The sequence below is a fragment of the Heteronotia binoei genome, chromosome 17, assembly GCF_032191835.1.
Source record: "Heteronotia binoei isolate CCM8104 ecotype False Entrance Well chromosome 17, APGP_CSIRO_Hbin_v1, whole genome shotgun sequence".
NCBI lineage: Eukaryota > Metazoa > Chordata > Lepidosauria > Squamata > Gekkonidae > Heteronotia > Heteronotia binoei.
In genome coordinates, this window is record NC_083239.1 from 33,433,261 (window position 1) to 33,504,072 (window position 70,812).

The 70,812-nt window shown below is 44.1% G+C and overlaps 3 protein-coding genes across 5 annotated transcripts; 2 read left to right on the top strand and 1 right to left on the bottom strand.

Annotated features, from left to right (window-relative positions):
- The first annotated feature begins 7,653 nt into the window (after positions 1–7,653).
- Positions 7,654–21,276, top strand: LOC132586483 (sulfotransferase 2B1-like). The gene is made up of 8 exons (XM_060258577.1): positions 7,654–7,740; positions 8,354–8,392; positions 9,235–9,380; positions 13,127–13,335; positions 15,757–15,883; positions 16,467–16,561; positions 18,962–19,142; positions 19,390–21,276. The coding sequence occupies exons 3-8, from the start codon at positions 9,242–9,244 to the stop codon at positions 19,497–19,499; spliced, it is 861 nt and encodes a 286-aa protein (XP_060114560.1). The 5' UTR covers positions 7,654–7,740; positions 8,354–8,392; positions 9,235–9,241; the 3' UTR covers positions 19,500–21,276.
- Positions 21,277–24,277: 3,001 nt separating this feature from the next.
- Positions 24,278–46,803, bottom strand: LOC132586478 (sulfotransferase 2B1-like). 3 transcript variants are annotated; one of them, XM_060258572.1, is made up of 7 exons: positions 46,791–46,803; positions 43,386–43,531; positions 40,932–41,140; positions 39,151–39,277; positions 38,250–38,344; positions 25,287–25,467; positions 24,278–24,514 (listed from the first exon to the last, which is right to left on the bottom strand). In XM_060258572.1, exons 2-7 carry the CDS (start codon positions 43,522–43,524, stop codon positions 24,405–24,407), a joined length of 861 nt encoding a protein of 286 aa, XP_060114555.1. In that variant the 5' UTR covers positions 43,525–43,531; positions 46,791–46,803; the 3' UTR covers positions 24,278–24,404. The 3 variants fall into 3 exon arrangements, with proteins under 3 accessions (XP_060114555.1, XP_060114554.1, XP_060114553.1); XM_060258571.1 differs by lacking the exon at positions 25,287–25,467 and adding an exon at positions 37,367–37,547; XM_060258570.1 differs by lacking the exons at positions 24,278–24,514; positions 25,287–25,467 and adding exons at positions 35,582–36,744; positions 37,367–37,547.
- Positions 46,804–62,378: 15,575 nt separating this feature from the next.
- LOC132586484 (sulfotransferase 2B1-like) lies at positions 62,379–69,102 on the top strand. The gene is made up of 6 exons (XM_060258578.1): positions 62,379–62,514; positions 64,515–64,723; positions 65,393–65,519; positions 66,275–66,369; positions 67,594–67,774; positions 68,955–69,102. The coding sequence occupies exons 1-6, from the start codon at positions 62,379–62,381 to the stop codon at positions 69,062–69,064; spliced, it is 858 nt and encodes a 285-aa protein (XP_060114561.1). The 3' UTR covers positions 69,065–69,102.
- The last annotated feature ends 1,710 nt before the right edge of the window (positions 69,103–70,812 follow it).

Sequence of the window (70,812 nt, forward strand, 5' to 3'; positions counted from 1 at the left end):
ATTTGTGTACAGGACTATGAAAATGAATATGTGGGTTATAACTGCATTCACCAGTGAGATCTACTCTTGATTTCTCCAGAATCAATACCCTTTCATTCCATAAGCTGTCTGCAGCTGTCTACGTTATAAATTGCCGAGAATGTAAAAATATCCTGACACTGAGACTGGGCTTCTAGGTTATGTATGATTTATAAAATTATGGATTTGGTGGAGGAAATGGAGAAAGAGAATTTCATTTTCCCTTTGACCATCACAGCTAAAATCCAGGCGTATTCACAGAAGTCACGGAGCAGTAGATTCAGGATGGATGAAAGGAAATATTTCTTCTTCACTCAAAGAATGACTAAACCAGGGGTGGCCAAATTGTTGCTCAGGAACCACATGTGGCTCTTTCACACATTTGTGTGGCTCTTGAAGCCCCCATCACCCTGTCAGCTGGTTTAGAGCAGGCATTTCTCTCTGTAAATCACTTCTGCAAGCCAAGCCAGCCAGCGACTTCTAGAATGCATTTAAAGCTAAAGTTACTTTCTTTCTACTTCTCTCTCCCTCCCCCATCTATTTGCTTCCCTCCCTCCCTTCCCTCATGTCTTGCGGCTTTCAATCTGATGTTCATGTCTTGTGGCTCTCAAACACCTGTTGTTTGTTCTGTGTGGCTCTTATGTTAAGCAAGGTTGGCCACCCTTGGACTAAACTGTGGGTTGCCCTGTCAGTGGACATAACAACAGCCCTGAGCACAGAAGGTTTGCAAAGGGGATTAGACAGATTCAGGGAGGAGAGGCCCATCTGTGGCTACTGGCCATAGCCACTACTAAAGAAGAAGTATGTAGGAGTGTGCCCACCCCCTGCCAGACAAGGGATGCCAGCCTCCAGATGGGACCTGGGGATCTCCTGGAATTACAGCTCATCTCCAGACTACCCCTGGAGAAAATGGCTGCTGTCGAGGGTGGAGTCTATGGCATTACCCCACTGAGGTCTTTGTGCTCTCCAGCGCCCATCTCCAAATCTCCAGGAGCTGAGTCTGGCAAACCTACCAGGACTACTCCTGGACCTCAGAAATCGACTATGAGGACAGCATAGAAGCCTGACCTGACAGCAGCAAAAAGGAAGATAGTTGCAATAGCTGCAATACAGCCTGGGCACTTTAAGGCCCCAGTGCAGATACTTCACATAGCTGCTGGCAGTTTAGCCTAACCAAGGCAATGAGAAGGGGAAACCAGGCTGCAGGTGCAGAGAGTCTCCTGGGGATGCACATTTTAGCACCTGTCCCCTATGCTGCTTTCATGAAATGATCCTGCAAGGAATTATCTGTCCAGCAGGGGGCTGTATAAGTACTGATGGGCTAAACATGGAGCCCTTCACCAATGGGACAAATTGCTGTCCCAAGGCCATTTTGGGACAGGAAAGTGTCATGGGGGGGAGGATGAAGCCCTTCTCCCCACACCTTGGTTCCAACCCAAATCAGGCCCTCCACACATTCAAAATCTGAGGGGAAAAATGCATAGGGGGTTTAACCCCCCCCCCCAACAATAAAAGCAAATCTGTAGCTTTAAGGGAGGAATACTCATGAAGATCTCATGATGTTACATCTTGATGGCCATTTCAGGGGTTACTAAGCATGTAGGTGGGTAGGAGAGAAGAAAAGGGTTAGAGAAAGAGGGATAGCTAGACTGGGGGTGGGTTTTTCCAGCTGAAGGCACATAAGCAGGGGTGGAATTCTAGCAGGAGCTCCTTTGCATATTAGGCCACACACCCCTGATGTAGTCAATCCTCTAAGATAGGGTTGCCAAGCCCCCGGTCCAGGTGGGGGTTCTCCTGCCCTGGAGGTTCCCAATCCGCCGGCCCACATAGGGCCAGTGGAGGGAACCTCCCCCAACATCACCAGCATGATGATGTCACACAGAAGTGATGCTTGCCGGTTGCTCTAGGCATTTCCGGGAAAACTCTATGGTTTTCCTGGATGCTTTAGCGATTTGGGAGGGAAAACTCTATGGTACAATAGGTACCATAGAGTTTCCCCCTCCCAAATAGCTAGAGCGTCCGGGAAAACCATAGCGTTTCCCCAAAAACGCCTAGAGTAGCTGATGAGTGACATCACTGGTGCGATGACATCGCTTCCGGGTGACATTATTGCACTCCATGCATGTCCACCGGAGGCAGCAGGGGACTTAGGAACCCTACTCTAAGAGCTTACAAAAAAGAGCCTTGCTAAATAGACATGCTTGAAAGCAAATTATGGAAGTGCTTGAGTACTGAGTTATTTATTAACCTGCCACCTCACGAGAAGACATCATCTGCCCAGCCACGCGCTCGAACTGGCACCAGGCCCATAAGTCACAGTGGAACTGACTATTGATCAATTCTGGCCTCTGGTCTTTAGGTCAGGACCATCCCGTCCTCTGCTGTTTGCACACTGTCCTTTCCAAGGGCTTGGACACCTCTTCACAGCAACAGCACTCTAGAGATTAGATCCTGCCAGATTTTCTGCTGCTGGAAATGGAGAGAGGAGCCCCTTTTGAAATAGGCTGTGCTAGAGATCATTATCTAAGCCCCATGGTGCAGAGCGGTAAAGCTGCAGTACTGCAGCTCAAGCTCTGCTCATGACCTAAGTTCAATCCTGGCGGAAGCTGGGTTCAGGAAGCCAGCTCAAGGTTGACTCAGCCTTCCATCCTTCTAAGGTAAAATGAGTACCCAGCTTCCTGGGGGGAAAGTGTAGATGACTGGAGAAGGCAATGGCAAACCACCCCGTAAAAAGTCTGCCGTGAAAACATCGTCATGTGACATCACCCCAGAGTCAGAAATGACCGGTGCTTGCACAGGGGACTGCCTTTACCTTTACCTTTAGAGATTGTTGGACTTACATGGTATGGAGGCTGGCAGTAAGGAAGGACATTGGGTGAGTGATTTAAAAAGTTATTAGGATCTGCCTCACTTATTAAGGTTGCCAACCCTGGCTGTGAAAATTTGGGAGTGGGGAGAGGTGGAAGTCTGAGGGGGAATTTCACTTAAAATCTGTGGCGTACCATAGAGTCCACCTGCCAAAGCAGCCATTTCCTTGAAGGGAACTGATACCTGCCTAAAGGAGATAATTTATCATTCTGAGAGAACTCCAGATGCTATCAGGAGGTTGATAACCTTAACTGTGATCTTGATGGGTCTGGTTTAGGATGGCTGGACTGGTCAGGCAGCCATCCTTACCTTCACTTAGCAAAGTGTTCTTTCTGAGCTTCAGCGCAGCAGCATGGCCTAGTCTAATGGCTACCACACTATCTTAAAAATTATACAGATAGCCTTTGCTTTTAGTTAAGAAATCAATACTAGTGGACTTATTTAAAAGAAATATAACATATAACTGTAGTGAAGAGAAAGAGTGTCTAAACTATTCCATCTAACTGGATGGCTTTGGATTGCAGAAGGCCATTTGTTTCAGTTCAGGAGGAGAGACACCATGCTCTTCCTCCTGATGCATGCAGGGAAGAAAAAGGTAGGAGGAGGAGAATGAGGAGGAGAACAAAGGAGGAAGGAAGTTCCCTGAGATTACATCCTACCCATCAGAGAGGGTGAGTGATAGCAGACAGAAAGGAGATTGATATCAACTTATCTATCTGTCCAGCTCTATGGTGTTTGTAGTCTTGGGGGACTGAGCAAGAGGCATCACCAGTCTGTTCTTCTAACAGATCTGTCGTTCACCTTTACTTTTTCTGTGGCCTCACAGCCCCATACTGTGATGAATGCCAAGTAGGGATGCCAGCTTCTAGGTGGTATCTGGGGTCAGCCCCCCAGAACTACAGCTCATCTCCAGACTTCAGAGATCTATTTCTCTGGAGAAAAAGCTTTGAAGGGTGGACTCTATGGCATTGTAGCCCACCAAGCCTCCCCAGGCTCCACTCCAAATCCCCAGGAGTTTCCCAACTTGCATCTGGCAACCCTATCCCACCATTCACCACCAGTGGCCTGGGGGGACTCAGCAACCCTGTTAGACTGACCTGACTCTGCAGTCACAAACATATCTTTCCTATAGGATTTGCCCAGGGCTTTTTTTTTTTTTTGGTAGCTCAGGAACCACATGTGATTTGCATATTAGGCCACGCACCCCTGATGTAGCCAATCCTCCAAGAGTTTACAGGGCTCTTAGTACAGGGTCTACTGTAAGCTCCAGGAGGACTGGCTACATCAGGGGTATGTGGCCTAATATGTTAAGGAATTCCTGCTACAAAAAAAAGCCCTGGATTTGCCAGCAGACCCCTTGTTGGCTGGATTTGGCTCAATGTCACCAGCAGTGTTCCCTCTAAGCTGATGTAGCATGAGCTAGCTCACAATTTTTAAGCCTCTGGCTCACACATTTTGTCGTAGCTCAGGAAAAATGGCCCCAGAGCAAACTAATTGATGCAGTAGCTCACAACTTTCATGCCAGTAGCTCACAACTTTCATGCCAGTAGCTCACAAAGTAGAATTTTTGCTCACCAGACTCCACAGCTGAGAGGGACCTTTGGTCACCAGCTGTGGGTTTGCTCTAAGACTCGGCTGTTTTCACCTTGAAGAGGATGGGGCTGCAGGAAGTTTATATATAGTCAGCCTCAGCTTTCTGGATTCTGCCATGCCCTTCACTTGAATGGTAAAACACACATCTTTCAGAATAATGAAGCAATATGATCAACCGTTTATTTTATTTTATTCAATTTATATTTCACCCTCCCCACGATGCAGGCTCAGGGTGGGTTAAACAATTAAAACAATTAAAAATTAATTTATAATAAGAACGGTTAAAAATACAGCATAGGCATGAAAACCCTGCCTCTACAGTAAGATCCCATCTCAAAGTTTGTAAGATCCCGTATCAGAGATATGTTAATAAAGTCTCATTAGTTTCTTACTAGAATAATTACTTCTCCCCCCCCCCAAAAAAAGGATTTTGTTTAAAATTTTGATTACTTAATTAAAAATGCATATCCCAGAACAGCAGTTGTGCTCAACACATAATTGTGTTCCAGAGAAGCTGAGGTTTAAGAAATTTTATGCTGTATCTGCCAGATTTCATTTCATTTTTTTATTGTGCTTCATTTATATCCTGAATTCTTCCCCAGTGGGGATCCAAAGCAGCTATTTATAAGATAATAATGGCACCAAGTTTGCATGGAGCGCAATCCTCCCTGGAATCTAAAGACCTCCTAAGTTTCAAATTGATTGAGCAAAAGGGCTCCAAAGACCACCAAAGACTCTCTGCACAGCTGTACTTCTCTCTATGCATTCTCAAAATTTCAGTCAACCAACAGCCTGAGCTCCAGCTGGCAACAACATTTTAAAAAGTCTGCATTCATTTAATTTGCCTGCTCTTACATTGTCAGACTAGCAATGAGAAATGTTTACCCTTCCCAAACTTGGGATTCAGTGGGAGCTCACAGGAGCACAGCTCCTGAACTGTTCTGAGAGTTCCCCCTCCTCCTTCCCACCTTGCCCACTGAATAGTAGGTGCAGCTGCATAACAATCCCTGGATGAGCTCCACCACCTATTTTTCTATAAAACGACCCCTGACCCTTCCATTGAAAACTCTGCATTTGCCTTCCTCTTGGTGGTATGTTGGTTTCTTTTCACAAAGCAAAAGTGGCTTCTTTTGCAGAGGCCCCTGAATCCCCACCCCCTTCCATTGGTCTGCCATTAGTCCCTATGGGAGATTTTTGTGGAGGGGCTGTCAATCAAATGCAGCTGAATGCATGCTGCCTGTCCTGTAAAGAACTTCCAGGTTTCATGCAAATTGTACCAAGAAGTCAAACTCTCCAGGCCCCTAGAGCAAATTATGAGTCCAGTGGTGACTTTAAGACCAACAAAAGCATATTCAAGGTATGAGCTTTCGTGTGCAAGCACACTGCTTCAGGTCAGATATCTGAAGAATTGTGCTTGCTCATGTAAATTCACGCCTTGAACAAACTTTCATTGGTCGTGAAGGTGCCACTGGACTCAAAATTTGTTCTGCTGCTTCAGACCAACACAGCTGCCCACCCGAATCTACAGGCCCCTGAACAAGCTACCCCCAACTTTCTGTTTTCCCAGTCATAGTACTTTCAAAAAAGAAGAAGATGAAGACCATAGATTTATACCTCACCCTTCTCTCTGAATCAGGGTCTCAGAGTGGCTTACAACCTTCTTTATTTTCTTCCCGCACAACAGACACCCTGTGAAGTAGGTGGGGCTGAGAGAGCTCTCCCAGAAGTTGCCCTTTCAAGGACAACTCTGCGAGAGCTATGGCTGACCCAAGGCCATTCTAGCAGCTGCAAGTGGAGGAATGGGAAATCAAATCTGGTTCTCCCAGATAAGAGTCCGCACACTTAACCACCACACCAAATTGTCCCACCCACATAGGAAGAAGTGAAGGAGAACGACAGCTCTCTGCAGCTTGTCTCCAAAGGTGATTAGTTGGGAGAGCTCTGTGATCCTCCCTTGTCAATATCTGACTGGAAGAGAGAAATACTATTGCCCAGGAAATCAGCGGAATCAAAGAAAAGCACCAGAACACATTGCTTTGCTAGTAAGCACCTGAACAAAAAAGAAATGATAGTTCAGGGAGGGTTTTTTTTCATTATTCCAACAACCCTAGATTTGTATTAATATTTCATAAAATAATTGTGCTGCTGACCCAAATCAACAAATTCTGTGTATATCTTCAGTTGGGCAATTTCAGTATGCCACTCCTGGTTATGATCATCAACAAAACTGGAAATGAACCGGCATACCTTCCTCATGCTGTACTCATGAACAATGTTTCAAATTTTTTGTGATTTGTTCTACGGAGATAATTATTTTCTCCTTAATTTACAAATAGGGGTTTTTTTGTTTTCACGTTTTAAGTTTGTGAGCTGAAAAATCTCCCATCTAAATCTTAACCCTAAATCAATGGTCGCTGTATGCTCACTATGTTGGGACTGGCACAACATACCTCATATTGGTGAAGTCCCATATTTTGAAAAAAATTATTTCCATTTAGAATTTGTTTAGATCATAGGTTTGTTTTCTCAGATCCCTTTGTACCATAGGGGGGATGTTTGCCTTGCTTCCCGTGTCTGCGTGGGCAGGAGTGGGTGGATCTGCCCAGGTGAAGTTTCCCTGTGAGTTTGGTGTCACCGACTTGGTCTTGAGTTGTCCCATATTCTCCTGAAACTGCAGCTGTCTTTTCCAGAGAGATCCCAGAGGAGTCCTCTCTGGAAACTATTTTAACCATGGCAATGGGTAATTTGCACTGTTTTACTAATACTTTTTACATTTTATTTTATACACATGTTTTTCACCCATGACTAAGTGACAGAATTTTTTCTCATCCAGTATTGTCTGCTTTTATGCTTCATGTTACCACTGTCCCATCAGAGCACAGAGATCCCAGAGTTACAAATCAGCTCCACAGGGCTTTTTTGGAGCAGGAACACACAGGAATGCAGTTCCAGCTGGCTTGGTATCAGGGGGTGTTGCTTAATATGCAAATAAGTTCCTGCTGGAGCTCCAGATTATGGAGATCCATTCTCCTGGTGACAATGGCTGCTTTGGGCAATGTACTACATGGCACTGTACCCTGCTGAAGTCTCTCCCCTCCCCAGACCCTGCCCTCCACAGGCTCCACCCCTCCAAAATCTCCAACTCATAGCAGGCAACCTTTGTTCCTTACCCCTGGGGGCAGGGCTGAGAGCACAGAGGCCAAGTGGGGAAAGGAACAAAGTTCAGAAGATGTTGTAAAGGGAAAGAGAGGGACATTCTAGGTAAGTGGGGAATTAATTTGGGGAATTAATAGTAGACATTTATTAGGAGATTTAGGACAGTTCGATGTCCAAGTAGTTTGCAGAGTTGCTTTGTATTACCCAGACTTCCATAAAACCTGGGTGATGCCCCTCCAGATAATTTTTAAAAAGATTTTTATTTTGGAAATAAGCTTTTAATTATTTTTGCAGATGCACACCGTACAGGTTAGCCCGGCTAAAAAGCAGTAGTTCAAGTGAAAATTTGATCCACCTGCAGTCAAACTTTTGGGGAATAGTTTTCTGATCCCTAATTCAAAAGCAATAGTGTGAGGTGTGTGTGGTATGCAACACAGTGGGGGGGGGGGGAGATTATTTTGCACTGATGTCCATCCCTCCATTTTATAATCGTTGCCCTTTATCAAAAGTAGAGGGAACAAGGCTGAGCATCAAAGTCAATCCCTGGCATCTCTAGTTAAAAGGATAAAAAAGCAGTTGACATGAAAGATCTCAACCTGAAATCCCCAGAACCTGTCCAAGTAGGCAAACTGACCTTGATAAACCATAGATATATAAAGTACTGAACATGTTCTCCTGCACTGTACATTTTTCTGTGATATTCGTGCTATTTACTTAGATCCTCTTCTTCAACGTCGTGAGGCACAATCTGATGGTGGTAAGGATCTCTTCCTATTGTCCACTCATAACCCTGAGATTATTGAGACTGTGGCTAAATATGTTTTCTTCCTTGCAAGCATAGACAGCTTCAAGAAGGGATTGGATAAACATATGGAGCAGAGATCCATCAATTGCTATTAGCCACATTGTGTTGTTGCAACTCTCTGGGGTAGTGATGCTCTTGTATGCTTGGTGTTTTGCGGGGGGGGGGGGGGCATCGTGGGAGGGCTTCTAGTGTCCTGGCCCCACTGATGGACTTCCTGATGGCACCTGGGTTTTTTTTTGCCACTGTGTGTTGGGCTGGATGGGCTCTTGGCCTGATCTAACATGGCTTCTCGTATGTTGTTATATTCTTAAACCAGCATTGTGACCCTGTACAAGGCAGCTTCATGAGGTTGTTGCTAAGAGGAGGGGCAATGGCTCAGCGGCAGGGCATCTGCTTTACACACAGAAGGTCCTCAGTTCAATCCCTGGCATCTCTGGTTCAGGTTCAGGTAGAAGTTGAGGATGAGATTTCAGCCCCGATGGAAAGAAAGGGAACTGGAGTTTAATTGTAACACACAAGTCTCTTTGATTCCAGTAGGATGTTAAAGCCCAATCTTATCAGGGGTGGAATTCTGGCAGGAGCTCCTTTGCATATTAGGCCACATACCCCCTGATGTAGTCAATCCTCCAAGAGCTTACAAGGCTCTCTTTTGTAAGCTCTTGGAGGATTGGCTACATCAGAGGGTGTGGCCTAATATGCAAAGGAGCTCCTGCTAGAATTCCACCCCTGATTAAAACTAAAGAAAGACTCTCCAGATGCATCGCTATAATTATTCCTTCTTGGTCTCTGTCTAGTTTTACAATGCAATCAGTGGCATATTTCACCTACAAAGGAGTCCAGTTCCCTCGCGTGGCTGTTTCAGAAGAATTTCTTAATCAAATGGAAAATGAATTCCAGTTTCTGAATGATGATGTCCTTATTGCCACTTACCCCAAATCAGGTAGGAATAAAAATGAATGGAATGGGAGTAGCTGCTAAGGCTTACGTAGAGAAAGTCAATCACTGTCTACTGCAGTTGCATTTATAAAATTACTGGTGGCAGAATGAGGTGTGGGGATGTGAGAAGTAGCAGTGCTAACTGCTGAGTCAGTGATTTCTTCCCTTTCCACTGCAAAACCCTCTTCCCCCATGTCATTCCTCAGGAGGGGCCAATACCCCAAGAGCCAATATTTCCTATACCCCAGGAGCAATGTTCCCTTTAAGCTGCAGAGTCTTGTGAGCAAAAATTCTACTTTGTGAGCTACTTGTATTAAAGTTGTGAGCTCCTGCATAAATTATAGTGCTCTGGGACCATTTTTCATGGACATCAATGTTCTGAAGTGGGAAGTGGGCAGGAAAGTTCTGTTCCAGTGATGGGGAATCCCAGGGCTTTTTTGTAGCAGGAACTCCTCTGCATATCAGGTCATGCACCCCTCATGTAGCCAGTCCTCCTGGAGCTTACAGTTAGCCCTGTACTAACAGTCCTGTAAAGTCTTGGAGGATTGGCTATATCGGGGTGTGTGGCTTAATATGCAAATGAGTTCCTGCTACAAAAAAATGCCCTGGGGAATCCCATCTGGATCCATCTCACTATTTACATAGGAAATGAGGGTTTGATTAGACAGAAGCGAGGGAAACGTTCAGAGGCATTGTCCAGAATCCATAGTCTGACGGCAGGAGTCTCCTCATCACTAACCAAACATGAAATTCACAGTGCATTATACACTGTGTAGACTTCCAAGATATAAGACGTTCGATTCTACTCTGTAGCAATAGCTGGTGCAAAAATCCCTTCTAATGGGACAATAGAGAGACATGTTGTTGAATGGTAAAGGGAACCAACTGTAGTTTTTGCTTTGGAAGAGGCCTTGTTTCATAGTTTGATAAAAGCAGAGATTTTATTCATCTCCTCCCACATTCCAAAGACTGGTGAACAAATTATTGGCAGGGACAGGGGATGGGATGGCAAAAAATTACTGAGGTTTTTCAACTTGGTTCCTTGGGACAATTTTCTATGGTATTTCAAGACGTAGTGTTGAAAACCTTGCCCATTCTCAGGTGAAAGGTTGATTCTGTGCCACTTCTGCATAGTGAGCTGGCCTTGAACCCAGGGAATCATATTGTTAGACTATCTAGTTCAGGAGTGTCAAACATGCAGCTTGTGGGCTGGATCAGGCCCTTGGAGGTCTCCTATCAGACCCACGAGACTCACTGTCGTCTGCTTCCTCTTCCCTATCTTGCTTCCTTCTGCATCACAGCTTGCTTTGCCAGGCTGGTTCAATTAAGCTATAGAGCAAAGCCTCTGTTTTCTTCATTTGGCTGACCAGCACATGAAGCACTTAGGTACAAAAGCTCACAATGCCCAGCCATTTCATGTTTTTCCCTGGGTCTTAGGCTCAAAGCATTAACCATGAAATTTCTGTAATAAATGTTAATATAAAAAGTAGGTTTGCAGTTTACAGATACACAGATGAACAGCATACTCAAGATTGCTACAGCACAGACATTGTCTCCAGATGTTGATGCAATAATTCAGAGCAAGAGGTGTCAGTTATCAGAGACTGCTAAATAAACAAAATACTGCATGAGTTCTAGTCTTTTAAGCATGTTTTATTTTAAGTTATTTTAAAAATCTTTAATTGTGTTTGTCTGTGTGCTTTATTAAGTTTATATCTCTGCTACCTGGCATTACATTTTATGACACATGTGGCGTGGTCCGACAAGATCTCATTCATGTCTGAGATGAAGAAGACTGCAGATTTATACCCCATCCTTCTCTCTGAATCAGACTCAGAGTGGCTTACAATCTCCTGTATCTTCTTCCCCCACAACAGACACCCTGTGAGGTTGGTGGGGCTGAGAGGGTTCAGTTTGGTGTAGTGGTTAAGTGTGCAGACTCTTATCTGGGAGAACCAGGTTTGATTCCCACTCCTCCACCTGCTAGGAGTGCGGGAATCAACCTGGTTCTCCAAGATCCAGAGTCTGCCACTTAACACTTCACCAACTGAACCCTCTCAGCCCCACCCACCTCACAGGGTATCTGTTGTGGGGAGAGAAGATATAGGAGATTGTAAGCCGCTCTGAGTCTCTGTTTCAGAGAGAAGGGCAGGGTATAATTCTGCAGTCTTCTTCTTCTCTCCCAGCAGCTGCCATTTCAAGGACAACTCCTGTGATAGCTATGGCTAACCCAAGGCCATTCCAGAAGCTGTAAGTGGAGGAGTGGAGAATCAAACCGGTTCTCCCAGATAAGAGTCCACACACTCAACCACTACACCAAACAGTCTTCATGTCTGACCCAGCTCTCATAACAAATGAGATCTAGTTGTTCTGATTATAAGATCCAGTTCTCATTATTCTATCACTACATGGGTGAGAAGTATCCCCAACAGAAGACAGTTTGGAAAGAAGAGGCAATCTCATGACTGATGGGCCGTTTTCGCACTTAGCGTTTGCTCCCCTTTTTCCGCGGCGCAATTATGTCCAGAGCATTTTTCTCGTTTTCCCACTAGTGACTCTTTGCGGCGTCGCCTTCCCTGAAGCCCCGGCTCAAATCGTTTTCCCACTGGCATCGGCTTGAGTCCGATGCCCTGTCAATCATTTTTTTTTTAAGCGCAAGTCTGGTCGCGTAATGACGTACTAACGTACTAACGTAACATCGAGCTGCTGCCTCCCCTTCATTTCTTGGACAAACCGCATCACGTGTGCTGCTGCTGCTTATGGATTGGCTGCAGCTGTAGAATCCTCCACAGCCCTTTATGTATTAACGGAAGCATTCACAGTGGAGAATCCTAGCACTAGATTCCCCCCCCCAAATTCTGAAGCACTAGATCCCCCCCCCCCCAAATTTCCTCCGCTCTCTTTCCCCTCCCCGGCTGGCGCTTGCAACGGGGACCTGACTGATTCCTGCTGCCAGAGCTCCCCCCCCCCGCTCCATTCTCTCCTTCCCCTTCTGTGGCGCGTGTGAGGAGCTCGGTCGCGTCTACTTTCTAACCGAGCGGAATGTAGCCAGGGAGAAGAATGCAGGACTCCAACTTCCCATTTTATACATGGCGATTTTGTGCAGGTCCAGAAATCCTGGTGGCACAGCTGAGGGAGGCATTCCCTTCTTAAAACACACACACATGGACGCTGTGGCCCGCACCGGCACTACATTCCCCCCCCCCCCAGCAATGGTCGTTTTCGCATTATCGAGATAACGCAACAGCGGAATAACGCAACTAAAGTCAATAATAAAAAAAAAATTCTAACGAAACCAATTGAAGTGCCAATTGAGGCTATTCCAGGAGGGTTTTTTTTTTTTCTATTTGTTAATTTCGAAATATCGCTATTACGCAAAACTGTGAAGTTTAAAAAAAAAATGGCCGTGCCGGCACTTTGGGGAAGCGCCGCGAAATGCTGATGATTGGCAAGCGGGTGGATGGGGTGGGAGGACGGAAAGGGAGAGGGTGACGCCCCCAAAGCAGTCGATCCGGCGTGGATGGATTTCGCACAGGAAACTCCGCTGAGTGGATCCGGAGTGGATCCGGAGGTTTTCGGAAACTCCGGCAACTTGCTGAAAAACATACTCCGGCGTAAAATCCCTGAAGCGCCGGAGCAAAGCGCAGCGCCGGAGCAACATGTGCGAAATCCAAGAGAAGATCCGGAGGTAAATGGGGCGCTACGCCGGAGCAAACGCTAGTGGGAAAACGGCCATGGACTCTATTCTAGGCACTGTTTGGATGTCAGAAATCTTGGGCTTGATCAGGCTGAAAGGGGACCCTGCGTGGATACACAATTTGGCAATGTGGGACCGGTCTCCTTGGATTGAGAGTAACATTGGCATGGAGACGGCCTTGAGAAGTCCTTCACCCAGGGTCTTCTGCAGTCACATTCCATTTCAGCTTTTCCCCAAGGTCTTTCTGCAAACTGATGTCAAGGTAAGCAATGGGCAATTTGCCCATTCCTCCAACAGAGCCCATTCCTCACACAGAGGCTCTCTGGAGTGTGCAACAGAACAAAGAGGGTTCTTCGACACACTTGACTACTCCTGATTTTCTTGGCTGTCAATCCGGAAGCATTAAAATAGGTTTTGGGCCCAGTTCTCCAGCATGTCGGCCCTCCTCTTCATTTTCACAGTTATGGAGTCTGTTTCTTTTCTTCCACATGCCTTAAATAATCAGGATTGTCAAGGGAGGTCTTTTGGACATTGGTGTCATCATCAGTGATGTCATAGTACACACACACCTTTATATTTGTGTGTGTGTGCTTCTATCACTATAACAAGATCCTGGCTGCACGATAGGCACTAGAATATTATTATCTCAATATGTCATTGTAGTGAGAGGTTTAGCAAGTTCTCTAAATTACCATCTTTCATTTTTTTAAACCATGGACATAAGTTTCTAGACCATTCCCTCACATCCTAAGGAAAAGGCACCTCTCCACAAGGGAAGGAGTTAGAGATTTGAATTTTTAATGAAAGCTGTAATTCAGAGAACCTGCTAAATCTACTGTTAAAATAGAATATTTATATATCAATATATAGAGGGAGGGGTTTTTTAGTCGAAACTAAAATCACTTGGGGGGGGGAGAAGAGAGGGAGTGGTTTGATGACGACAGTCTAATCACCAAAAAGTGGGCCAGAGATGGACTGGAACATGTGTGAGGAAAAAGAAGAAGAAGAAGAAGATATTGGATTTATATCCCGCCCTCCACTCCAAAGAGTCTCAGAGCGGCTCACAATCTCCTTTACCTTCCTCCCCCACAACAGACACCCTGTGAGGTGGGTGGGGGCTGGAGAGGGCTCTCACAGCAGCTGCCCTTTCAAGGACAAGCTCTGCCAGAGCTATGGCTGACCCAAGGCCATGCTAGCAGGTACAAGTGGAGGAGTGGGGAATCAAACCCGGTTCTCCCAGATAAGAGTCCGCACACTTAACCACTACACCAAACTAGCTCTCTACACAAACTAGCTCTCTGACTCAAGGTGACTCAAAAATGGCAGACTGAGATAAAAGTGGGAGGGGATGTGCATTTGGACTTCTCCCCATGGGCTCAGCTGTCTTGGGCTCCCTTGTGCAGCCCCTCTAAATGCACCTGTATAAAGGGACTGCACACAAGAACCCCAAACAGCTGACTGGTGAAGAGACTGATCCCCACTAGTCCAGCTGTTTTTCAGGGTGCCTTATGCAGTTCCTTTAAATGGGTCCTGTTTAAATGGACCACAGAAGAAAGCAGAAAACACTGAGAGGCAGGAACAGAAGTGGGAATTGTAGAAAGGCAACAGTGATGGGGGAGAGAGAGCATATGAGAAGGCAATGGGAGAGTTGGAGTTGGGAAGAAATAAATGTGAGCAGGGCTTTTTTTGTAGCAGGAACTCCTTTGCATATTAGGCCACACACCCTTGATGTAGCCAATCCTCCAAGAGCTTACCGGGCTCTTATTACAGGGCCTACTGTAAGCTCAAGGTGGATTGGCTACATCAGGAGTGTGTGGCCTAATATGGCGAAGGAGTTCCTGCTACAAAAAAGCCCTGAATGTGAGGAAGAAGCAAACTCAGCAAAGAGGGTAGGATTTTTCCTCCCCTGCTTGTTACTTCCAGGTCCACCTCTTGTGACAAATATTAGTTTCGTTTTTGCAAATAAATAGGAGCTGGGAGGAGACAAGGATTTCTCCAACAAATTGTTTCAGCTCTAACTATCCCCTGTGTTAACTGTCCAGATTATATCAGGAATGATCTGGCATCCTAGGCAAGGCTAACTTCTGGTGCCCCCCCACCCCAGCACTGATAACAGATTTTCAAAAACAGATGAATTGTGGGAAAATAGAAAGCACAAAACTTGAAATTGCTCCCTGACTTGGATAGCCCAGGTCACTGAGTCACGTGTGGGGGGGGGGGAGGTCCAATTTGGCTCCCCCAGAAGGTCGGTGCCAGTTTGGTGTCAGAGAGCCAGTTTGGTGTAGTGGGTTAAGTGTGGCGGACTCTTGTCTGGGAGACCCGGGGTTTGATTCCCCACTCTTCCACTTGCACCTGCTGGAATGGCCTTGGGTCGGCCATAGCTCTGGCAGAGGTTGTCCTTGAAAGGGCAGTTGCTGTGAGAGTCCTCTCAGCCCCACCTACCTCACAAGTTGTGGGGGAGGAAGATAAAGGCAATTGTGAGCCGCTCTGAGATTCAGAGTGGAGGGTGGGATATAAATCCAATATCTTCTTCTTTTTCTAGGCGATTGCCTAGTTTGCCTTAGTGACAGGGCCAGCCCTATCCCTGAGGGGAAAAAAATGGGCATGGATTGAAATTTGATGTGAATGAGAGAGAAAGAGGAGGATGTCGCCCTCCTAAGTATCATTCCTACATCTGTCACAGGTTATCTACACCTTGCGTAATCCCAAGGACGTGCTGGTCTCATACTACTATTATTCCATGCTCTCAAGATTATTTAAGGAGCCTGGAACCCTTCAAGAGTTCCTGGAGGAGTTCCTGAGTGGGAATGGTATGGAAACTGGGAAACTGGGATATTTCAGTGAACATATCGCCACATAACAAATCCTTCTTGAGTCAAAGACAGAAGCCAGTAGGTCCTAGGGTATTATATTTATAGGGAATAATGTTTCACTGTCAAGACTTCCCACAGGAAGTTTTGGGATCTGCTATGAGAATGCCCTACACATTTGTATTCCTATTCCAGTGTTCCTCAGTGCAGTTTAAGGAGAGGTTTCCTTTCCTTGAACAGGGGCCAGAGGTAGTTATAAAGACTGCCATGTTTTTTCTTCAGGGAATCCTGGGAAACTGGGATTTGCTGTCAGCATCCTGAGAATGTTCTGTTTTTCTGTCACTAAAATCAATGCTGAAGTGGCTGCCTTATGTCATTCATGAAAGTAGCCAAATGAGGCCATCTATAGTCAAAGGTACGGGATTGAGTGAAGTTTGTAGGGAGAAGATATGGAGGGACTCGAGGTCTAGTATTACCAATTATATCACGCATCCTGACTAGTGGCAGAAAGAGTAACTCCTTGTCCTTTCTGGCCACAGTTCCCTTATAACTGGTCCTTTCTCCCTCTGCTTTTCTCTTCTAGTGGCCTATGGTTCCTGGTTTGACCATGTGAAGGGCTGGATGAAATTGAAAGGAAACCCCAACTTTTTCTACATCACCTACGAAGAACTGCAGCAGGTATCGTTCCAACCTGGCCCATCTTCATGTCCATACGGTTATTTCTGCTTATGACAGTGCCAATTATTCTCTCCAGATAGTCCGTCACCATGGACTGAGTGTCTCTGGGAACGAAAAAGAGTAAAATAAGATAAATGCTAATAAGTCCAGCTAGAGACAATAAAATGGTCCAGCCTACCCCCCCCCCACACACACACACACACTCGAAGGGCTTCAGAAAAAAATATCTGGAGACTTCAGGAAAAGCTCCTTTGACCCAGCCTGACCTAGTCAGTGGGTGGGGAAAATGGAAATGATAAAACTTCTGGGAGCAAGGAGGGAGGTCTCTTTTGGTGCTGATTCCATCGCAGCAGACAGAACTCTTAACTGAGATGTGGAGGAGGCAGCCATTGCCATGGACAGGCCTGGACAGCTGAAGGAAGCATCAAGATAATGGAGCTCTGTAGAGATCTATCATATTCTAACCTGAAGAGACATCTGTATAGAGAGGGACTGATGAACTGTGTTCTTCCTATTTCTTTTGAATCCCTTGCTAGGTCTGGTGCGGTGCTAAGAGTATGCTTGTAAATATGTTCTTTTTATTAAATACTTTATTACTTTTGATGCTGGTAGTTGTTCTCTGTAACACATAGGGCGTTTTCGCACTGACCTTAATCGGCAGCGACGCCCCTCTTCACCGCGCAGGATCTGCGCGGATTTCGCACTAATTGCTGCGGAGCACCCGGAAGAGCCGGAAAGTCCCGCGGCTTTTGTGGCGCAAACGGAAACCGCCAAAAACCAGTTTCCATTTGCGCCGCAAAAGCCGCGGGACTTTCCGGCTCTTCCGGGTGCTCCGCGGCAATTAGTGCGAAATCCGCGCAGATCCTGCGCGGTGAAGAGGGGCGTCGCTGCCGATTAAGGTCAGTGCGAAAACGCCCATAGACTTCCACCATCTTGGACATGCTATTTAAAAGAGGCACCAGGAAGAGGAAGGCAGTCAGTTGTTAAGCAGGTATTCCTCCAGGGGTGCACAAGGCAGTGAGCTGTCCCCATGGTGACCAGACACTGGGTAGCAGGAGATACAGAGGCAAGGCCACTGTGCACCTGGCTGTCTCAGCTAAAAGCCCAATGGAACAGCTCCATTTTGCAAGCCCTGTGGAATTGCAATAAATCCCACAAGGCCATGATCTCAAGTGGGAGTTTGTTCCACCAGGCCGAGAAAGCCCTGGCTCTAGTTGAGACTAGTCATACGTCCCTCAGGCCAGACAAAACCAGAACGTGTTGCTTAGTTGAGCGCAAGGCTTTTTTTGAGCAGGAATGCAGTTCTGGCTAGCTTGGTGTCAGGGGGCATGACCTAATAAGCAAATGAGTTCCTACAGGGCTTTTTCTACAAAAAAAGCCCTGTGCAAAACAATGGTGATGTCAGGGGGTGTGGCCTAATATGCAAATGAGTTCCTGTTGGGCTTTTTTGGTTGCGCATAACACTCTGTAGGGCACATATGGGAAGAGGTATGCAGGTCCCTGCCCACATAGGGCTTTCAAAAGTCAGCACTAGAACTTTGAACTGGATCCGGTACTCTATAGGCAGCCAGTGCGGTAGGCAGAGCACCGTCTGAATGTGAGCCCGCACAGGCGTCACTTTCAGCACATGTGCTGCTACATTTCCAGGTCAGGGCAGCCCCGCATAGAGCAAGTTAGAGTAATCAAGCCTGGAAGTGACCATTCTGTGGATCACTGTAGCAATGTCCTGGGATGTGAAATAGAGAACTAGTTGCTTGCCCAGCTGAAGATGATAAAAGGCTAATCTCACACCTGTGGTAACCTGAGCCTCCATAGCGAGGGTGGGGTCCAAGGTGGGGAGCCAGATTCCCAGTCCCAAATCCCCATGACCAAGGTACAGCACCTCAGTGTTCATTGGCTTGAGTTTCAGCCAGCTCTGTTTAAACCAGTCCTCTGCAGCTTGTAATGCCCCTGCAAGCACCTCTGGGGTAGAGGCCATCCGTCCATCTATCAGCAGATAGCACTGGGTATCATCAGCATATTGATGACAGCCCAGCCCATTTCTCAACCAACTGGACAAGGGGACCCATTTATCTTCAGACTCTCTTGTCATCAACCTCTCTCTTCTCCAGTTTGAGAGCAAGTTTGGTGTAGTGGTTAAGTACGTGGACTCTTATCTGGAAGAACTAGGTTTGATTCCCCACTCCTTCACTTGCAGCTGCTGGAACGGCCTTGGGTCAGCCATAGCTCTCACAAGAGTTGTCCTTGAAAGGGCAACTGCTGTAAGAGCTCTCTCAGCCCCACCTACCTCACAGGGTGTCTGTTGTGGGGGAGGAAGGTAAAGGAGATTGTGACTGTTCTGAGACTCTGAAATTCAGAGTATAGGCAGGATATAAATCCAATATCTTCTTCTTCTTCCAGGACCTGCGAGGCAGTGTGAAGAAGATCTGTTACTTCCTTGGAAAAAAGCTCAATAGCCAGCAAATTGACTCCGTGGTGGAATATGCCTCTTTTCAGAAGATGAAGGAGAACAAGATGTCCAATTTCTCCCTGATACCTGACAAATGGATGGACCACAAGAGAGGGACATTTATGAGGAAAGGTAAATGAAGAGCCTTAAGGGAGGTCTGGTGTGGCATGTGCTCATGGGTGTATTCATTTGTTGCACTCCTGTGGCCACCATACGATAGAACTGTGCAATCCTAGCAGGGCCATGGTGCAGGCTGGGTCACAGGGAAGAGGGATTGTACCAACTCAGAACTAGAACATTTGAATCAACTTTTGAGGAATATTCTGAAGGCAATGTATGCAATCAAATGCTCATCCTTAATCTTGTTGTGTTGTTTCAGGAATCTGTGGGGACTGGAAGAACCACCTAACAGTGGCACAGAATGAATATGTTGACCTTGTTTATCAGGAGAAAATGTGGGACATGAATACCGCTTTCCTGTGGGACTGAAGAAGGTCAGATCCTCAACCTGTTCTGCATCCTCACAACATCTCCCATGGTGCAACCAAGCCCTGTTAATGAGGAATTCTGAGTTCTTTGGATGTGATCTAGGGAAGCCAGCCTCCAGTTGGGACCTGGAGATCCCCTGGAATTACAGTTTACCTCCAGACTACAGAGATCAGCCCCCCTAGCAAAAATGGAGGCTATGGAGGCTGGACTCTATGGCACTGTAACCCACTGAAGTCCCTGTGGCTCCCCAGGCTCCATCCCCAAATCTCCAGGAGTTGTCCAACCTGAATCCAGCAATCCTGTCCCCCCATCCCCTGCTGGTGGCCAGGGGGGACTTAGGAACCCAGCAGTATGGTCAGCACAGAACCTAGTGTACTCCAGTTTGAGAGCTGGAACTCTATTCACTTCAGAGAAGTCAGGGAGAGTACAGGCAAATGACCCATTCGTTTAAAGAGAAATTCAAGGCTTTGTCTTTTACAGTGTCTGCAGGGCCCCATTCTTATTTTTCTCAGGGTACTGCAGCCCTCAGTAAGGAAGTCATTCTTGAGTTGTTACCTATCAGTTAGAGTCTGGAGATCTCCTGGAATTACAACTCCAAACAACAGAGATCCTGGGGTGTTGGCCACTTTTTGGTGACACAGAGTGTTGGACTGGATGGGCCATTGGCCTGATCCAACATGGCTTCTCTTATGTTCTTATCAGTTCCCCTGGAGAAAATGGCTGCTTTGAAGGGTGTACTCAAAGGTGCTATACCTGGCTGAGGCTCCCTCTTCTCCTCATATCCTGCCTTTCCCAGGGTCTACCCCCCCCCCCCCCCAATCTCCTGGAAATTCGCAAGCCAGAGTTGTCAGCCCTATGATGGTTGGCAATAACCAGGTTTTACATTCTGTTCACTGGACCACAATGATCAATACAACACAACAGCATATACAGCAATATTTCCCCCCTAATTTAATCTTATGTTTTCACAGCAGCCTCAGTTTCTACTCAGGAGGCTGACAAACTTTAGTTGACTTAAGCTTGGCAATGCCATGTTTGGAAATTCCTGAAGATTTATAGGTGGAGCCTGGGAAGGGAAGGGTTTGTGGAGGAACTATAGCGTCTACCCTCCAAAACAGCCAGTTTATCCCAGGAGTTTCTCACAGGAACCTGATCACTGCAGTTTGGAGATCATTTGTAATTCCAGAAGATCTCCAGACTCTATCTGGACTAGGTCAGCAAGGCTAGAACAGGCCTTATATGAGACCGGCTCACCTTGATCATAGCTAGTGAACCAATCAAATTTGACTGTGGAAGGTATAAACCAGGGGTGTCAAACATGTGGCCCGGGAGCTGAATCAGGCCCTCGGAGGGCTCCTATCAGGCCCTCAAGCAACTGGCTGTCATCTGCTTCCTTTTCCCTCTCTTGCTTCCGTCTGTATAACAGCTTGCTTTGCAAGGATTGCTCAATCACATGGGAGCTACAGAGCAAAGTCTCTATTTTCTCCATTGGCTGAGGCACCTCCCTTGAGGAGGAAAGGGAGAGGGAGAGCTTGCCTTGCCAGGCTCTGTCAATTGCACAGCCGAGCAAATGTGCCAAGCCTCTCTTCCTTCTATTGGCTGAGGCTCCTCCCTCTTCTGGCCCCCTGGGGAAGGAAGGAAAGAGCAAGAGCTTCCATTGCCCAGTTCCCTAGATCACATGGGAGAGATACAAAGAAAGCACCTTTAAGACCAATGAGTGCTAATGTTTTAAGCATGTTTTATTTTACATTTTTAAAAATAAAAATCTTTAATTATGTTTGTCTATATCCTTTATAAAGTTTATACCTTTGCTACCTAATCTTAAATAGGTACACACATGGCCCAACCCGACATAGCTCAACCCAACAAGGTCTCATTTATGTCAGATCCATCCAGCCCTCATAATGAATGAATTCAACACACCGGTCAGAACCGGTGCGTGGGAGTTGGCGAACTTGGCAATTGCCTAGGGCTCCAGCTTCCAGCAGGAGTCTTCGACTCCTTGACAAACCAAGTTAAACCAGGTGAGCATTTTTCCTTTGTGTTCTGGCTTGGGCAGCTGAAGTGTATGCACTTCCTGACTGTGTTCTGTACAATTCCAGGCAAATGACCCTTCCCTGAGATCCTGGAAAGCCACTGACAGTTAAAGCAGACAATAATGAAGACTTGACATCAGGATAAGGAAGCTTGGGGGGTGGGATTTGACATTGACACAAATTTGATCCAAAACCAGCCAAATAACATTTCAGTCTCACAGGATGCTTCAGTGCTCGCCTGAAAGTCAGACCGAGTTTTCACTATGCTTATTCTGGGGTGGAGAGCCCTTTTGCTACTGGGGCTTCTTATCTGGGAGAACCGGGTTTGATTCCCCACTCCTCCACTTGCACCTGCTGGAATGGTCTTGGGTTAGCCATAGCTATTGCAGAGGTTGTCCTTGAAAGGGCAGCTGCTGTGAGAGCCCTCTCAGCCCCACCCACCTCACAGGGTGTCTGTTGTAGGGGGAGAAGATACAGGAGATTGTAAGCTGCTCTGAGTCTCTGATTCAGAGAGAAGGGCGGGGTATAAATCTGCAATTTTTCTTTTCTTCGTTTTTGCACAAGTTGCCCCAGAGCTGCGAGTTTGCATGTTGCTATTCCGCAGCAAGCAGAAACTGTTTGTCAGAGGATCTTGCTTGCTGTAGAATAGCAGTGTACCAACTCGCAACTCTGGGACAACTTGTGAGAAAACTGAGAGAAGCCCCGGTAGCAAAAGGGCTCTCCACGCTGGAACAAGCATAGTGCGAAATCAGTCTCACTGTTCTTTAACAGAAGAACTTTTGATTTAAGTGTCAACTGAGGAAGTTTCTGGGGACCAAAGCTGATTGTTTATCAACTTCTATGAATGTCCCCGACATTATGGGGCAAGGGAGGAAAAAAACGTTCTCTGTGTGCACTTTCTCATCCATAACATAGGAACAGTGTCAGCGTTGGGATATTTTAACTTTCTCAGCAATATAAAATTTGGACTGCTCCTGATGGCTAGGATCACTGCTTGAGAAATCAGACTTCTGGGAGGGAGGTTGGCAGGTACATTGCACCAGGGCCCTTGGGGGCCCAAAGAGGCCCAAAGGGAACCTGAGAGTTTCCTAGAGTCCCATAAAAAGTCTGCAAATGAAGACTAGTATATATATATCTTATGCTGTTGACCAACATTAGCATTAAAAAGTTAAAAGTAGTCCCCTGTGCAAGCATCAAGTCATTACTGACCCATGAGGTGATGTCACATCATGACGTTTTCTTGGCAGACTTTTTACAGGGTGCTTTGCCATTGCCTTCCCCAGTCATCTACACTTTAACCCCCAACGTCGTTTCATCCTTTACATCATGTTGTTAAATTGCATTCTCAATATCTCCCACTAGGGGCAGCATGTACCTGTTAGATCACGTAACTCTCCACTCTCCGCTTTCTAGCCAGGCAGGCAGAACGTTTAGGCCGGTGACCATTGATGTAGAGGAAAGTTTGGTGCATTTTTATATTCTAAATCCATCTTTAAAAAGCGACTTTGGACAGGAAAATTGAAGGTATGTTCTAATCCTTTAATTACTTTGGTGATAGGTAACATTTTCACTGATTTTTTCATTTCAAAACTTTGTAAGTTTGGGCACAGGTTTTTGTTGTTGTTGTTTTTGAAACAACATGGTGATGATCCAAGCTGATCAGGAATTAAATTTCCCCTTTTTAGATATATGAGAAGAAGTCATAAATCATCCGTCAAAAATGTATTCTGACAAATCAGGAGCCCAGGAACAAAAAGAATAGAGAGAACGAGAGGAACATGAACAAAACCTCTTTCAAGCTGGATTAAAAGTACATTTGGAAAAAAATCCTAATTTGACACATCTATAGAATTAGAACAAGCAGGGCTTCTTCTTCTTAAACGCAGGAATGCACAGGAACCAGTTCCAGCTGGCTTGGCCAGGGCTCTGGCTCAAAAAAAAAAGGTCTCCGGCAGAAGGAAGGCGCTCGGCAGCCATGTACTTCCAGACTACACACTCCATTCTCTCTACTTCCTCCAGCCTCCAATGGGCTTCTGAAGAGAGTGAGAGATGCAGAGCCATGCACAAGCGCCCCCTCCTGGGAGGAGCTGGGCCTGCCACTTCCCACTCTGCTGAACATGGGGAGGGGAGCCAAACGAGGTATCTCACGCAGGCCAGTGGGAACACACATCCATGAAATGCAGCTGATGGCTCTGTATTGTTCTGTGTCAATATGCAGAAAGTAACCTACTGAACGGGTGATGTCACTTCCAGTTACATCAGGGGTGTGGCCTAATCTGCAAATGAGTTCCTGCTGGGCTTTTTCTACCAAAAAAAAAAAAAAGCCCTGAGAACAAGAAAAAAAACTTTTGAAAACCTCATCCCGAAACAAGGAGCAGTTGATTTGGGTAATAACATACAGGATTTTGATAAAGGAGCACATAACAGAAAGCGGCAGAAAGAAACAGAAATACAGGCTCAGGTGGAAGGGAGTTTGGAAAATGAGAATATTGTTGGCCTTGAAATTGGTTGCAGCGTAACTGAGTTTCCTTCTCAAAAAGAAACAGAAAAGTATGTTACCAATGGTCACATCTCATTGCCTCAACTAAAGCATTCCCAAAAGACATCAGCCATCAAACTTTTCTACAAAACATACTGAAATTCCCAAATGCCAATGGAGAACAACATGGAGAACAACATGGCTACATCAGGGGATGTGACTTTATATGCAAATGAGCTCCTGCTAGAATTCCATCCCTGATCCAATCACATCTGCAAGATCAAGAATTCCATATTTAACTGGATTTGGTTTCTTGGCAGAAGGAATTTGGCCAAGCTGAGCCTACAAGTGTGAAGATGCTATCCATGGCAAGGAACAATTGGGTATTCTTCAATCCCATGGGAAGGCCACACTGATATCCTGCATCTTCTCCCGATAAACACGGTCAAAGTGTTCTTCTTGCTTTGGGGTCAGGTGATTCTTCCAGTCCTCACAAATTCCTGAAAGAACACAACAGGGATCAGTGATCCGAGGGTTTTGTGTGTCTGTGATGGTGGTGTAGCGTTATTTCCATGGGCACTTTTGTAATGGTACAGTATGTGAAACTCATTCTCCTTCTGGGTCATCGATGACCTACTCAGGTCTTTCAATAACTGGGGATGGTGGTGGCTGGACGATGCTTTCTGTAAGACTGTCTGAAAATACACATGGACTTGTTCAGCAAAACCTAGCCTGAGTGTTTGTAAAGGGCTGGAGAGATACATGAGAGAGAATGGAATCTAGGCCTGCTTGACTATCCTTGGGTCCTGTCTAACCCAGCTCAGCAATGCCCTGCTCTTCCTCTTTGGTTGATTTCTCACTGTTGGCCCTCAGCATCCATAACCCTACTAAGATGACATAGTTGGCTTAGCTGCTGACTCCAGAGCTTACCAGATGCATGTCTACCCACATACACACACACAAGTTTATGGATCACACAAGGCACCATTAGGAATTAATATAAAGCTGCCTTCTACTGAGTCATTCCATTGGTCTATCCAGATCAGTACTGACAGGCAAAGGCCCTCTTTAAATGCATTATCCAAGCCAAGTCACCCCTTCCTTCTTTCCTTCCTCTCTCCCGTCTGCCTCTCATTCTTGCGGCTCTCAAACATCTGATGTTCATGTCTTGCAGCTCTCAGACTTCTGACTTTTATTCTATGTGGCTCTTTCGTTAAGCAAGTTTGGCCACCCCTATTCTAGAACAAGGCACTCCTTCTATGCCGCTTTCACCTTTCCTCTTGATCTTTCCCTTCTGGTGATCCGTAATGGTATCTGGCAGTATTGTGTGATTGGACATCTTGTTGTCCTTCATGTTCTGGAAAGAGGCATACTCCACCACCGAGTCCATTTGCTGGCTATTGAATTCCTTCCCTATGAAGCGGCAGATCTTCTCCACATAGCCTCTCAGGTCCTAGAGATGTAACAAAAACATACCAATCGCATCAACAGTGTGAATGAGCACACAATGCATGTGAGGAACAGCCTGTGGTCAAGAGAGATGGGAGGTCATTGTGGTCATTTTACAGGATATATCTGGCAACTGACTGGATACGGCAAATGCTGAAAAAGGATCCCAAGTTACAAGAGGAATAGTAGGCTGTAGCCTATTCCCACAGAGGAACTCCACTAGCAGAAAATGGGTAATGATGTTCACCCATTTCTCTCTCACATGGCAGACCTGACTCCCCTCTCATACTGTTTTAAGGGTTCCCTCATTCCCTAGCCTTCAGGAGCAGCTGGGGTAGAGCAAGGCAGAGCAGGAGAGGAAGGTCTGCTCTGCCAACAGCGTGGGGGGGGGGGGGGGAGGTGGCATTCTGAGTTGCTATCTGAGAAAGCAGATTTACCAGACAATCTTTCAATTAAACCTGCCAAGCAGGAAATCTACTGAAGCTCACAGGTGGAGAGCTGGTAGTAGAGATTTGTGAACGCATGCATTGATCCATGAATGAGGACGTCTCTAACGGCCAAACCAGAGAAGAGAGCATCCACAGGTGTGATCCATGGATGTTGTTGCCATTTAAAAGCTAATGAGGCAATTTAAAATGCCATGAGGGCCTGATCACATGTGAAGCTCTTGCTTTCTTCTCCCAGGGCATCTACTCAAAAGACGAAACAGCTGACAGAGGGAATGACCTCTTGTTTGACCCAGAGTCAACTCTTATCTCAGCCATGAGCTTGCTCAAGTGCCCTTTGACCAACTGCTGTTCTCCTAACCTCATCCACTCCATTTACAACTAGGGTGGAGCAATTGTATCACCTGCGTAGAAAAGCTCTCTTGAATAATCCTGTTTTGCATAGTTTGTGAAAAGCCAGAAGCATAGGAGGCTTCCCAGGCAGGCCTTCCTTAAGGTGGAATGTGTACAGGTAGTTGTTGATTTTGTACGCTTGCAGGTGGACACCTGCAGAAGACCTTGCTCAGATGAGCAAAGCTGTCATGGCACTGTATAGGATTTTACTTTCAGTGTGCAGAACAGGGGGCGCCTCATGGCATGGATCTAGCAACAGAGGCTCAGGGGTGGGATAGCCAACCTCCAGGTGAGGCCTGGAGATCTCCCAGAATCACAACTGATTTCCAGACTACAGAGATTAGTTTCCCCAAAGAAAATGGCTACTAGAGAGTGAACTCCATGGCATCATACCCCCTCCAAGAGCTCCCTCCCCTCCCTAAACCCTGCCACCCTCCACACATTTCCCAGCTCAGCAGCCCCACTTAGGAGTCACCTCGTTTCCAAAGAAGAGAGAGGAGCTGTGCCTTTGGAGGGAAGGCAAAAATTCCAGTACGTACTCTCCAGCATTTCAGGGACAAATGAAGACACACTTGTAACACTTTGATTCAAGAGTCACTGTCCAAACCCTCCTCCTGTCCTGACTGGCTTATGAATTCTCTGCTCGATAGGTTGCAGTCCAGTCTTTTCACTGAAGGTTGTTTGTTCTTTCGTTTAAATATCAACCAAAAATGTAACCCTGTGAATCAAAGAACCCCTGAACCCATGTTCCCTCTAAGCTGAGTTAGTGTGAGCTAGCTCACAGTATTTTAACCTCTGGCTCACACATTTTTGTCTCACATAGGGAAGGAGGGCCCCAGAGAACACCAATTTATGCAGTAGCCACATTGCTCACTAACAACTTGAATGCCAGTAGCTTATGAAATAGAATTTTTGCTCATAAGACTCCACAACTTAGATGGAGCATTGCCCCTGACCCCCATCAAGGGTTAATGCAAATGATATTTGGCTTCTTCCACCCGTGAGTTGTTTCTAATTAGTCTCCTGGCCTACACTGCCCTAATCATCTTCAAAACCAGAACTGGAAATGTGGTAATTAGCTTCTTCTGAGACCCATAGGATGGGAGGGATGATGAGGTAATTTTCTAGACTACAGGGTTTCAGCAAGAGTATGTGCTGATTGGATGTCACCATCACATGATTCTGTTTGGTCAAAAAACTATAATTGAGCCATGGGGGAAGGGGCTAAGTTGGATTCTGATGGACCAGAGGCCTGGACTATGATATGCTTACATTGCAATAGACAACAACACAATGAGCTATATAGTCTTTGACTCTTGTGTTAAACAATTTTATTTGGTAATATATGGTAATTATATCCAATACTAATAAAATAAGTAATATACATTTACTACCTTCCCCATACATTACGCTTTTCCCTCCTCCCCTCCCCCCAAATCTTGACTTCCGCCAGTGCCAATTACCTAAAATTCTAATATCAAAAGGTATCTTTAATCTTATAAAATAAAAAAGAAAGAATATATATATATATATAATTTTGCAGAGAAAATAGAAAAAAAACCCACAGTTCTTATACGTTATAAGTCCCACCCAGTTATTATAGTTCATCTGCTTTCTTCTTCTAAAAACCTAAGTGGTATTCTCAAAAATCACCCAATGTCCTTTTACTTTCCATTCTTTTTCTATATATCTTCTGAATTTATCCCAATCCATTTTAAATCCCTCTAAATTATAGTCTTTCAAGATTCTTGTAAGTTTATCCATTTTACTCCATGACATAACTTTTACAATCCAGTCCCATTTTTCTGGTATTTTATCTTGCTTCCATAATTGTGCATATAATGTCCTAGCAGCTGAAAGCAAGTACCAAATTACAGTTCTATCTTCTTTTGGAAATTTCTCAATTTGTAATCCCAATAGGAAAGTCTCTGGAGTTCTCTTAAATTCATATCCCAAGATTCTAGAAATATCATGTTGAATCATTTGTCAAAACTGTTTCGCTCTTTCACAAGTCCACCACATATGGTAGAAAGAACCTTCATGCTTTTTACATTTCCAACATCTATCTGGCATCTTATTGTTCATTTTTGCTAACTTTTTAGGAGTCATATACCACCTGTACATCATTTTATAACAGTTTTCTTTGATACTATAACATGTCGAGATTTTCATAGAGTTCTTCCACAAATATTCCCATGTTTCCATCTGTATTTCTTTATTAACATTAATTGCCCATTTTATCATTTGAGATTTTACTACTTCATCTTCAGTAGACCATTTCAGTAATAGTTTATATAGTTTTGAAATCAACTTTTCATTATCTCCAAGCAGAACTTTTTCCAATTCGATTTGCTCTTTTCTTATTCCTTCACTTTTAATATCGCTTTCCACCAGGTTCTTAATTTGTTGAATTTGAAACCAATCATATTTATTATTTAATTCTTCCATCTTTGGTTCAATTTTACCACCTTGAATTTTCAGTATTTGACCATATGATAACCACTTTCCTTCACCTTCAGCATATATTTTTATTACTTCCATTGGCACTATCCACAACGGCTTTCTCTCATCTCCATATTTTTTGTATTTCAACCATGTATTTAACAAATTTCTCCTTATATAATGGTGAGAGAAAAGGCCGTCCATTTTAATGCCCTTTTAATTTCTTTCTTGAGTTCCTTCATTCTTTTCATCAGCCTTGCTTCCATAGCCTCTAACTGCTCCTGCATCTTTTCCATTGAAGTGCCCCTTGTACGTATTGGCTTGTGATCTGACATTAAAAAATACTCGAAAATTTTATCTCGGCAAATTGAAAACTATGTATCAGATTTAAAAGAGCAAGACTTGCCCTTTCCAATGAGCCTAAAATCGCCACTCCTGGGGCCCCCCAAGCCGAGATATTAATATTTCAATTTTTTAAAAAATCCAAAATGGTGGTCACGACTTTTCTTACCCCTTTTTTCAAAATTTTTACTTTCTTTTCAGGCCTTTATAATTGCTTTCAACAATACTGTCCAATAGTGTTTGCTTTATAATGTCCAAATGTGCCAATTCCATAGGGTTGCCAAGTCCAATTTAAGAAATGTCTGGGGACTTTGGGGGTGGAGCCAGGAGACTTTGGGGGTGGAGCCAGGAGCAAGGAAGTGACATCACTTCCAAGTCAAAGGTCAAGTGATGTCACTTCCTGAGCTTCACTCCTCTATATCACTTCCAGCACACTGCATCAAACCCCACATCTAAAACCCTTCACGGGGGTTTAGGAATCCTAATTTCTACATCACTTAAATTGAATGTGTCCATCTAAAAAATTCAAACCCATGGGCAATGGCTATCCTCCTACACTTCAAAATGGGGTCTCTTCTAATACTAAATGTATATATCCCTCCCCAGCAAAAATGATCAGATATAGCAAGGTGCTGTAATTAATCTGAATTTTTTATTGAAGAACTTTTATTAGATACTCCAGCACACCTGATTCTAAAGGGGGGGGGGAGAGACTTTAGTGCTAGACTCAGTTCAAATGATAAGATTCTAATTGACAAATTTGGATGAAAGCTTGCTAAATAATGTCACTTAATTCAAAACAGATATGGGCTTCCCCCTTAAACAGTGGAAGCCATTCCCAACCTAGTAAGACTTAGTTACTGCTGTCTTCTCAGGTCAAACACAATTACAAGGCTAAGTAGCTCTATCATACCTATGGTAATTCTGTGGTCAGGTATTTCTCAGTTGCATTCCCTTTGCCACAAAAAAGAATTTGTAGCTCTTTATGCTTCAGGAACTTGGCAATTTGGAAGCTTAAGATAATTCACACCAGAGAAAATTCTTATATGCACACTAGAGCATATTATGTCCTCCTCTATGTCTAGCAATTGGGAGTGGAGGTTTGCATATATCACCCCTACCAAAAATCCTAATAAGCAGCTCTGGTTACCATCATGTAATAGAATAGCTCTAGGGTTGCCAGGACCTGTCACTGACCAGAGGCAGGAGTAGGGTTGCCAGCTCCAGGTTGGGGTATTCCTGGAGACTTGGAGGTGGAGCCTGGGGAGGACACAGAACTCAGGGGGTTACAATGCTCCCAAAGGCCACCCTCCAAAGCATCCATTTTCTCCAGTAGAAATTGACTTTGTAATCTGGAGATATGCCATAATTCCAGGAAATACTTTCAAGTATCAGTTATTCGTCTTTCCATTTAGTGGGATTAGAAAAGAACACAATATCAAAACAATATCTGCAGTACTGCATTTAGAACACCTGAGACTCAGAAGCAATGTTCCCTCTAAGCTGTAGGGTCATGTGAGCAAAAAATCTACTTTGTGAGCTACTGGCATTGAAGTCATGAGCTCCTGCATAAATTAGTTTCATGTGGGGCCATTTTTCCTGAGCTAAGACAAAAATGTGTGAGCTGGAGACTAAAAACTGAACTAGCTCACACTAACTCAGCTTAGAGGAAACATTGCTCAAAAATATGTTTAAATGTCATCTAGAACCAACATATTCATAATGCAATAAACTATATTGCTTCTTTTTCACAAAAAATACAATTCCTGTCAAACTATCTGATCTTTACCTGGAAAATCCCTCCCCCCAGTTGTTATAGGATTGGTTTGTTTGGTGTGTTTGTTGTGATAAAAAAACCCTGCTATATCTTAAGGGGGGGGAAGGAGAGCAAGATAATTAACTTAGCTAAACAATGCTAGCAAAAAAAAAAAAATAGGTTAGTTTTAACACCCATTTTCTCAAGTGAAAATGACTTCTGTAATCTGGAAATGAGTTGAATAAGTATGCTTGCACATGAAAAAATATACCTTGAATTAAACTTTGTTGGTCTTAAAGGTGCCACTGGGTTCAAAGTTTTAGCAAGGTTTTAAAAATTAAGACAAATTTCTTCAGAATGTTCCAGACACCCGGGCCAGCATATACTAAAGTTAAGCTGAACATGGGGTAGCCAAAGGCAATAAAAGCAGAGGAGGCAATAAATCAGATAAGACAATGAAAAAATAAACAGTCTCCACAAGAACACAAGGCTGGGACTGCGCTTAGCCCAGCCCGGCTGAAAAGCACATAAAACGAAAACTTAAGCACTCTAAACCAATACCTTAAATCATTGTAGAAAGCACCTTAGTCACAGAGCAAAACAGCGTCAGAAGACTACTCCTTGCCTGCACACCCACCCACTGCAATTCCTGTTCTGGAAGAGAGGCTTTTCTTCTTAAAAGCAAAGCAACCCCAAAAGTTCTCAATAAGTATTCTACTGCAAAGTTCTGCAGAAGTTGCTGCTGACAGGTTGAGGGCAAGGCAGTTTATCAGTTCATGCATCATTCAAAATCTCATCAAGAACACCTCATGCCTTTCTGTTCTGTAGTGAAGGCACAGGGCAGGTTTGTGTGAGGAGAAAATGTTTGCTAGATCTCCCCTCTCTCGGTGCCTGGAAGGAATGTTTATTTACACACCAACCACCGTTTGAGCAATGAGATCTACAAATCGCGCAGGCTCTACAAATCTTCCTTACTAACAGGACAGGACAGACACCCCCCCTCCCTTCCCTTCTTTTTAGGCTCTTTCTTAACATGCCTGGGTGATGACTGGACTCCAGTGCCGAGCCTTCAGTGGGTGCAGGGAATCAGGCAGGCTCTTTCCAGGAGAGTGGCATGAAATTGGCGCCGTTCCCCCCCCCCCCGCTTCTGGACTTTTGAAGAGCGGGGGAGGAGGCTATAAATTCTGGAGTCCCCCGCCAGGGCGGGGGGGTTGGGAAGCCTACAATTCCACCAATTTTTAAAGTTCCAAACAAATATTTTAATTTTGCCCTTCCTTTAATGGCCGCCGATGTTTTTCTATGGTTTTTCAGTCCTAGAATAGGCTGGCTGACTTGCAATTTGACCTTCTTCCAATGGTTACTTCCTGCTTTACTTGCCTCCAAGTCCCATTCTCACTGGTAATCAAATCACACGATGCTACAAAGCATCACTTCCTGTGGAATTGTACTGACCAGCAATGCTGTGATGATGGGGGTGTTTTTCAGAAACCTCTGTTCTTTAATATTAAATAGTCCCAAATTCACCCCTCCTCCTCTTCTTTATATAAGCATAATATAGTCCTTTTGCCACCTTTTAGTTATTTTTATAAATCCTTATTTTAGTCCTGGAGTGAAAGATAAAAATCAATACCTTCAGCAGCCGCTATCCAAGTAGACACCATCCTAATAGTAATCCAGATGTTATTTGTAGTATAGAGGTGCTGGATCCTGGTGAGTTTAAGTCAATTTAATGACTCTGGAGGCCCTCTGCAGACGATGTAACGCACTCGTCGCCGGAGATCCTTCAAAGCTTCAAAGGAGCCCCCTCCGGAGCTCCCTTTCCACCAAAGTTAATCTCCTCCAAGTTTCCCCAAGCGTGTCTTGGACTATTCTCTAGATGAGAAAAGTTGGTAGTAGGCTTTGGATTGCCTTCTCTACCCCCACACAGAGGTTCCAGCTGCCTCCCTTATGAGAAGCAGTTCAGCTCTCCATTTTCCAGCCCCCGGAAGTCTATAGTCTTTGACTCTTGAACGTAAAGTTTGTGTCATTTAACAAAGGGCTTGAAAACATGTTTGATAGTTTATTGAGTTTTCTTGTTTTTCTTGCAAGGTGATTTTAGAGTGTTGCGTTGCCCGTGGATTAAACAGTTTGTTCTAAAAGATATTAAATAGAGCTTTATATACAAGGTTTGGCTACTTGTGTACACCAGCTCTGGGAATCCACGGGGTTCAGCCATCAACTTCTTGACAAACCTTGTTAAACTAGATGGGTGTTTTTCCTCTTTGTTCTGGCTGGGAAAGCTGAAGTGCATGAACTTCCTGGCCATGTTCTGTACAACTGCTTGCAAATGACCTTTCCCTGTGACCCTGAAGAGCCGCCAGGCATGTTCACACTACGTTAAATAATGCATTTTGCACCTGGATTTTTGCTATTCTTACACAGTAAAAATCCAGTTACAAAATGCATTATTTAGTGTGAATGCACCCACTGGCAGTTAAAGCACACAATGAAGACCTTGACAGGCTAACGATCTGACTCTGAATAAGGAAGCTTTGGGGGTTTTGAAATGGATGCAGATTTGATCAAAAACCAGCCACATAATATTTCAGTCTAACAGGGTGCTTGGCTGCTAACCTGAAAGTCGCTGTTCTTTAATGGAAGAACTTTAAACTTCAGTGTCAAAATCAGTTGGAGCCACTGAGCTTTTACTTCTGTTGCCCACCCCCACTTTTTCAAAGGGAAGCACAAGGGGTGGGATAAGCCTATTCAGGCTCAGCGCAGGAGATTTAACCAATCGGGAGGCAGCTGGCCAGCCAGGTAAGGCAGCAGCCGCCATTCGCTGATCAGTCTCTGCCAGTGCGAGCTCCCCATCCGCCTGCCCTCTTGCTAAGACCATGTGAGATTAGCTAGTCACCTGTGCTGGGGCTGAGCAGGAATTTTTTGGGCCTCACTCAGATTGGCCGGAGAGAGTGCCTTTTCTTGCCTGTTCTACATGGTCAGAGAGTAGGGTTGCCAAATCCAATTCAAGAAATATCTGGGGACTTTGGGGGTGGAGCCAGGAGACATTAGGGGTGGAGCCAAGATCAAGGCTGTGACAAGCATAATGGAACTCTCGAGGGAGTTCTGGCCATCACATTTAAAGGGACAGCACACCTTTTCAATTCCTTCCTTCCATAGGAAATAATGAAGGATAGGGGCACCTTCTTTTGGGGCTCATAGAATTGGACCTCCTGGTACAATCATTTTGAAACTTGGGGGGTATTTTGGGGAGAGGCACTAGATGCTATACTGAAAATTTGGTGTCTCTACCTAAAAAAACAGCCCTCCTCCAGAGCCCCAGATACCCGCAGATCAATTCTCCATGATTTTCTATGGGAATAAATCTCCATAGGGAATAATAGATTCTCAGCAGACATTTCCCTCCTCTCCCCCCGCTTTCTGACGACCCTGAAGCAGGGAGAGGGCCTCCAAACTGGGGGATCCCCTGCCCCCACCTGGTGATTGGCAACCCTATCAGAGAGGGTGAAGCAAAAATAGGCCTGGTGTCACTGGTTAGGCCCTAACTGGGAAGGCTGGAAAAGCACAGGTTAAAAGGATTTTGAACTGGCAAGCACCCCGAGATATCAGCGATGGAGAAGTACTCAGTTGGGGTACCTAGAGGCTTGGCAGTCCGGGTGGCTTGGTTGGGGGCCTCTTTGGGGTTGGGGGAGCATATGACCAGCCTTAAAGCTTCGCAGTTATGGGTCAGGGGTATACGCTCCCATCCCCTCTACACTCTGACGTGGGGCCGTAATGGGTAGGGTCGGGGGCTGGCCGTGAGATGGGTTTGCCCTGTTAGGAAGCTTGCTTTGCAAGCTCAGTGCAACCCGTGCTTTATGAGATATGGAATGGTGCAGATCAGCTTTTTTGTAAAGTCCCAGTTTAACCCATAACATGTGTAGTGTTTCATTTGAGGGGTGGGTGGGCAAATGGCTAGCTTAGAAGTTATTGAGGAACTTTCTGAGGACCAAACTGTGATGCCATCTATAAGGCTCCAACCTATGCACATTGCGGCTATTTAAAAGGATATGGTTGGTCAACCTTTAGCTAACCTAAAGTTAGCTGTAGTGGATGGCTGTACTGACCCTATTAGCATCTGCCTAGCAGGGGTATGAGGGGGGCAGTGGTCCAGTTTCTACCCAAAGTGCCGGTCTCAAAAGGACTGTAATGTACTGAGTGACGAGACGTGTTGAAGGCAACATGCTTTATTGGCGAGTACATCACAGGCAAGGCAATGCAGGTCGGGTCCCGATTATATACATACCCCGGAACAACCCTCCGTCTGGCCAGGGCCAATCCTGGCCAGTTAAACTTCCCGCCACAGATCTTGATTCGTGGAGCGTATTTGTGAGCTACATCTGGGGACCAGTGGACTTCCACTGGTCACCTCTGTAACATTCTCTGTGATGTAACTTCAGGACTGAATTGCAAGACACAACAAGGACCAAATGCTAATTTGTCTCTTCATGTCTGAACTTCTGATGGCTTCTTCCAGCCTGCCTTTTCACCTCCCTGCCATGAACTGAGCCAAGCTTTTGGAGTTCCAGTCCTAAACAGGGGGGGAAATAGTTGAACACTGCAGTGGGCTCTTCTTCATGATATGTCTGAAACAAGATGGTCAGATCATGTTGAAAGTGTATAGCCTTTTGCGCTCATCTGCCTGGAATTAAATTAGCACTCCAAGACCTCCTAGAACTTAATTTGACATCCAAAACAAGAAATGAATCCAAGGAGTTTTATTCTGTGTGACATCTTTTGCTAATGTCAGCTGCGTGGTACTAAATATTAGCTCACAGAGACAACTGCAAGTCAGAAATGCCACACTGGATGTCAAAGCAGAAAACATTGAAACACTCCTCATAGGTCTCATATGAAACTTCAGAACAACTGGAAATGAAGCCAAAACATTTCAAAACAACTGGAATGAAGCCAAAATTGTTGCATCGACCCTTAAGATAACGGTATAAAATGTTCAGTCTCTCCTACTAGACCTTGACAACTTCATGCATTTGTCAGAGTCAGTTGAACAATGTTAATTCATGCCTTTTAATGTTAATTCTTGTATTCCAACATGCATAACAAGCAAAAATGAGCAAATATTCAATACTCAGCTTTGCAAGGTGCTGTTCAGACATATGAACTCATTATACATGTGTATTTCAGTACTTGTGTAAAATGTAACATATGCTTTGTAAAATGGCAATATATATTTCAATAAAATTGTTTTTAAAAAAAAAAGAAGAAAAAGAAAGAGCAGGGAATTTTACCTACTTCCTATGGGCAGTAGCTCAGTGACATAAAGGTGACTAGAAATGACAGCCTTTGAAAGGAAGTCGTTTGTCAACCAAACACACAGACACAAGACTCCTGAGAGTGGCATAAGGATAACCAGGGCTTTTTTTGTAGCAGGAACTCCTTTGCAAATTAAGCCTGGAGTTTACAGTAGGTCTTGTGCTAGGAGCCCTGTAAACTCTTGGAGGATTGGCTACATCAGGGGTGTGTGGCCTAATATGCAAAGGAGTTCCTGCTACAAAAGAAGCCCTGGGATAAACTTTTAAAAAAGTGATTTCTGGCACTCAGGTTGGAGTACCTTTTAACTTTGCATGGCTCTTTGCTGCATAGACCATGACATTATTGTTCAATCATCCAATCACATCTGCAAGATCAAGAATTCCATATTTGACATGATTTGGTTTCTCAGCCGAAGGAATTTGCCCAAGCTGAGCCTACAAGTGTGAAGATGCTATACAAGGCAAGGAACAATCGGGTACTCTTCAATCCCATGGGAAGGCCACACTGATATCCTGCATCTTCTCCCAATAGACATGGTCAAAGTGTTCTTCTTGCGTTGGTGTCAGGTGATTCTTCCAGTCCTCACAGATTCCTGAAACAACATATCGGGGATCAGAGGGATTTCTGTGTGTGTGATGATGGTGTAGTGTCATGGGTGCTTTTGTAATGGCACAGTATGTGAAACTCATTCTCCTTCTGAGTCATCGATGGTATCGTCAGGTCATTCAATAACTGGGGATGGTGGTGGCTGGACTGCGCCTTCAGGAAGACTGTCTGAAAATGTGCATGGACTTGTTCAGCAAAACCCAGCCTGAATATTTGTAAAGGACTGGAGAGATATGAGAGAGATGGGAATCTAGACTTGCTTGAACATCTGTAGCTAGGGGTCTTGGAGGGAGGGGGCCATGGCGGAGTGAGCTGTGGGGGTGACAGCAGGAAGCTGGAGAGGCTGGGAGCCTCCCCACTTGTGTGATTTAAATTGCACAGGAGGAGCACGCAGGAGCAGCTGCCGCAGTGCCACCCTTCCTGCATGATTTAATTCAGCTGATCAAATTGTGCGGGAGGCTGGCAGCTGCTCCTGCCGCCCCTCCCATACAATTCAGATCCTGCTGATCAACTGGTTGGTGGGCCATGTCATGTTTCTGATACATAAGTAAACATATTCATGCAAGATCACATTCTGGAATGAGGCACTCATTCTATGCTGATTTCACCTTTCCTCATGATCTGTCCCTTCTGGTGATCTATGATGGTATCTGGTAGTATTGTGAAATTGGACATCTTGTTGTCCTTCATGTTCTGGAAAGAGGCATATTCCACCACCGAGTCAATTTGCTGACTATTGAGCTCCTTCCCTATGAAGCAGCAGATCTTCTCCACACTGCCTCTCAAGTCCTTGAGATGGAACAAAAACATACCAATCACACCAACACTGCGAATGAGCACACAATACATATGAGGATCAGCCCATGATCAAAAGGGATGGTAGGTCATTGAGGACATTTTACAGGATATATCTGGCAATTGATTGGATACACCAAATGCTGAAAAAGGATCCCAAGTTACAAGAGGAATAGTGGGTTGTCACCTATTCCCACAGAGGAATCCCACCAGCAGAAGGTGAGTGATGATGTTCACCCATTCATCCCTCGCAGGGCAAACTTCTGACTCCCCTCTCATGCTGTTCTTAAGGGTTCCCTGTCCTTCAGGAGCAGCTTGGTGGGGAGGGGGGCGGAGGCTACAGCAAGCGAGAGCAGGAGGGGTAGGCCTCTTCTGCCAACAGCAAGCCCTTCCATCAGGGGGGAAATTCTGTAGGATTTAAGTTGCTATCTGAGAAAGCAGATTTGCCAGTCTTTCAATTAAACCTGCCAAGCAGGATGTTTACTGAAGCTCACTTAGGTGGAGCTGGGTGAATTGTGTGCATGTGTGAATGTAGCTGGGCTTGGACAACCTTTCAATTAAATTAGCCAAGCAGGATGTTTTAATGAAACTCTCTTAGGTTCATTGTTCATCTTTTGTTCATTGTTGGAGTATCTTCCCAGATATTCAAAATCACCCTCCAGAGCTAAGTGAATTGTGTACATGAATGTAACTTACCTGCTTCAGCTCTTCATAAGTGACCAAGAAGAAGTTGTCACTGTCCTTCAGCGTCATCCAGCCTTTCACATGGTCAAACCAGGAACTGTAAATCACTGAATGGCAAACAAGGAGAGAGAATTAAAAACTTAAAGTGGGAAGGGGGATTTCCTGGGGTAGGACTGCCAAGCCCCGGATCCGGGCAGGGAATCCCCCGTCTGGGAGGTTCCCAACCTGCTGGCTCACATTGGGCTGATGGGGGGAACCTCCCCCTACATTGCTGGCATGATGATGTCACCCAGAAGTGATGTCATCAAAATGGCGGTGCCGGTGCGAGGCTGCTCTAGGCATTTCCAGGAAAACTCTATGGTTTTCCCGGATGCTCTAGCCATTTGGGAGGGAAAACTCTTCTTGGTGACGTCATTGTGCCGGGAAGTGGGGGACTTGGCAACCCTATCCTGGGGAAATGTGGCAGAAAGGAGTTCTGGAACCTCTTAGTGCAGGGGTGGCCAACGGTAGCTCTCCAGATGTTTTTTGTCTACAACTCCCATCACCCCAGCTAGCATGGCCAATGGCTGGGGCTGATGGGAGTTGTAGGCAAAAAAAATCTGGAAAGCTACTGTTGGCCACCGCTGTTTAGTGAGAAAAAAATCTCAAAACATGTTTAAAAGTTCATGAGGGGCACCCGTGTGTTTCCCCATTTCCCTCTTGAGAACTCCGGCACCTCTTTTTTTCAGAAAAAAAGGCCTGGTTTACAACATCTGTGTATGAGTCATGACAGTATATGAGAAATGATGGCAAGCAGGCCTCTGCTCCTGCCTCCAAGAGAGGTGCCCAGTGGTTAGAGTATTGAATATGTACTTAATGCATGGCTGTTGCATTTCCAGTTGAAAGATTTTGGAGGATGGGCCTATTGCCATACCATTGCCTTCCAGGAACTCCTCTAGGAATTCTTCTAAGGTTCCAGAATCCTTTAATGTTTTCATAATTTTGGAAAAATGGTATAATGAGACCAACACATCCTTTGGATAGCGCATAGTGAAGATAATCTGTGGGAGAGACAGAAGCATCAATGCAGAACAGCAACAAGATGTAAAAGTATTGCATTTAGAGAAGGGCTACGTTTTTGGGGTTTTTTTAACAAATAGTCTGCAAAACTAGTTTTCAAAAGCAAACCCTGAAATTCTAGGAATACCTCTGAACACTGATATTTTTTCCTTTTGTTTTTAATTTTTTTAAAGGGGGGAGCAGGCATATTAAGGATAGGAACAGAGAATCAGTGCTCAAGCATGAACTAGGGCCAAAGTAAGATTCGTCCTGAGAATACAATGGAAGCATGAATTTTTCATACCTCCACAAAATCACCATAATGCACAAGACTTCCCTTGATGTCCTAAATAGAGATACACCCTTCAAAGCGCAGACTTCAGTGGTCTTAGAATGGTTTATCCGTGTTTAGTATTGCACTGTTAGTGTACAAAATAGCACCTTTCTTGCACATGTCCTGCATTATTAATCAAACCTTTCATCTATCAAGGTCCAGTACTTTCTATTCAGACTGGCAGAGAGAATCAAACCTTTCATCTATCATGGTCAGTACTTTCTATTCAGACTGGCAGAGACTTTCCAGAGATTCAGAAAGAGGTCTTTCCTTCATTGATCACCTGAGCCTCTTTAACTGGATATGTGGGGATTGAGCCTGTGACTTTCTGCACGCCAAGCTGATACTCAGTCAATGAGCAATGCTAAGTCAATGAACCATGGTCCCTCCTCATCTACACATAACTTTTGACACACTGGCTTTGATCTGGCACTGATTGATAAATTCTGGACCATTTTGGTGAGGCATACAAAAAGACTCATGATGCAACACGTATGACCTTGACCAGACATAAGGCTGTATTATAATAGGCCTCAATTACATCTCTTAGCCTTTGTCACTTTATTAAACAACTTTCTTTCTGGTCCAGCATTGCTTCATTGCTTTATTGTATTTTGTAATATGAGTCTGCATGTGTGTATATTTGTTTGACCTCTGAAAAAGACCATTTTAGCTCAAAACGCATCAAGTCAAGTTGTTGTTGTATGATTTTACTAAGCAAGGAGGCTAATGATGGGGTCTTAAATACTTTTAACTTTCTGTAATAAATTAGGGTTGCTAAGTCCCCTGCAGCCTCCAGTGGGGGACTTTCCTCGCACGCGCTTTGTGCACGCAGCACGATGATGTCAGCCACAAGTGATGTCATCATGCTGGTGATGTCGTGTGCCAGTTGCTCTAGGCATTTCCGGGAAAACTCTATGGTTTTCCCCAGATGCTCTAGCATTTTGGGAGGGAAAAGCTCTATAATACCTGTACCATAGAGTTTACCCTCCCAAATTGCTAGAGCGTCCAGGAAAACCATAGAGTTTTTCTGGAAACGCTTGATCTCACTTGTGGGTGTTGTCATGCTGGTGATGTGGGGGGAGGTTTCCCCCACCAGCCCAATGTGGGCCGGTGGGCTGGGAACCTCCCAGGCTGGAGAACCCCCACCCAGCCTGGGGGCTTGGCAGCCCTATAATAAACACATGTATTTTTGGTTAGGGTTTCATTTTAAATTCTGCTTTTAATTTTTGGTCCTTACTGTATATTAACCTTTAGGTTCTTGATTCCCTCCTCATCTATGCATACTGCAGAATTTCCCATTTCTGTTGTTCCTCTGTTACCTTGGCTTTGGAATGAATGAAAGACTTGGGGAAAAGCTGGAATGGCAGATGAGAAGCCAGAAGCCTGGGTGGAGGATATTTCAAAGCACACTCCATGCCACTATCAGTTTCAATCCAAGGCACCCGTTCCCACACTGGCACACTGTTGACCCATGTGGGGTCCCCACTACGATGGATCAAGCTCAAGATCTGCGACATCCAGTTGGTACCTAGAAAAGAGTTCACCTGTCATTAGGATGCCTCTTCAATACATCACCAGTTTCTGCAAAAGCCTCATGTTAAAGAGTGAGTCATATGATAGTGGCCCAAGGGCCAACCCCTCTGCAATATATCAACTTGTGAACATGATCGTTTGCTGATAAAGAGGGAAGAGGGACAAGGGTTCTATCTAGCATTTCCAGCCCTTCACTGGCAATCTCTGGGAGCATTTTGGGGGTGGAACCTGAGCATGATGACATCCGGGATTGTCAGGTGCCATCTTTGCTTCAGCAGGAGTGAAAATGGGGTGAGGACACTGTCCTAACTATAACTTTGACTTTTACTCAGAAGTGACATGACAATGCTGCATTAATTTTTTGATTTTTATGGTGAATGCAATTGAGATTTGAGTAGGCTTTCCAATCCCCAGGTCCCAGCAGGGGTTCTTCCGCTTTCGCAGGCTCCTTCCCGCCCCCAGTCAGCTGGCTGGTGGGGGGAAGCCTGGCACTGAGAGGACCATGTGCCTTTCCACCTCCAGAGGCTTCAGCCTCCGATTGAAAGACTTCCTCTTGGGATGGTGTGTCTGTGTTACGTTGAAGAAGTTGGCAGCAACTTGTGAGTAGAGAGGCCAATCCCTCGCTTCAGGGTCGTCAGAAAGCGGGGGGAGGGGAGGGAAATGTCTGCTGGGAATCTATTATTCCCTATGGAGATTTATTCCCATAGAAAATCATGGAGAATTGATCTGCGAGTATCTGGGGCTCTGGGGGGGGCTGTTTTGGGGGGTAGAGGCACCAAAATTTCAGTATAGCATCTAGTGCCTCTCCCCAAAATACCCCCCAAGTTTGAAAATGATTGTACCAAGGGGTCCAATTCTATGAGCCCCAAAAGAAGGTGCCCCTATTCTTCGTTATTTCCTATGGAAGGAAGATATTTAAAAAGGTGTGCTGTCCCTTTAAATGTGATGGCCAGAACTCCCTTGGAGTTCAATTATGCTTGTCACACCCTTGTTCCTGGCTCCGTGCCCAATGTCTCCTGGCTCCACCCCCAAAGACCCCAGATATTTCTTGAATTGGACTTGGCAACCCTAGATTTGAGGCATTCTTAGAGGATTGTGACTGCACCTCAGTTCAGAACCAGAAGTGATGTCCTGGCATCACAGGATGTTGTTTCTCCCCACCCACCCCCATTCCTGCTCCTCCTGAAGAACCTGGGTGAGGCTGGAAAGGTGAGACAGAATGCATCTGCTGCCCTTGGGCAAATGGAAATCTTAGTGCTGTCCCTTCCAGTTGAGCACCGGGAAGTAACATCACAGCATCCACAATCTTCTAGGAATTCCACTTCCATCTACTAAATTAATCTCCTTCCCCTGCCCCCTTATAATGTCGAAGCTAATTTATAATGATCTTTCAAGTTTTCCAAGGCAAGAGACAGACAGAGGTAGTTTTGCAATTTTGCCTGCCTCTATATAGCAACGTGAACTTCCTTGGTGGTCTCCCATCCAAGATCTTAACCAGGGCTGACCCTGCTTAGCTTCTGAGATGTGAGAAGATCAGGGTAACCTGGGCTATTTTATCATTTTAAAAATGAAGGCTCCACAGGTTTCCTGTCTCATTACCAGATCTGATTTCTCCACGCCTACCATCTCTCTGCTTATCACACCTAATCCAAGCATGTCTGCTATTGTCATTTAATTGCTATTAACATTTGCCTGCTATTGTTATTCCAGAACTGAAATCACTCTGCTCTCTAAGATATAAGGACTGATGGGCTCACATTCTAACTGTATCTGAAGAAGTGAGCAGTGACTCATGAAGAAGAAAAAGAAGAACTGCAGATTTATACCCCGCCCTTCCCTCTGAATCTCAGAGTGGCTTACAATCTCCTATATCTTCTCCCCCCACAACAGACACCCTGTGAGGTGGGTGGGGCTGAGAGGGCTCTCACAGCAGCTGCCCTTTCAAGGACAACCTCTGCCAGAGCTATGGCTGACCCAAGGCCATTCCAGCAGCTGCAAGTGGAGGAGTGGGGAATCAAACCCGGTTCTCCCAGATAAGAGTCGGCACACTTAACCTCTACACCAAACTGGCTCTACACCAAACTGGCTCTGGTATGAAAGCTCATATCCTGTCCCAAGTTTTGTTAGTCTTTCAGGTACTACAGGACTCTTGTTCTTTTCTACTGCTCCAAGACCTGGTTCCCATCTGTACACAATGATGCTCTCATACAAAGCTCTTCTGCTGCCCATTTTTTCCCTACCTGATTTAGGGTAAGTGACATTAATGATATCATCATCCAGGATTTGGAATTCGTTTTCTACATAGCTGAGTCCTTCCTCAGAGTAGCCAAATGTGGGGAAAAGAACCCCCTTGTGGGACAAGTATTCATCTGACGTCATTGAAAACCTGTAAAAACAAACAGATGAGCAAAATGTTGCATTCTTCTGGCTTTTTAAAGGAAAAATATTGGATTGTATATTTTGCTGTAAGTTTAAGTTTATTAGATTTATATCCCGCCCTCCCCGCCAAGGCAGGCTCAGGGCAGCTCACAACCAAAAAAATCACAATAGCAATTTAGCCAACAATTACACTAAACAATTTCAACAGATCAGCCATTAATTAAAACAATCTAAAACAATTTAAAACATATGGTGCTAATAGCATAATATTATAACATTCTGCAGTATGCATGTAGCTTGAAATGTCTGAGTGCCATAAAAGGTTCCAACATATCTTATGAAACCAACATGTCCATGTCCTGAGACTTTCTAGGGTGGTTCCTTTCCTATTTCACTGAAGCAACAAAAGGGGAAATTGTGGCACCATAAGGGTTCTACAACATAGCTGGGGCTTGGTGGCAGAACTTTTGCTCAACAAACAAAAGGTCCCAAGTTCAGGGGTTTTTTTGTAGCAGGAACTCCTTTGCATATTTGGCCACACACCCCTGATGTAGCCAGTCCTCTTGGAGCTTACAGTAGGCCCTGTAAGCTGGAGAAGGAACTGGATCAGAGGAAGGTTCACCACCTGGCAGCCAAACGCAGGACAGCTTTGCTGCTCTTCAGGTCCTACGAAGAAGCAGAGAGGAGGTCAAGCAACCAAACTAGCAAGACGACGGTCCTCTGCCTCAAAAGGAGGAAAAGGCAAGACTTTTTTTGTAGCAGGCATTCCTTTCCGTATTAGGCCACACCCCCTGATACAGCCAATCCTCCAAGAGCTTACAATAGGCCCTGTAAGAAGAGCCCTGTAAGTTCTTGGAGGATTGGCTACATCAAGGGTGTGCAGCCTAATATGCAAAGGAGTTCCTGATACATAAAAAGTCCTGCCCAGGTTCAATCCCTGACATCACCAGTTTAAAAGATTAGGGGGTGGGTAATGTGCACAAACAACTTCTCCCTGAGATCCTGGCGAGCTATTGACTGTTAAAGAAGATTATGAGACACAACAGACCTCTGATCTGACTTCAGATATGACAGCTTCAGATTTTTAGAAAGGGACACAAATATGATCTCAAAAATCAGTCAGAGAACATTTCAATGTAATGAGATGTTTCAGTGCTGACCTGGAAGGGCCCATGGCTGAGAGGTAGAGCATCTGCTTCACATGCAGAAGGACCCAGGTTCAATCCCTTGTATCTCCAGTTAAAACATCTGGCAGTAGGTGATGTAAAAAAACTCTGGAGAGCCACTGCCAGACTGAGTAGACGGCACTGAGTTCGATGAACCACAACTCTGATTCAGCACAAGGCAGATTCGTGTGTTCAAAGTCACTAATCTCTAGCAGAAGAACTTCAGATTTCAGTGTCAAACGGCTGGCTTAGAATTCATTGAGGAAGTCTTTAATGGCCAAACCAGAGAAGAGAGCATCCACAGGTTTGATCCTTGGATGTTGTTGCCATTTAAAGGCTAACGAGGCAATTTTAAAATCCCAGGAGGGCCTGATTGCATATGACGCTCTTGCGTTCTTCCCCCCAGGGCATCTACTCAAAAGACGAAAGAGCTGCCGGAGGGAGTGACCTCTTGTTTGGCCCAGAGTCAACTCTTATCTCAGCCATGAGCTTGCTCAAATGCCCTTTGACCAACTGCTGTTCTCCTAACATCCACCTTGTTTAAAATTAGGGTTGCCAACACTCGGTTGGAAATTTCCTGAAGATTTGAGGATGGAGCATGAAAAGGATGTAGTTTGGGAAGGAGAGGAAGGCCACCAAGATTGGGATGCCGGAGGGTCCACCATCTGATCCTGCCATTTTCTCCAGAACTGATCACTACAGTCTGGAGATCACTTGTAATTCTAGGAGAACTCCAGGCCCCGCCTAGAAGGTGCCAACCCTATTTGTAAGAACATAAGAGAAGCCATGTTAGATCAAGTCCAACGGCCCATCCAGTCCAACACTCTGTGTCACACAGGGACCAAAACCCAGGTGCCATCCGTAGCTTGCCTAAAACATTTGTTGTCTAAGAAACTTTTGGATTGTGCCTGTGAGGTTGTGTGAACGTTTTGAAAATGTTTTCCATACACGCTGTTATTATGGTTAGCTATTATTCTGTGTTGTTATCTATCATCATTGTTTTTAAATGTTCTGCAAGCTAGAACGCCCTCCACAGTAGAACTTGTCAGTATAATGCATTTGCATCAAAGTAATTTTGAGCACTTGAAGTCTTTGGGCAATGTGTAATAGGATTGTCATTATATTGCACATTAAGAAACATGTGAGCATTGCCCATTTTTATTTATATTGTTAATATTTAGTGATGTTTTTCATTTGGACTCAAGGTGGACAACACAGCGATAGTCAATACAATCAACAAGATGGCACATGTACTAAACAATACAGTAGGATAAGTGTTGTAGAGCTAATAAGAAGTCTAAAAAACCAGAACTGAAACAAAACAGTATTAATATATGACCCATAAAATGATGCAGAACTTTCATTGTAGATAATTAGTTTCAGCAAGCTAAACACAGAAGTGTAGACCACAGTAGTCCACAATAACTTATCCAAGTAACTTTGTGACTCTTTTACTGATTGATTGATTGATTGATTGATTGATTTGATTATTAGCCCGCCCTTCCCGTAGAGCAGGCTCAGGGCGAGTTACATCATAAAAACAATCAACAGTAAAAAAAATTAAAATATATAAAATATAAAATTACAGAGTAACAATAGTTACTAAAATGGCAAATTCTGCCTAAAATGGCAGATTTTAGTGCAGTGCAATTGTATCGCCTGCATAGAAAAGCTCTCTTGAATAATCCTGTTTTTCATAGTTTGTGAAAAGCCAGGAGCATAGGAGGCTTCCAAGGCCCCTCAGGCAGGCCTTCCTTAAGGTGGAATGTGTACAGGTAGTTGTTGATTTTGTACGCTTGCAGGTGGACACCTGCAGAAGACCTTGCTCAGATGAGCAAAGCTGTCATGGCACTGTATAGGATTTTACTTTCAGTGTGCAGAACAGGGGGCGCCTCATGGCATGGATCTAGCAACAGGGGCTCAGGGGTGGGATCGCCAGCCTCCAGGTGAGGCCTGGAGATCTCCCAGAATCACAACTACAGACTACAAAGATCAGTTTCTCCAGAGAAAATGGCTACTAGAGAGTGAACTCCAGGGCATCATACCCCCTCCAAGAGCTCCCTCCCCTCCCTAAACCCTGCCACCCCCAAAAGGCTCTACCTTCAAAATCTCCACGAATTTCCCAGCTCAGCAGCCCCACTTAGGAGTCGCCTCGTTTTCAAAGAAGAGAGAGGAGCTGTGCCTTTGGAGGGAAGGCAAAAATTCCAGTACGTACTCTCCAGCGTTTCAGGGACAAATGAAGACACACTTGTAACACTTTGATTCAAGAGTCACTGTCCAAATCTTCCTCCTGTCCTGACTGGCTTATGAATTCTCTGCTCAATAGGTTGCAGTCCAGTCTTTTCACTGAAGGTTGTTTGTTCTATCGGTTAAATATTAAACAGAAATGTAACCCTGTGAATCAAAGAACCCCTGAACCCATGTTCCCTCTAAGCTGAGTTAGTGTGAGCTAGCTCACAGTATTTTAGCCTCTGGCTCACACATTTTTCTCACCTCAGGAAGGATAGCCCCAGAGTACACTAATTTATGCAGTAGCCAAATTGCTTACTAACAACTTTAATGCCAGTAGCTCATGAAGTAGACTTTTTGCTCACAAGTCTCCACCGCTTAGATGGAGCATTGCCCCTGACCCCCCGCAAATGAATTCCAGCAGGAGCAAATGATATTTGGCTTCTTCCACCCGTGGGGTATTTCTTATTGGTCTCTTGGCCTCCACTGCCCTTATCATCTTAAAGGCCAGAACTGGAAATGCAGTAATTAGCTTCTCCCGAGAACCTGTGACCCATAGGATAGGAGGGATGATGAGGTGATTTTCTAGAGGGTTCCAGCAAGAACATGTGCTGATTGGATGTCACCGTCACCTGATTCTGTTTGGTCAAAAACTATAATTGAGTCATAATTCTGTAAGGAATAAGTGTCATTAAGTCTTGGTGTTTTTTGGGTTTATCAGTTTTCTTAGCCTGTAAGTTCTTGCAGGCCTCTGGCTCAGCCTGCTAGAGGCAATATACTTGTTTGGACTGCAAACAAGTGGCTTTTGGCTGTTAAGATAACCATCTCTGGAAATCTCCCTAACTTGTTTCAGTTTCCTGGTGCCAAGTAGCTAAGCATGCCCTGGGTGGCTGATTGGTTCATAGGCTAAGGCAAGAATGACTGAAATGCCTTCTTCAGAGAGGAGAAAACCAGCTATTCCATCAACAGCTGAGAAGGATCTGTGTTGTTGATCCTCCCACAACATGGACCATCTGACACAAGATGGAGTCTTCTCTCTCAACCAAGCAAGAACTGTCTGACAGACCTGCACCCGATGAGCAAGCCAGCCCACTGTCAGTACATAGCAAGATAGCTTTCAGTCAGACGTAGCTCAACATTATTGTTTCTTTTCTCTGCTAGTGCTTGTGCCTTAGAACCTACCTACCGTGAACTCTTTGTAATTTGAGCAGCTTGCTAAAACTGAAGTATTTCCCCGTCTTTTGATGTCTGGAGTTACTTACTGAGCGTGTGCAGAAAACCTCAGAGGAGAACCTGGGAGGCAAAAACCCTCTGGTAATAGGCTTAGTACCCCCAGGGCTCCTGGCTGGCCCAGATGGCTGTGGTCCAGTGCCTGGGAGCAGGAGTAGGACTTTCTAGGATCATACACAGAAGGTCTAGATCCCTTGAGGCTCCTGGCTGACTTAGGTAGGGTTTCCAGGTCTTTACTGGAAAATCCCTGGAGACTTTGGGAACTATCTGGGATATGGCAGGGTTTGGAGAGGTGAGGGGCCTCAGCAGGATACACTGCCATAGAGTCCACCTTTCAAAGCAGCCATTTTCTCAATGGGAGCTGATTTCTGCCAGCTGGAGATCAGTTGTAAGGCAGGATCTCTCCAGGCCCCACCTAGAGGTTGGCATCCCTAGGCCCAAGTGGCTGTGGTTTGTTTGTTTGGCTCCTGTGTGACACAGAGTGTTGGACTGGATGGGCCATTGGCCTGATCCAACATGACTTCTCTTATGCTCTTATGTGGTTCAGCACATGGGAGCAGGAGTAGGGCTTTCCAGGACCATACATAGAAGGTCTAGAAGGCTTCTGGCTGGCCCAGGTGGCTGTGGTTCAGCACCTGGGAGCAAGGGTTGGGCTTTCTAGGACCATACAATAACACAGATGATTCACCAGAAGAAGCCTACTTCAGAAAAATCAGTGTTTTATGTTTAGTAGTCAGTGTTGTAGAAGGATTAACTATAAGATTCAAGGCTGTAAATCAACTGACTTGAAAATTTCTGTTTCTTGTGGAAACACCTCACCTTCTCTAAAAGTGATTTGAAAGGAAAAGATTTATATTTATCAAAACAGTATCCTGATGACCATCTACAAGGTTTTGCCCAAATTCAATCACAAGCCTCCTTAGGTTGATTCAAAGAAGCTTTTAATGATGAGGCTTGAAGCAAACATTAATGACATGCATAGCAAGATTGAGTCTTGCCAGACTAAATTGAATTGGCAGACCCTTGGCACTTATAGGTTACAGGATAACAGCTCCCCTTTTCCCATGCCCGCTAAAAGTCTTTTGAATTAGTATAAAGTTCTTCTCCCAGGCCTCAGTGTTACTTCCAGTCAAGTCATTTTTTAATTTTTTTTTAAAAAAAAATAAACTAGTAGGTTATTAATAAACAAAATTCTGCATTCTACAATCTACATTCAAATATCATAAAATAACCAAGCAACAATCTTATTACAGGTAATTACCACTAACATAATATTTCAGATAAAATGGTATAATATTTTAAAAGGTTCATGACTGCAATTATACTTTCAACTATAATCTACTTTCAGATAATTTAAAAATAAACCAGATCAGAGTAATAGGGATTGATAGGAAGTATATCATGTTCAACAAGGCAAGTAACTATTGGGAGCCACATTTGCACAAATGTATCACAGTATTTCCCAGGGTCAGTTGAGAAATATTGATTCAAGTCATTTTTACCCCACATCTCTCCCCAAAGCAGCTTACATTGTTCTCTCCTCCATTTTGTTTTCTCAACAACCTTGTGAGGTAGGTTAGGTGGAGAGTGTGTGACTGGCCAACAGTAGCTTCTGCAGAGAGATCATTTAGCAAATTCAAGCAGATTAAGCATTTTTAAAGTCTACAATGTCTCAAGAATATATTGTAGAATTGACCAGGCTAAGTATTGAATTCCTTTGGGCAACACCAGCACCTTGCAAGGAACAAGAGTTCCCTTGAAATGGACTAACTTTTTGTATGCATTTATGCAAGTGCTCTATTGTGAAGTCTGCATTGTACTTTGTCATATATAGATGGGATTTGTATCCTTTGTAGTGTTTCAGAAATTTACACTCACATTATTCTTTATTCTTCTTTAATATAATTTATTATACAGCTTGTGTTAACTGAGCATTGTGTTTTTTGTACTGGTCCTGATAAGTATTGAATCAAGCATTGTCATAACAATTAATTTTGATAACTATCATTAGAAATTTTTCACAAGGGGCAAGAAAAGCTCATTTTTAAGTAAATGCAAAGCCTTTAAAAAAAAAAAACTTTTTGACTTTATGTCTAAAATCATAGTGGCTAAAAAAAAAAGATGGCTAATGGGGAAAGGAACCCTGAAATATTTTTGCACCACTTCATAAAATTCCTCAGAGGTCCTGTTAATAGTCATGTACAGAACTGAGATGAACTGCCGGTGATTTGCACACAAAAGGGACTTCCTTGGGTCTTGACCTGCACGACTCCCTCCTCGAATTCCTCATTTTTTCAAGGAACTCTAAGGACCCCCATGTTAATACAGCAGGAGTATTCCAAGCAAATTTTTGGATCCCCTCTAATAGATCTATATCAAATGGGTCTATGCGACGTGACTTGCTGGGGGAGTACACTAGGGTTGCCAAGTCCAATTCAAGAAATATCTGGGGACTTTGGGGGTGGAGCCAGGAGACTTTGGGGGTGAAGCCAAGATCGAGGCTGTGACAAGCATCATTGAACTCCAAAGGGAGTTCTGGCCATCACATTTAAAGGGACGGCACACCTTTTCAATGCCTTCCTTCCATAGGAAATAATGAAGGATAGGGGCACCTTCTTTTGGGGCTCAAAGGATTGGACCCCCTGGTCCAATCATTTTGAAACTTGGGGGGTATTTTGGGGAGAGGCACTAGATGCTATACTGAAAAATTGGTGCATCTACCCCAGAAAACAGCCCCCTCAGAGCCCCAGATACCCGCGGATCAATTCTCCATGATTTTCTATGGGAATAAATCTCCACAGCGAATAACAGAGTTCCCAGAAGACATTCCCCTCCCCTCCCCCCACTTTCTGATGACCCTGAAGCGGGGGGAGGGCCTCCAAACCGGGGGATCCCCTGCCCCACCTGGGGATTGGCAACCCTAGAGTACACATTTAGTTCCAGATTAGGCAGTAGTGTTGTCGATTATGTTATTGTTTCTCCCAATCTGAGAAAACTTATTGTGAACTTTTTAGTGGGTGAGAGCTTGGACAGTGACCATTTTCCATTGATTACCTTACTAAAATTTGAGGCTGTTAGCCATTAATCTCTGGGTCCTGTCGATATGCCTGCCCCTCCAAGAGTCAAATGGACAGAGACAGTTCGAGAAAGCATTAACCTGTTGCTCCAAACAAATAAATTAATGAAATTAAATCAGCAACTTGCCAAAGCTGCAGACCCTTCCGAGGCCCTTCAAATTTCTAGCAATATAACTTCTGCTATAATTAACTTTTATAAACAGCAATTGACAGCTAAATCCAGTCCCCTTGTTCGGAAGACAGACCCATGGTATGATAAGGAATGCCAAAAACTGAAACGCCAGCTGCGTGCAGTATATCACACTTATCATAACAGCCTCACTGCTAATATCCCCCTGAGCTACTTCGAACTGAAAAATAAGCTTAAAGATACAGTGGCTCAAAAGAAAAGACAATTATCTATTAAGAACTGGGATTTACTTATTAGTTCATCTACTCCGTAAGCTTTTCTGGTCATTAGTTACTGGTGCTTCTGATGTGAAGCGCCACTGTTCTAGACATTCTATTCCTGCCGAGGTCTGGATAGACCATTTCCACCATTTTTTTTTGACCCTCTGACCATTGTATCTGATCAGCAAGAACAAATCCCCCCTCCGATCTATCTGAAGCAGTCCCTTTGTTCTTCTGGACATAAAATTTGTTCCCCTTTAGCATTTGGTTTCTTCCCAGATCATGGGATGCCTGCTGCCTACCTTTCCCAGATTACTTCACCCCAGTTATGCCGCTCTTTTATGTTAGCAAGACTCAATGTTCTACCCTCAGCGGTATTGTCTGGGAGGTTTGCCAACAGCCCTTATCAGGATAGAGTCTGCCCATGTAATGGAAGGCACCTTGAAATGGTCGCCCATTTCTTACTTTATTGTGATTTTTATGGGGAAGTGTGGGACTGCATAATCAAACCTATTCTGTCTAATTTTTATGGATTACCGGAAGCGAAGTTAGTTTTTTTTCTACTATCTGACCAATGTTCCCATATCACAAGCCTAGTTGCAAAGTACCTTTTGGCTGCCATAACAATCAGGGAGCAAAAGACTGGCTCCCCTTGTTGTTTGATTGGTTTTTATAGCTGAAACTCCATGTAAATTTGCTATGCTGTACTTTTTATTTCTATGCCAATAAAGGGATTTGGATTTGGACTTCCACGGTGGATGTTCATCTGGAGGAACACAGTGCTCACTATGAAGAGGATCGAGAGGAGGGAATATTACGTACTTTCTGAGGCAAATAGCACAGTGACATAAGGCAACTAATAACCACAGCCCTTGAAAGGAAGTTTGTCAACCAAACATTCAAACACAGATATACAGGACTCCTGAAAGGCACATAAGGATATATTTTCTAAAGAGCAATTTCTGGCACTCAACTTTGAATACCTTTTAACTTTGTATTACTTTCTGCTGTGTGGACCAAGACATTGTTGCTCAGTCATCTGATCATATAGGCAAGTCAAGAATTCCATATTTGACAGGATCTCGTTTCTTGGCAGGAGGAATTTGGCCAAGCTGGGCCTATAAGTGTGAAGATGCTATCCATGGCAAGGAACAATCGGGCATTCTTCAGTCCCATGGGAAGGCCACACTGATATCCTGCATCTTCTCCTGATAAACACAGTCAAAGTGTTCTTCTTGCTTTGGTGTCAGGTGATTCTTCCAGTCCTCACAGATTCCTGAAACAACATAACAGGGATCGGTGATCAGACGAATTTCTGTGTGTGTGGTGGTGGTGTGGTGTCGTTTCTTTTTTTCCCATGGGCACTTTTGTAATAGCACAATATGTGAAGCTCATTCTCCTTCTGGGATATTGATGACCTAGTGAGGCCAGACTGTATGAAAATTCACATGGACTTGTTCAGCAAAATCCAGCCTGAATGTTTGTCAAGGGCTGGAGAGATAGGAGAGAGACTGGAATTTAGACTTGCTCAACCATCCTTGGGTCCCGTCTAACCCAGCTCAGCAATGCCCTGCTCTTCCTCTTTGGTTGATTTCCAACTGTTGACCCTCAGCAAATATAACCCTGCTAGGATTATGTATATGGACAAGCTACTACATTCAGAGCTTACCAGATGTATATCTGCACACACACACATGCACACATGTGTACAAGTGCATGGATCACACAAGGGCACCACTTAGGAAGGACCATAAAGCTGCCTTCTCCTGTGTCACCCCATTGATCTGTCAAGGTCAGTATTAGCAGGCTGTCTAGGCTCTTGGGAGAAGCTCTTTCACATCACCTACTATTGATTCATTCGGTGGTGGAATTCTAGCAGGAGGTCCTTTGCATATTAGCCACACACCCCTGATGTAGCCAATCCTCTGAGAGCTTACAAAAAAGAGCCTTGTAATTACTTTGGAACACCCCTCCTCATCGATTGTTCCTTTAAAGCAGCGGTTAAGTGAGTTTGGAGGAGTATCCGGATTTAGATTGAACGTTGTTAAGACCAAAATTTTAACGAAAAATATGGACAAAAATCAAATTGAAGTATTAGAGCATCTCTCAGGGTTTAAGCATGAAAAGAAGATAAAGTACTTGGGAATCTATTTTACGAGTGATTTAAAGTCATTATATAGAGATAACTATGGGAAAGTATTGAAGGAAGTTCGTAAGGACTTAACCAACTGGAAAGATCTTCAAATCTCACTTTTAGGTAGAATTGCTACAATTAAAATGAATACTCTTCCGAGGGTTTTATTCCTGTTTCAAACAATTCCAATTACTCTACCTAAATCCTTTTTCCAGCAACTCAACTCCATGATTAAGACTTTTATCTGGCAAGGCAAAAAACCTAGAATCAAACTGAAAGTTTTACAAGATAGTAAACTAAGGGGTGGCCTAGCCCTACCAGATTGGAATTTGTATTACAAGGCTTCCTGTATTGCTTGGTTGAGAGTTTGGTGCAAGTTGGATAATAGAAAATTACTGGCTATTGAAGGGGCCGGCCTGGGTGAAGGCTGGCATAGCTATATGTGGTATCGTGCTCCGGTTAAAACTGGTCTTTTTTTTAGACATGAAATAAGAAGATCTCTGTACAAGGTTTGGAATGAAATTAAAGATCAATACACTTATACTCCCAAGTGGCTCTCTCCGATAGAAGCTCTGACTCATCCAAACTTGTATAATTGGGACAATTTACAAGATTACACTTATTTGTTGAATGACCAGAATGAACTGATTGAGGAGGAGCTTCCTAAGCTAAGTTGGTGGCTTCAGTGTCAAATTAAATCAAGATTTCGTAAGGACAAGGAAAAAGGCTTCACGAATACGCCGATGGAATTAGATCTTATTTTGGATTCCAAACAGAAGATAATTTCTAAAGTTTATGATTGGCTATTGCAAACTAAGATGCAAGATGAGGTGGTGAAAGAAGCATGGATACGTTGGTTGAAAGATTTTGGTTACAGCATAGATTTGGAGAATGGGAAAAATTATGGAAACAGAACCTAAAGTTGATTAAGCCAGCAGAATTGAAAGAAAACTTATATAAAATGGTATATAGATGGTACCTTACACCAGACAGGTTGGCTAGAATTTACCCCATGTATTCTGATAAATGTTGGAAATGTCATGAAGCTAAAGGGTCTCTGTTTCATATATGGTGGCAATGTAAAAAGGCTAAAAAATACTGGTCACAGGTTAATATATGGATTCAAAAAATTTTGGAAGTACAAATTAAGCATGTACCGGAACTTTATTTGTTAAATATTTGTAGACAAAACTTACCTCTGTCCAAATTGAAACTGTTGTTGTATATAGTTACTACTGCCAGAATAGTTTATGCTAAATATTGGAAAAGTGATAAAACCTCCACTAGGGATGAATTTATTAATAAGTTGCTGGGCGCTGCAGAATCTGATCTAATGTCCGCAAGATTAAGAAATGGTAATGTACAAAAATGTCAAGAGGTTTGGGATCCTGTTTATAAATGGGTTAAAAGTAGTGGCTTTACATTGGAGTAATCATGTTTTAGCTTTTCCTTTGATACTTAACCTCTCCACCTCCCAGTGGTATGGCTGGGCTTAGTTGTAAATGTTAATTGTTTGTATGTAGATGCTCTGATGGGATTTGTTAGGAATGTATGATTTTTCCTTTTTTGTTTTGTATGTCATGTCTTTTATTCTTTTTTCTTTGTATGTCTATTTTCTTAATAAAAAATTCTTCTCTCAAAAAAAAAAAAAAAAGAGCCTTGTAAGCTCTTGGAGGATTGGCTACGTCAGGGGCGTGTGGCCTAAATGCAAAGGACCTCCTGCTAGAATTCCACCCCTGGTTCCTCCACAAACCCCGCCCTTCCCAGGCTCCACCTATCAATCTCCAGGAATTTACCAACATGCCGGTGCCAAGCTTAAGTCAATTAAAGTTTGTCAGCCTCCCGAGTAGAAACTGAGGCTGCAGTGAAAACATAAAATTAAATTAGAAAAAAAATATTGCTGAGACAGGTCATTCCATAAGGCCGAATGTGTAGAGGCAGGTGTACACTCAAATGTTGATTTTGCACATTTGCAAGTTGACACCTGCAGAATAGCTTGCTCAGATGAGCAAAGCTGTCATGGCAGTGAATAGGGTTCAGCCTTTCAGTATGCAGAAAAGGGGGTGCCCCATGGTATGGATCTAGCAATTGGGGCTCAAGGGTGGGATTGCCAACCTCCAGGTGAGGCCTGGGATTCTCCCAGAATTACAACTGATCTCCAGAGATTAGATTCCCTGGAGAAAATGGTTACTGGAGGATGAACTCTATATCATTATGCCCCCAGAGCTCCCTCCCCTCCCCAAACCCTGCCACCCCAGGGTCTACCTTCAAAATATCTACGAATTTCCCAGCTCAGAAGCTGACAGTCCCACTTAGGGTCCTCCCCATTTCTGAAGGAGAGAGAGGAACTGTTTCTTTGGAGGGAAGGCAAAAATTCATGTGCATATTCTCTAATGTTTCAAGGACAAATGATGAAACACTTTGACTCAAGAGTCACTGTCCAAACCCTGTTTCTGTTCCACCTGGCTTCTGTATCCTCTGCCCCAGGGCTTTTTCTTTTTCTTTTGAGGAGGAACCTACAGGAATGCAGTTCTGGCTGGCTTGGCATCAGGGCTGTGTGGCCTAATATGCAAATGAGTTCCTGCTTTTTGTAGAAAAAGCCCTGTGCAAAACAATGATGACATTAGGGTGTGTGGCCTAGTATTCAGATGAGTTCCCGCTGAGCTTTTTCTACAAAAAAACCCTGCTCTGCCCTGTATACTTCAGTCCACACTTTTCACTGAAGATTGTTTTATCTTTCTGTTAAAGATAAACCAGAAATGTAAACCAGTTAAGCAAGTTCTTTTTCTTATTGTTCTCGTAGGTCTAAGCAGCTGCAGCGCTGGAACTTCCCAGCTGTGTTTTGTATGGTTGCCTGAGTGTTCAGTAGCATGTTTTGATATGAGGAGGCTGAGCCCTGCAGAATGACCCCTTCAGCACCTCCTATGCCAAATGGTCCCAAGACATCCGGAAAGCTAGGGACAAAGATTAAGAAAGGCAACTGCTGTCTCTAGAGGGCATGTGTCGAAACATGTGTCTTTTGCTTAGTATTGGCTTTTCTGCATCCTCATTTTCTTCTCTTGTAAGTTCCAGTTTCCCTGTAGATTTAAACTACAGGTTTTTATGCCATACGTAAAACGAGTGTCATATCGGGTGCTTTCATACAGTGACCATTTGCAAGTGCATTTTTCCATTTCACACAATAAAATCTAATAACAAATTGAATTAAAATGATTATTTAGTGCAGGGGTGCCAAACTCATTTGTTATGAGGGCCGGACCTGACATAAATGAGACCTTGTTGGGCCAGGCCATGTGTGTTCCTATTTAAGATTAGGTAGCAGAGATATAAACTTTATAAAGGACACAGACAAACACAAAGATTTTTTAAAAACCAAAACCAAAATCAAAACCTTAAAATAAAACATGCTTAAAATATTAGCACTCGTTGGTCATAAAGGTGCTTTCTTTGTATTTCTCCCATGGGATCCAGGGAACTGGGCAAAGAAAGTTCTGCCTGATCCAGGGGACCAGGAAAGAGAGGAGCTTCAGCCAATAGAAGGAAGAGAGGCTTGGCTCAGTAGCTCTGCTGTGCAATTGAAAGAGCCTGGCAAAGCAAGCTCTGCCTCCCCCCCCCTTCCTCCCCAAGGGAGGAGTTTCAGCTAATGGATAAAATAGAAACTTTGCTCTGTAGCTCCTGTGTGATTGAGCAAGCCTTGCAAAGCAAACTGTGATGCAGAAGGGAGTGAGAGAGAAGGAGAAGGAAGCAGATGACAGCCAGTTGCTTGAGGGCCTGATAGGAGCCCTCTGGGTGACTGATTCAGTCACTGGGCTGCATGTTTGACAAAGCTTCTTTAGTGTGTATGAAAGCACCCATTGAATCAACTACTAGAGGGAGCAAAACACGAAACAGGCTCCCACTGAAAAAAAAAACTAGGAACTTTCAAGCAAGGAAGATGGGACTGCAAAAAAAGCCCTAGAATTTAATTGATTCAGCACATAGAATATAATTGGTGTCTCTCTCACTAAGTTTGCAGTACAGTATTAGCCATACACCCCTTACAACAAGGTACTGATGTTAAACTCTCACCTCTGAAATGTAATAGGGACAAGTATAACGTGTTGCACTTGCATAGTAAAAAATTATTTATAAAAGTATCAAATGAGTGAAACTGGCTGGATAGGACCAGCTGTGAAAAGGATTTGGGAGTTCTAATGGATGGTAATCTTAATATGTGTGATGCAGCAGTAAAAAAGGCGAACATAATTTTAGGCTGCATTTGCAGAATCGTAGTGTCAATGTCATGCAAAATATTGGTACCATTGTACACTGTGTTGGTTAGACCTTACCTGGAGTAGTGTCTTCAGGTTGGGACACCACAGTTAATGGAGGCTGACATGGAAGGAATCCAGAGCAGAACCACAAAGCTGGTGAGAGGTTTGAAGACCAATGCCTTATGAGGAGAGGCTGAAGGAGCTGGGACTCTTTACGCTGAATAAGATTCTTGCAAGGCAATATGACTGCCACCGGGGATTTTTATGTAGCAGGAACTCATTTGCATATTAGGCCACACTCCCCTGATGTAGCCAATCCTCCAAGAGCTTACAGAAAGCCCTGTAATAAGAGCCCTGTAAGCTCTTGGAGGATTGGCTACATCAGGGGTGTGTGGCCTAATACACAAAGGAGTTCCTGCTACAAAAAACAAAACAAAACCCAACTGCCACATTCCATTACCTAAAGGGGAGGATAAGGCAGATATGTTTTCAGTCATGTTGGTTAACTCCAACTAAAAGATATAAGCCACAGCAAAGGAGGTTTCATCTAGATTTGAGGATGAACTTCCTGAACCAAGTTCATCAGATACCTCAAACGAGAACTGTGTTTCTTGAAAACTTATGCTACAATAAATTTTGTTAGTCTTAAAGGTGCTACTGGACTCTTTATTATTTATTTAAATAATTTTATCTATATCAGTATTCATGTAAACTCAATGGTGTAATAGTATATATTATATATTACAGATTCCGCTGACGAAGCCTGTTAGCAAAACAAGTAGGGAATTTTGGGGGAATTTTAAGCAGGCAATAGTATACTGTATAATCGGCCCTCAGAAACTTCCTCAACAAAGTCTAAGCCAACCATTTGAAGTCTAAAGTTATATAGCAGAAGACGAGAAACACCCGCAGGATGGAACAAGCCTGTTACCATTCATATTAACCCTTGAGGGTGCTTTGCCTCCCAGGATAATATTTCTGGTTAATTTTTAACTGAAACAACGAACAACCTCCAGTGAAAAGAGCAGACTGCAGCATACAGAGCAGAGGATTCATAATCTGTCAGAACAGGAACAGGCCTTGGACAGTGACTCTTGAACTGAAGTGTTATAAGTGTATCCTCGTTTGTCCTTGAAACACTGGAGTGCATGTGCATGAGATTTTGTCTTCCCTCAAGAGGCACGGCTCTTCTGTCTTCTTCAGAAAAAGGGAGGCCCCTGAGTGGGGCTGCCAGCTCTGAGCTGGGAAATCCGTGGAGGTAGGTCCTGGGGATGGCAAATACTTAAAGGTAGATCCTAGGGATAGCAGGGTTAAGGGAGGGGAGGGAGTTCGTGGGGGGAGGGGTAGAATGGCAGGGAGTTCACCTTCAGTAGCCATTTTCTCTGGGGGAATTGATCTCTGGAGATGATGTAATTGTTAGGAGACCTCTGGACTTCTCCTGGAGGTTGGCAATAAGCATCTGCCTGTACACATTCCACCTTAAGGAATGGTCTGCCTGAGAGGTTCAGGAAGACTTTGCATAGTTCCAGAAACTATGCAAAGCCAGATTAATTGGAGCGGGATCTATTCCAATTCCTCAGGTCCTGCAAAACAGAGCTCTTTCACCAGGCTTTCAGCTGAGACAGTGGACGTCACTTGTTACAGGTCTCCCACCCCCTCATTTCTTTCCAATGCTGTAAGATCTGCTGGACCTGGGCAATAGGCCATGTCTGTGAGGCAGAACCTGTCATTTTAGTTTCTATTGTCACTCTGTAGTTTTAGATTGTATATATTTTAAATTGGTCTTTTATTGTTTTTTACTGGTGATTGTTTTTATGATGTAACCTACCCCGAGCCTGTTCTAAAGGAGGAACGGGCTAAAAATCGAATAAAATAAAATAAATGCATAAATAGTCAAGAGGGCTTCTCTACACTGGCAATAGAATTGCACGGCACTAAAAGATTCACAAAATTACTTGGATAAATTTCTGGGGATTACTGTGGTCTGTACTACTGTGTTTAGTTTGCTGAAGCCAAATTCCTTCTATGTGATTTATGCATCATTTAATGTGTCATATTAATACCCCGCTTTGCTCCAGTTCCTGTTTTTTAGACTTCTGTTTGGCTCTGCAACCCTTATCCTACTGTACCATTTATTGCATGTCCCATTCTGTTGAATGTATTGACTATCTCTGCATAGTCCACCTTGAATCCAAGTGAAAAAATAAGTCTAAATAATGTCAATAAGGGAATAAATAAAACAGGCAATGCTCAAATATTCCTTAATGTGAAATATATAATGAAAATCCTATTTCATAACACACAAATCTTCAAATACGTAAAATTAATTTAATGTAAACAGATCATACTGAAAGTTTTAACGTGGAGTGTGTTCCAACTTATGGCTTGTTTAAACCAGTGCTTTTTGAAAACAGGAACACAGTTCTGGCTGGCTTGGTTTCCGGGGATGTGGTCTCATATGCAAATGAGTTCCTGCTGGGCTTCTACAAAAAAAGCCCTGGTGTAAACAATGATGATACATAACAACACGGAATAATAACTAACCATAATAACAGCACGTATGGAAAACATTTTCAGAATGTTCACACAGCCTCATAGGCACAACCCAAATGTTTCTTATGCAACAAATGTTTAAGGCAGGCAACTGTTGGCACTTGGGTTTTGGCCACTGTGTGACACAGAGGCTGCAGTCACACACACTAAATACTGAACTTTCAACCCATTTTCAATACACTTTTCAACTGGATTTTGCCAATGCACACAGTAAAATTCAGCAGGAAAGTGCATTATTTAGTCTGTGCGGTCACGGTGTTGGACTGAATGAGCCACTGTCCTGATCCAACATGACTTGGCTTCTTATCCAACATGTTCTTCTGTAAGGCTTCTAAAACAGAGCTGTTCCACCAGGTTTTTGGATGAGGTGACGGGCATCTATCCATTAGATCGGTTGGCCTCCCCTACTGTACTGCTGTACTATTCTACTGTGCTATTCTGTAGTACCATTCTGCCATACTATTCTGTTATGTCATCTTGCTGGACCATCCTGCTATACTTTACTAAATGTTGTGATTGGTTTTTATTGTGATGCTATTGTAATTTTATTGTGATTTTATTACTATTTAGGATGTACACTGCTCTGAGCCCCCAAATGGGGGAATGGGCGGAAAATAATAATAGTAGTAGTAGTAGTAGTAGTAGTAGTAGTAGTAGTAGTAATAATAATAATAATAATAATAATAATAATAATAATAATAATAATAATAATAATAATAATAATAATAATAATAATAATAATAATAGAGTTGCCACTCCAAATCTGCAAGAATTTCTCTGGGACCTTTTGTGTGTCAAGCAGAAGTTCTGCTGTCAAGCCCCAGCTCCCTTGTACTGCATTTTTGGTGCCGCAATTGTCCCTTTTGAGATTGCAGTGGCATAGCAACCACCCTAAAAGTCCCAGGACATGACATGGTAATTTCAGGAGATATACTGGGACCTTTTATACTATTCAGAGATTCTGGGCTACAGAAAAAAATATTAGTGTTTTTTTTTTTTCAAAAAGCCATAAGATTAGATGGCTGAGCGACTTTGGATATAATATGGAATTGAAAAAATGGGAAAATATCTGGAAACATAACCTTCAACTAACTCTGGCTAATGAATTTAAGGAAAACCTGTACAAAATGGCCTATAGATGGTACTTAACCCCAGAGAGATTGGCCAAGATCTACCCAAGCTATTCCAATAAATGTTGGAAATGTGGAAAGGTGAAAGGAACCTTATTTCATATTTGGTGGCAGTGTGCTCACGCCAAAAAATATTGGGCCCAAGTCAATATCTGGTGCTGAAAATTTTTTAAAATAAGGCTTCCGCATACACCAGAATTTTACCTGTTAAGCATAGTAAAGGAAAATCTCCCCAAATTAGAAAAAAACCGCCTGTTATATATTGTCACTGTGGCTAGAATCCTGTATGCCAGATACTGGAAAGTTGCAGAAATCCCAGAAAGGGATGAGTTTGTGCAAAAGTTATTAGAGGCTGTAGAACTAGATATTTTAACAATGAAATTAAGAGGACAGTCTTACTCGGCTTGTAAAGAGATTTGGAATCCGCTGTATCTATGGATAAAAAGCGTGGGAATTGAAATGAGGAATTTGAATTTATGTTTTGGTAACCCCCCTTAAGTTCTTGGTGGTGGGGTGGGAATGGTGGTGGCGGTGTTTTGAATGTACCAAATGTACTATATAGCTGAACCAATTTATTTTTTACAAGTATTTTGTACTGTAAACAAGTTTCAATAAACTGTTTTATTGTTGGGGGGAAAAAAAAAAGAATGCAACATTCTGCTCGTCTATTTCTTTTTTACAGGCTTTCAGCAATGTCAGGAGAATATGTGTCCTACGGGGGGATCTTTTTTCCCACATTGAGCTACTCAGAGGAAACACTCAGCTATGTGGAAAACAAATTTCAGATCCTGGATGATGATATAATTAATGTTACTTACCCTAAATCAGGTAGGAAAGTAAACAGGCAGCAGAAGAGTTTTTGTATGAGAGCATCATTGTGTAAAGATGGGAATCAGGTCTTGAAGCAATAGAAAAGAACAAGAGTCCTGTAGCACCTTTAAAAACTAGCAAAATTTGGGACATGGTATAAGCTTTCGTGAGTCATTGCTCACTTCTTCAGATACAGCTAGAAACTGTATCCATCAGTCCTTATATGTGGAAGAGTGGAGTGATTTCAGGTGCTTAATGACAGTAGCAGGTGAATGACAATGGCAGGCATGATTGGATTAGATATGATATGTCGAGGGGTAGTAGGTATGGAGCAGGGCTTTTTTTGTAGCAGAAACTCCTTTGCATCTTAGGCCACACCCCTCTTATGTAGCCAATCCTCCAAGAGCTTATAGGGCTGTTATTACAAGGCCCACTATAAGCTCTTGGAGGATTGGCAACATTGAGGGGGTGGGGGTGGCCTCATATGCAAAGGAGTACCTGCTACAAAAAAAGCCCTGGTATGGAGAAATCAGCATTGGCAATGAGACAGAAAACCTGTGGATCCCCCATTTTTGAAATGGTAACATAGCCCCAGGCTACCTTGATCTTGTCAGATGTCAGACGCTATTCTGGGTCAGTCTTGATTAATTCTTGGATGGGAGATCACCAAGGAAGTCTAGCAGAACCCCAGCTGAGTCAGTGGGGAAGTCTCTCACCACTGGATCAGCTGCTGTGCAGGCTCTGCTGGGCTGCTTGGCTTAAACTGGACAGAGCAGCTGAGCCCATGGGGAGAGGTCTCCCCAATCCTTCGCTTCCCTAGCCTGCCTGCCAGTGGTGGCTGGCTGGGGAAGGGAAGGGAAGAAAGATCGAGGAGAGATCTCTTCATTGTACCCCAGGGACCCTTAGGATACAATGGAGAGCTTGTGAGCTGGAGAAGGGACAAATGGCATTTAAATGCCTCACCTTCTGCCCCCCCCCCCCCCCAATAATGAACTACAAACCAACAAACCACAAATCGGTTTGGAGAAAATGGTGGTTTGGCAGGTTCGTTGTTCATGCAATCAAATGAACCACAACCAAAATGAACCACCATTTTCTTGGTTCATGTCCATCCTAGTATTTACTAGGCCTTGGATTCAGTGGGAGCTCACTGGAGCGCAGCTCCTGAACCTTTCTGAGAGTTCCACCTCCTTCTTCTGAGAGTTCCTCCTCTTTGTCCATTGAATAGTATGTGCAGCTGCATAACAATCCCTGGATGAGCTCCACCACCTATTTTTCTACAAAGCAACCCCTGGTATTTACCATAGAAATTGTGAAATTAGTAGAACATTGTTGTGATATCCATTTCTGGGTAAAAGTGAAAATCACGTAATGACAATGTCCTCACCCCATTTTTGGTCCTGCTGAAGCAAAAATGGCACCTGGAAACATTAGACGTCATGATGTTGCCCCTCCCCAGATTCCACCTACAGAAACCACTGTGGAATTTCAAGTGAATGGCTGGATATGCTAGATAGAAGTCTTCTCCACCTTCCACCACTACACCACCAGTTTGGTATAGTAGTTAAATGTGCAGACCACCAGTTTGGTGTAGTGGTTATGTGCATGGCCTCTCATCTGGGAAAACCAGGTTTGATTCCCCACTCCTCCATCTGCAGCTGCTGGAATGGCCTTGGGTCAGCCATAGCTCTCACAGAGTTGTCCATGAAAGGACAGCTTCTGTGAGAGCCCTCTCAGACCCACCTACCTCAGGGTGTCTGTTGCGGGGGAAGAAGATAAAGGAGATTGTAAGCTGTTTTGATTCAAAGAGAAGGGTGGGGTATAAATCTATGGTCTTCTTTGTCTTCTTCTTCCTTCTTGGTTTACCAGCAAGTTTATGTTAATATACTACGGTGGCAAGCGGTGGGGAGGGGGGGCCTTGGGCCACTATGATATTACTCAGTCTTTAACATGAGACTTTTAAAGAAACTGGTGATGTGTTGAAGAGGCATCCCAGTGACAGGTGAACTTCTTTCTAGGTACCAACTGGATGTCGCAGATCTTGAGCTTGATCCATCATAGTGGGGACCCCACATGGGTCAACAGTGTGCCAGTGTGGGACCGAGTGCCTTGGATTGAAGTTACAGAGGGCATGGAGAAAGCTTTGAAATATCCTCCACCAAGGCTCCTGGCTTCACATCTGCCTTTCCAGCTTTTCCCCAAGTCTTTCATTCATTCCAAAGCCAAGGTAACAGAGGAGCAACAGAAATGGGAGATTCTGCAGTATATATAGGCGGGGAGGGATCACGGCTCAGTGGCAGAGCATCAACTTTGCATACAGAAGGTCCCAGGTTCAATCCCCATATCTCCAATTAAAAAGGCTCAGATGATAGGTGAAGGGAAAGACCTCTTCCTGAATCCCTGGAAAGTCTCTGCCAGTCTAAACAGAGTATACTGATCTTGATAGATGAAACGTTGGATTCATAATGCAGGGCATGTGCAAGAAAGGTGCCATTTTGTACACACAGTGCAATACTAAACATTGTAAGACAACTGGAGTCAGTGGACTTAGAAGGGTATATCTCTGTTTAGGACATTAAGGGATGTCTTGTGCATGGTGGTGATTTTGCGTACCTGTGAGAAAGTCGTACTTCCCTTGTATGCTCAGGACAAATCCTACTCAGGTCCTAGTTCATGGCTAAGCACTGATTCTTTGTTCCTATCCTGAATATGCCTGCCTCCCCCCCCCCCCCAAAAAAAGTTAAAAATAAAAGAATTCACAGTTCAAAATCATTTCTAGAATTTCAGGATTTGTTTTTGAAAAGTGGTTTTGCAGACTACTTGTAAGAAAAACTTAGCCTGTCTTAAAATTCAATATTTTTACTTCCTGTTATTGCTACTTCCACCTCTCCTGCAGATTATCTTCACTATGCGCAATCCAAAGGACGTGTTGATCTCGTACTACAAGTTTTCCAAAATCATGAAAGCATTTAGGGATCATGGATCCTTGAAAGAATTCCTAGAGGACTTCCTTGGAGGGAATGGTATGGAAATAGGCCCATTTTCTGAAGTCTTTCAACAGTCACATACCAAGTACATGTTCAATACTCTACCCACTGGGCACCTCTCTGGGAGGCAGGAGCAGAAGTCTGCATGCCATCATTTCTCATACACTGTTGTGACTCATACACAGATATATGAAGCCCATTCACATAGGCTACTTACACTAGGATTGCCAGCCCCCCACTGGTGGCTCTTGGGAAATTTCTAGGAACAAAGCCCTGAAAACAGCATTGCTGATGCTGTGATGTCATTTCCAGGGAAAACCCAGAAATGTCATCAGTCCACGCTAGGAATCACCAGAAACCATAGAATTTTCTGGAATTCCTAGAAAGACATGGTTTTACATCCAGGTTTTTCCAGGAGGTGACACCACATTATTGCTCTTTGGTGCCCCCCCCCACATATCACAGACCCCCTCCAGCCTCTTGACAATGCACACTTCTGTCCTCTCCCTCCCTCATTTCATCCTGCTGATACTTGGTGGATAAAGGAGCCGGATGTTGGGAGGTCTCTTGCTATACTGGCCCCACTGGTGGATCTCCTGATGGCACCTGGATTTGGCCACTGTGTGACAGAGTGTTGGACTGGATGGGCCATAGGCCTGATCCAACATGACTTCTTTTATGTTCTTTGTTAATATTCCTAGGAACAGTTCTTTCTCATAAACACTAAAAATGGCTTTGCTGGTTCACCCTAAACCCAGTTTTTAAATTCTCTCTCCATGTTAATCTTTTAGTGCCCTATGGTTCCTGGTTCGACCATGTAAAAGGCTGGATGGAACTGAAGGGCAGAGACAACTTCTTCTTGGTCACCTATGAAGACCTGCAACGGGTATGGCTCCAAGACCAGCCACATTCATACATGCACACAGTTCACTTCAGCTCCTGAGGGTTCGACACCTTTGTTTTTGAATATTTGGGCAGCTGCTCCATAACTGAACAATAGTTTCCACCCCCTAAGGAAGCTTCATTAAAACATCCTGCTTGACCTGTTTAGCTGAAAGGTTGTCTAGTAATTCTAGCAACTTGGATTCTACAGAATTCTTCCCCTGATGGAAGGGCTTGCAGTTGACAGATCAGACCTTTCTCTCTTGCTCTCCTTTGCTGTAGCACCCCTCCCCCTGCTTACTGCTCTTGAAGGGCAGGAAGCCTCTAAAAATAGCATGAGAGGTGAGTCTAGGGTTGCCAAGTCCAATTCAAGAAATATCTGGGGGCCTTGGGGATGGAGCCAGGAGACTTTGGGGGTGGAGCCAGGAGCAAGGTTGGGACAAGCATAATTGAACTCCAAAGGGAGTTCTGGCCATCACATAAGAGACCGCACACCTTTTAAATGCCTCCCCTTCATTGTAAATAATGAAGGATAGGGGCACCTTCTTGGGGGGGGGGGCTCATAAAATTGGACCCCCTGGTTCAATCTTTTTGAAACTTGGAGGATGTTTTGAGGATATGTGCCAGATGCTATGCTGTAAATTTGGTGCCTCTACTTTGAAAAACAGCCTCCCTTTGAGCCCCAGATACCCACAGATCAATTCTCCATTATACCGTACAGGAATCGGTCTCCATAGGGAATAATGCAGACACTCCCCTCCTCTCCCCCCACACTTTCTGATGACCCTGAAGCTGGGGGGGGGCTCCAAATCTGGGGATTCCCTGTCCCCACCTGGGGATTGGCAACACTAGGTGAGTCAGAGGTCTGTCCTGCAAGGGAGGGATGGGTGAACATCATCATCCACCTTCTGCTGGTGGAACTCCTCTGTGAGAATGGGAACCAGCCCACCATCCCTCTTGTCACTCATGATCCTTTTTCAGCACTTGCTTGTATCAAATCAAAGGATCTTTTCCTGGCCTCATCCAGTTCCTTCAATCAAAGAGATTTGTCTAGAATAATAATGCAAGTAGTGAAGATGGAGACACAACCAGAAGCAGCCTGGGGAGATGTGTCCTATAAAATGACCTTAGTACCTTACCATTCTTCTTGACCATGGGCTGATCTTGACATACACTGCTCACTCATTCACACTATTGGTGTGATTGGTATTTTTCCCTCCATCTCCAGGACCTGAGAGGCTGTGTGGAGAAGATCTGCCATTTTGTGGGGAAGGATCTCAGTAGCCAGCAAATTGACTCTGTGGTAGAAAACTCCTCCTTTCAGAAGATGAAGAACAACAAGATGTCCAACTTCACACTCCTACCAGATACCCACATGGATCACCAGAAGGGACAGATCATGAGGAAAGGTGAAAATACTGTGGAAGGAGTGCCTCATTCCAGAATGTGATCTTGCATGAATATGTTTACTTACGCTCTTATGTATCAGAAAGGTGATACAAAGCTAAAGGCCTTGTTTATGCTACAGAGGTTGTTTCCTGACTGCTTGCTTGGAATGACTCTTGTGGACAGCGATGGCTGACAGCTCCTGAATCTTTTAACATCTATAAGATTCAAAGATTAAGAATGGCCTTTGACACAGTGGCAGTATAGCTCTTTGGTATACGGAAGGTCCCAGGTTCATCCCTGGCATCACCATTTAAATGGATCAAATAGTGGGCGATTTGAAAGACAACCTCCTGTGAACCTGTAGAGGCTTTGCCTGTCAATACTGACCTTGAGTGACCAATGGGATGTCTCAGTAGAAGTCAGCTTTATGTTCCTTCCTAAAGGATGATTTGAGTGATCCATGCACATGCATACATGCGTGTGTGTGTAGACGTCCATCAGGTAAACTCTGAATGCAGCAGTTTGGCCAAATGTGTAACTCTAGCAAGGGGTTAAGGATGCTGAGGGCCAACATCTGGAAATCAACCAAAGGGGATTAAAGAAAAGACATTATCTATTTTTATATGCTAACTGGAAACCCTTTATTGACTTTCTACATGTAAAGGAAAAAGATTGTCGATTTGATGAATGAGGAGAATGTTAAATAATAGGAAAAAAGAGGATTGGTTGGCATACTTATTATAAGTAACTGATTAAGGAACACAGTTCCAGCTAGCTCAGTGTCAGGATGTGTGGCCTAATATGCAAATTAGCTCCTGCTAGGCTTTTTCTACCCCAAAAATGTTTTAATAAAAAGTTCCAACCAAAGATGAAAAGCAGGGCATTACTAAGCTGAGTTATACATGACCCAAGGATGGTTGAGCAAGTCTAGATTCCAGTTTCTCTCATATCTCTCCAGCCCTTTATAAACATTCAGGCTGGGTTTTGATGAACAAGTCCATGTGCATTATCAGACAGTCTTACCGAAGCTGTAGTCCAGCCACCACCACCCCCAGTTATTGAATGACCTGACTAGGCCATTGATGACCCAAAAAGAGAATGAGTTTCACGTACTGTGCTGTTATAGAAGTGTTTATGGGAAAGAAGGAAATAACCACCACCACCACTACCACATACAAAAATTCCTTTGTGTTGTTTCAGGAGTCTGTGAGGACTGGAAGAATCACCTGACGCAAGAACAAAAAGAACACTTTGACCGTGTTTACCAGGAGAAGATGCGGGATATGAGTGTGACCTTCCCATGGGATTGAAGAAAGCCTGTTTATTCCTCACCTTATATAGCATCTTCACATTTGTATGCCCAGATCTTGTTAAATCAGATCTGTTAAATACGGAATTCTTGATCTTGCAGATGTGATTGGACGACTGAGCAACAGTGTCATGGTCTATGCAGTCGAGAGCAATGCAAAGTTAAAAGGTACTCAAAGCTGAGTGCTAGAAATCTCTCTTTTAAACATTATTATTTTAAACATTATTACATTGGGAGGGACGGTGGCTCAGTGGTGGAGCATCTGCTTGGTAAGCAGAAGGTCCCAGGTTCAATCTCCGGCATCTCCAAAAAAGGGTCCAGGCAAAGAGGTGTGAAAAACCTCAGTTTGAGACCCTGGAGAGCCGCTGGCAGTCTGAGTAGACAATACTGACTTTGATGGACCAAGGGTCTGATTCAGTATAAGGCAGCTTCATATGTTCATATCCTTTTTTCCCGCTCAGAAGTCTAGTGTGTCTGTGCATAGGTTAACAAACAACTTCCTGTCAAAGGCTGTGGTTACTAGTCACCCTTATGCCTACTGCCACTGGAATGTAGTTAAAATTCCCCCCTCTTCCCAGTCCCCATTCTAATGTGCACTGTGTCCCACCCGATGAATATCCCCCATGGAAATCCCTTTTGTGTGCAAATCACATCCAGCTCATCTCATTTGTGTACATGACTGTCAATAATCTTACTCCAGAATCTATCGGTTATAACTATATCAAAGAGATCTGATTTCTCAGGTACTGATATCCTTTCCTTTTATTAGCTCCAGCAGCAGTTCACATTTTATATCGCTGAGAAAGTAAAAATATCCCAACACCGAGACTGTCCTCCTACCTCGTGTGCAGTTAAAGTATTATTCACAGGCGGAGAAAGTGGATAAAGAGGACATTTTTTTTCTCCCTTGCAAGCTCAGGAGCATTCACGGAAGTTAATGAGCAATAGATTCTGGACATTTAATTGACTTCTGTCTGTCAATTAAAGGATGATGGTGTGTGTGTGTGTGTGTGCGTGCATGTACACAAGCACACACTCTCAGAATTATGATAGTCATGGTCAGAAAGAACTATTGAACCTGAATTCCTTGGATGTGTGTACGTAAAAGATTAAGATAGACCTGACACAACCCAATTCTGTTGCCACAGAGAATATCTGGAATGCCTTATAACAGGGGTGGCCAAACGTACTTAATGTAAGCGCCACATAGAATAAACATCAAGTGTTTGAGAGACACAAGACATGAATGTTAGATGTTTGAGAGCCACAAGGATGGAGGGGAGGGAGGAGGGAGGGAAAGGTAGAAAGAAAGCAACTTTTAACTTTAAATACATTCACCAAGCCTCCAACTAGCTTGACTTCCAAGCCAGCCAATGGGGTGGTGGAAGCTTTGAGAGCCACACAATGGGCGTTTTCGCACTGACCTTACTCCGGAGCGACGTCCCTCTTCACCGCGCAGCGTCTGCGCGGATTTCGCACCAATTGCTCCGCAGAACCCGGAAGAGCCGCAAAGTCCCGCAGCTTTTGCGTCGCAAATGTAAACCGCCAAAAACCAGTTTACATTTGCGACGCAATAGCCGCGGGACTTTGCGGCTCTTCCGGGTTCTGCGGAGCAATTGGTGCGAAATCCGCGCAGATGCTGCGCGGTGAAGAGGGACGTCGCTCCGGAGTAAGGTCAGTGCGAAAATGCCCAAAATGTGTGAAAGAGACACATGTGGCTCCCGAGCCAGTTTGGCCACTGCTGCCTTA

Bases quoted from the DNA above. Each gene is read 5' to 3' on its own strand.
- LOC132586483 (XM_060258577.1), top strand. From the start codon at position 9,242: ATGCAATCAGTGGCATATTTCACCTACAAAGGAGTCCAGTTCCCTCGC. The intron at 15,884-16,466 runs GTATGGAAACTG...TTTCTCTTCTAG, and splicing joins GGAGTTCCTGAGTGGGAATG to TGGCCTATGGTTCCTGGTTT. The intron at 16,562-18,961 runs GTATCGTTCCAA...TTCTTCTTCCAG, and splicing joins CCTACGAAGAACTGCAGCAG to GACCTGCGAGGCAGTGTGAA.
- LOC132586478 (XM_060258572.1), bottom strand. From the start codon at position 43,524: ATGACGTCAGATGAATACTTGTCCCACAAGGGGGTTCTTTTCCCCACA. The intron at 38,345-39,150 runs GTATGGCAATAG...TTTGCCATTCAG, and splicing joins GGAGTTCCTGGAAGGCAATG to TGATTTACAGTTCCTGGTTT. The intron at 24,515-25,286 runs GTGAAAGCGGCA...GTGTTCTTTCAG, and splicing joins GGGAAAGATCAAGAGGAAAG to GAATTTGTGAGGACTGGAAG.
- LOC132586484 (XM_060258578.1), top strand. From the start codon at position 62,379: ATGTCAGGAGAATATGTGTCCTACGGGGGGATCTTTTTTCCCACATTG. The intron at 62,515-64,514 runs GTAGGAAAGTAA...ACTTCTTTCTAG, and splicing joins TGTTACTTACCCTAAATCAG to GTACCAACTGGATGTCGCAG. The intron at 67,775-68,954 runs GTGAAAATACTG...GTGTTGTTTCAG, and splicing joins GGGACAGATCATGAGGAAAG to GAGTCTGTGAGGACTGGAAG.